Source organism: Mustela putorius, unplaced genomic scaffold, assembly GCF_011764305.1.
Source record: "Mustela putorius furo isolate JIRA1106 unplaced genomic scaffold, ASM1176430v1.1 tig00003846_pilon_pilon_pilon, whole genome shotgun sequence".
Classification (NCBI taxonomy): Eukaryota; Metazoa; Chordata; class Mammalia; order Carnivora; family Mustelidae; genus Mustela; species Mustela putorius.
Genome location: NW_025421999.1, coordinates 5,205,144 through 5,277,232, shown reverse-complemented (window position 1 = coordinate 5,277,232; position 72,089 = coordinate 5,205,144). Strand labels below are relative to the sequence as shown.

The following is a 72,089-nucleotide window of genomic DNA, read 5'->3' as shown; positions in this document are numbered from 1 at the left end:
GTAAACCTGCCACCATGTTTTAGGTAAAAGAAATGAGGATGTAGGCTTTGGAGTCCTCAAATAGTCTGATACAATTTTAAATGTTCAATAAAATGTGACATTGAGATTTTGAGGGTTAATAAACTCCAGCGTACTGGAGTCTAATTAGAATTGCACTGTTGTTTGATTGATGTCAGTTTCTTGGAGCATAAGAAAAAATTCAAATTGTGTTCAATCTTCCACACACTTTGAATATAAAAGAAAATAGATGGGTAAGGAGTGGGAAGGGAGTAATAAATTGTTACTATCTAAGAGCTACATATATCAAAAATGTTTTCTGAAGATGTTTGGGAAGGAAGCTACATGTTGTACATTTGGGGGAAAGCTGAGGATATGGAATGTGTGGTTATCTGCAAAAAGACTCTCCAGCCTTGACCCACTCACACAAGTCTCTAACATCACAGGATTCAGAAAAGGAAACTGAGGACTCTACGTTCAGGAGCCCCATCCCTTACAGATTTTTCCTTTTTGTATACTTGCATACATAAACACTCTGCCAACACCACCAGCAGCAGCAAAACTGTGTAATTATTGGCCACAGAAAATATACAGACATCATAGGATGCATTCATGCTTCATTCCTTCTAATCTGGATGACAAAGTGAGAGCTTTAGGAGAAGAATAAGGTGGCAATATCCACTAAACACTGGCTTTTGAAGGTGGTTTTCAATGCTCAAAGCTTTATGTTTCTTTACTTTTCCATTCAAATACAAATATTTAGGAAGTTTGATTTCATCTGTCATATATCAAAAGTTAACATTAAAATAATCTCATAGCCAAAACAAAATTCTTCTCAAAAACCACTTTTTGTGTTACAAATACATTCCTAAGAACTAAGCATATGCTAAGAATAAAATCAAACAAGTGAAGCAGTTAAGCATAGATTATCTTAATTGCTCCTAACTACAATGATGCTCTCCAATTTTATAGATGGGGAAACTCAAGCTCAAGGAACTCATATTAGTAAACCATAAAGGTTAAATTAGGATCCAGTTCTTTATGTTCTTAGCACATTTGTTTACTTACCAATCTTCCTTCAAGGCTATGAAATAAAAAGTGACGCGGTTGTTTCTGCTTGTGGTTTCATAATGCAAAGTGTTTAATCTGTAATTTTTTACTAGAGAAAAAGATTTGTGTTTTTATTTAGCTATATCATGTTATATTTACATCATGTTATCTTCATATTACTAGAGACTATCAAACACTACTAAGTAAAATCATATTTTTTTTCTTAGTACCATAATCACCAAGAAATTTTCTATTTTTAAGAGTAGAAAAATTGTTTATAAAGGTCTTAAAAGCACAAACATTAAAAACAGAATAGTCTATCACAGAAAATCTCATGTGAGCTCAAAAGAGAAATTCAGTAATAAATCAATAATTGTTATATATTTCTTAGAGTTTTAAAATATTTTATGCATGACTGTTTGATTGTCCCAGTCACATTTAAAGGAAAGGATTATGTCTTATACCTCCTTATGCTCTCAAAACCACCCTAGGTGCTGTTATATTCATTGTTAAATGAGATTTATAGATGTGTATGGATCATAAAGTTGACTTGCACTCCATATACCAGTCACACACAGAAGGTGCAACTCTCTATTTAAATGCAATGAATTACATGACATTTGATATCTGCTCTGAAATCTTTCCCTTAGTCTCCCTTCTCATTAGAGAAATGAGAATTTCTCTCATGGGGCTCAAAGTCTTCTGTGATGAAGCACTTATCCCCTGGGAAAGGTGACATGTGGATTTATATCCTTTCTAACATGTAAATGTATTATTCCAGAGCTTTGGGGAGGGCAGCTTGATAAAGCGGTTGAGAGAACTTGGGCTGACTAAAAATTCAATATATGTGTGTCGGATTGTGTGACAAGTAGAAAAGAGTGAAGATGGAATGTTTAAGCCACTTAATTTCATCTATGTTAATTCCCGAATGCTCATTCTCTCTTTCATTCTCTATCTTCCTCCCCACCCCAACTCCTCTCATTCTCACTCATTTGTGAGATTCACAAAGTTAACATCAGCAACAATACCTGTTATACACTTAGGTGGCTTGGGTTAGTGTCCTTTAATTATAAAATCCACCGCGGATTTGATTTTTAAAAACTCAATAGCAGGTCACTTGCTAATATGCAACTTTGATTTGCTTACTTAACTTATTATTTATTATTAATTTTGGAATTTCACCAATTTTTTTGAAATGCCAATGCTACATTTGTGGCATACAATAGGAACCCCTGTCAAGGCTATCAGTGGAAGTTGCTTAATGCCGCCTTCTTGCTTTCTTCCAAGGGTGTCTGATATGATCTTAAAGTATGCCCTTGTAACTTACTATTTCACATTTGACCATCTAAATATGAACCATCTAGGTGTGTTGCACATTCCTGGCATATTAAAATCACTGCTAACCCTATAATAGTTAACAGAGCATAGGCAGTAACTTAGAAGCATTATTCTTTTACAAGAATGTATACGGGAACGCTGGAGTCACTCTCAATTGTGCATTTATTACCAGTTTGATGCCGAGTTCAGCAGTAATGAGTTGGACTAACAAGCTTCCCTATGGTTAAAATGTTCAGTAAGTACATTTCAGGAGAAAGAATGTCAGTTGCTTTTTCCTGACCATCTAAAGGAGATCAGAGTCCTTTTATTTTTCCAAATGAAAGTTAAAATCCAATCTGGGCCTGGAGGGAATTTACTCCCACCTCTCCTGGTTGTAGCCCTGAAACAGCCTCCTCCATTGTCACTGAGAGCCTAATGAACAGAAGGGTCCTTTGAAAAGTGCTGGCATTTATTTTTACTCTCCCTCTGCAATGCCAAATGATGGCATTAGAGCGCTTTGTTCTTATGTGCCATTTTTCTTCTAAGGAACCTGTGTTGCTCCTTCCCCATCTATCACCATGTACACTTTGTAAAACAGGTTAAGATAAATATTACTCTTTTCAATATCTAGGGTATCATAAGCACAGAGTTTAAGTGACTTGTCAGAACCACAGCCACTTAGTTGTCAAGTCTGCCTTGAACACAACAAAGAAACATGATTTCCATTTCTGTGCCTGTAAATTAAACGGTTAGCCTCATAATGGAAGCATCAGCTTATCTTGAAATTTGTTAAACAGACTAGTAAGACTTGGCAGAGAACTTTTTACTCTCCACCATTTCCATGTTGGGTTAAAGGATTCATAGAGGCACATTCTCATAAATTGTTTTCTAGTTCAGTTACTTGCTAGCGTCTGTCAATCCCATTTACAAATCTGGTGGACCTTTTGTGAATTCTGGCCTCTAAAGAGAATTGGGGGGTTGTGTTCCCCTCTAGGTTCTCTCACGCCACACTCCTCCATCCACCATCACTGCATGTCACTCATATCACCGTGCGGGACACGGAGACAGGCCATTCATTCTTGAAAACCTCACCTAATAGTCATCACTCTACTCACACAAGTTCACACGGATCACAGATGTTTCTAAGTGAGTTCATGAATCAATAGAACAACCCAGGACTCTGGGCAGGAGACTGTAAGCTCCATGAAAGCATGACTAGTGTTGTCCTTGCTTTTTCCTCACACCCTACGTTGATGTCTAGCACGTACTATCCATTCAACGTGTTTTGTTGACTTTATTGAATTTCACACACACAGAGGTAGTTTGCATCATGTGATGCTTCTGTTCCTCCCTTTGAGTCTCAAACTTGTAGAATTCAGTTTTCCTGTGACTACTAGAGGTTTGGGGAGTTCAGATGAATATTGAATTGGGGTTGTCAGCCTCGTTTAAGAGAAAAGAAAGGCAAAGGAAATTGCTCTTTGATGTCTGTAATACAAAAGGTCAGCAAATATTCTCTTCTCTCTGCTCTTCCAGGACGAAAATATCATCATCTTAGGTAGATTTTATTTGTTTAGTTTTGTTCTGTGTGTGTTTGCTCATGTGCCTGAACATAGAGCCATAGCTATTACAGAAGACCAGTTACATGGTCAAGCAGTACAAGGAAAAAATTTTTCAAAACTGTTCTTTGTAGAAAACTCTTGGTACACTATGAAAAATATGATTTTACCATGGATTTTTATAAAACTCTCCATATGGAATGCTTTCTTATTTCTTAGAAATACAGCATTCTTTGTGATATCACTTGTTAGGTATAATGATAGTGAACTTTTTTTTTTAAGATTTTATTTATTTATTTATTTGTCAGAGAGAGAGAGAACACAAGCAGGCAGAGCGGCAGGCAGAGGCAGAGAGAGAAGCAGGCTCCCCGCTGAGCAAGGAGCCTGATGTGGGACTCGATCCCAGGACCCTGGGATCATGACCTGAGCTGAAGGCAGCGGGTTAACCAACTGAGCTACCCAGGCATCCCAATGATAATGAACTTTAAGGGATAACCTACATCACTGCTTATATTGTATTTTTGTTGTTTAGAATACTACTAGAAATACAAAATGCAAATATGGACATATGTGTGTATATGTATGCACATATCTATGTGCATATGCATGTGTGTATGTGTGTGTGTATATATATGTTTTTTCTCTAAGTAAGGTATCTAGGAGCACAGTTTGCTTAATTTTGCAGGAAAAAAACCCAAAACTCATAAAGACACAAAAAATTCATTACCTGTAGTGAGACATTCTGCATTTTGCACAGAGAAATTCTTTGTGAGGTAAGTTATTGAAAAGGGACACACTATTATTTTACAAATATTATGTATTCGTAGAGCACCAGAGCTAGAGCTCTACGAATACATAATATTTGTAAAATAAAATAAAATAAATACAATAGAGAGCTAGAGCTCTTATAGCTCTTACCTAGAGCAAATAAATTTCATTTTCATTTACAGGCTTGATGTCTGCTTATTATAATAATTAATCGTGAAAGGGTACATCAGACTTCTGGGAGAAAGGAAACTTCAGTATGTTCCTTCAGTAGGTTCAGTACTGAGAGCAGTACTGAAAAGTGACATTTTGATTATTTTCTATATAGAAATGAAATAGATCCAATAAAGATCAAATATTCCTCAGAAAAGCTCCTTTTTGATAACCATTGTCTGTAAAATCTAATAGTGCTGTCATTAGAATTGTATCCTTTTAGCAAAATACAATTTTTAACGCCAATCTTGTTAACTTTCCCGTCCTCAGAATGTCTATTTTAAATATTGTTTTAGGATATTATCAATACAATAAAAGTATTTTTTTTCAGTTTATTCCTAGGAAAGAAAATTAAATATGGGAAAATTACCTAGAATTGTGAAAGAAACTGCATATATATAGCATAGACATTTATATATAGCTTATATTCAAAATTTAGACTACTTTTTCATTTGTTGTTTTTATTTTACACTTAATCATAGTTAAAGTCTTCATTTTGACCTGGGTATTTTTTGTTTAGTTTTGTTTTGTTTTGTTTTAATATAAGAAGATAGACTCAATGAGAATTCCAGAGATTGCAAACTGTTAAACAGATGTATTGATTTTCAGGGTTTCACTCCATGGGAACTAGACTAAATCTCAATGCCAAGAAAAAGCAATTTAAAAAGTAGAGAGAGGAAATTCTTGAGCTTTCTAGAAACTTTAAGAAAATACTATATAATCCTTGAGTGCTTAAAACTGAGAAAAAAGTTTGGCTATGTTTGCTCCCTAACACTGATTTCCCTCACCTCTACAATAGTCATAGTGTCTCCCTGTTAGGGATGTTGTGAAGATTAGGTGGGATAGTGCATTTCAAATGCTTAGACAAAGGCCTGGCATGTGCTAAGTACCTAATAAATGGTAGCTATTTTTTTTTTTAAATTATACATCAGGAAACTTAATTCTCTTCCTTTTCTCACCTATAATTCAAAATGTAACACTGTTTTCTTACATACAATAAAAGACCCCTGTTAAAAGTTTGCAGCAGGATGAAATTTTGACAATATTATACTTCTGTGTAAATACCACCACCACCACCACCACAATAAAAGTATAGAAAGTTTCCATCACCCAAAAAAGGTCCTTTTGCTTCTTTTCAGCCTCAGGAACCACTGATCTGCTTGAAGAAATATAGTTTAGTTTTGCCTGTTCTATAACTCCATTCAAATGCAATCATACAATATGTACTTTTTAATCTTTTTTCACTCTGTGTGTTTTGAGTCTTTTTCACTATATGTTTTGAGTCTCTTATCTATATTTTATGTACTAGTAGTTTCTTCCTTTTGAATGCTAAACAACTCATCATTGTTTTAATGTACCATAGTTCCATATCCATTCACACACTGATGGATGTACGGATTTTTTTTCTAGTTTTTGACTACTCTAACTAAAGCTATTATGGACGTTCTCACACAAGTCTTTTCGTGAAAGTATGTTTTCATTTCCCTTTGGTAAGTAAGGGAAGTAAAATTTTTGTGTCATATGGTAGGGGTATATATTTTTTTTTAATTGTTTTATTTATTTATTTTTATTTCTTTTCAGCATAACAGTATTCATTGTTTTTGCACCACACCCAGTGCTCCATACAATCCGTGCCCTCTCTAATACCCACCACCTGGTTCCCCCAACCTTCCACCCTCCTCCCCTTCAAAACCCTCAGATTGTTTCTCAGAGTCCATAGTCTCTCATGGGTCACCACCCCTTCCAATTCCCCTCATTTATTGGTATTTTGTTTGTGCATTTGTTTTGTTTCCTAAATTCCTAGAGGGTATAATGCTAAGTGAAATAAATCAGAGAAAGGTAGGGGTATATTTAACTTTGTAAGAAACTTCCAGTTTTTGTGAAAATAACATTTTACATCGCCACCTGCAATGCACGAGAGTTTCTGTTGCTCTGTATCTTTGAAAACACTATTCCCAGTCTTTTTAATTTCAGACATTCTTATGGTTGTATGGTAGTATGCATTGTGATTTACTGAACTTACTGTATGCACCACTTTCTTGTTATTGAGCATCTTTTCACGTGCTTCGTGGTCATATTTAAAACTTCTGTATGAAATGTCTGTATCAATCTTCTGTCCATGTTTAGTGGGCTGATTATCTTTTTATTACTGAGTTGTAAGAATTTATTACCTATACTGGATGCTCGTTCTTTTTCACATGTATGTACATTTTCCACCAATTTGTACCGGGCATTTTCATTTTCTTTTGGATCTCTTTCAAAGAGGAAAACTTAAATTTTGATAAAGTCAAAATCATGTTTTTATATGGTCCATGCTTTTGGCACTCTTACCTAATGAACAATAATAACAAAAAAAAATAACATCACAGGAACTTCAGATCATCCCCCCCCCCAATGTTCCTTCCAGAATAATACATTTTTAGCACTTATGTTTGGTTAATTCCTGTCTATCCTTATACCTATCACATTCTGTTCATTATTATAGCCTTATTAAAGTCATCAAATAAAGTCTTCAAGCATTGTTTTCATTTTCAAAATTGTTTTGGCTATTTCAGATTTTTTGTTTTGCTAAACTCTGCAATCAATATGACAACCTCTACAAAAAGCAAAGTGAAAACAAAACACCTTGGAGGACAGTCACATGCAAAAGAATGAAACCAGACCATTGTTTTACATCATATCAAAAATTAACTTGAAATGGCTTGAAGATTTGAACATAAGACCTAAAACCATTAAACCCCCAAGAAGAACACATAGATGACAAGCCCCTTGACATTAGTTTGACAATTATTTCCTTGGATCTTACACACACACACACACACACACACACACGCATGCGCACGCACACACACACACACACACACACACTCATTCAACAAAAGGAAAAATGAACAAATAGAACTGCATCAAACTAAAAAGTGTCCACACAGCAAAGGAAACCATCAACAAAATGAAAACGCAACCTACTGAATGGAAAAAACTATTTGCAAATCATATATATATGAACAAAAATATATAAGGAACTCATGCAATTCAATAACCAAAAAACCCCAAACTGATTTAAACATGGGCAAAGGATCTAAATAGACATTTTCCCAAAGAAGATATACAGATAGCTGATAGGTATATGAAAATATGCCTAACATCACTAAGCATCAGGAAATATAAGCAAAACCATAATGATATATCACCTCACCCCTGTTAGAATGGCTGTTATCAAAAAAACAAGAACTAGCAAGTGTTGGTGAGGATGTGGAGAAAAGGGAATACAAAATGGTGCAAGCAGTATGGAGCTCCCTCAAAAAATTGAAAAAGCTACCATATAATCTAGCAATTCCACTTCTGGGTATTTATCTGAAGAAAACAAAAGCACTTAAAAATATATCTGAGCCACTATGTTCACTGAAGCATTATTTACAAAAATCAAGATATGAAAATAACCTAAGTGTCAAACAATGGTTGAATGGGTAAAGAAAATGTGGTACACACACACACACACACACACACACACATACCTCATATATTTTATGCAGTTACAAAAAAGAATGAAATCTTGCCATTTGTGATAACATGGATGGACCTCAAGGGCACTATGTCAAGTGAAATAAGTCAGCTAGAGAAAGACAAATATCACCTGATTCCACTTACATGCAGAATCTTAAAATTCACAGAGAACAAAGAACAGAGCAGTGTTTGCCAGAGACATAATGTGGTGAGTGGGCAAAATGGGTAAATGGGATCTAAACTCCTAATTATAGAATAAATAAGACATAGGGATGTAATATACAGCATGATATCTACAGTTAATAATACTGTATTGCACATTTGAAAGTTGTTAAGAGAGTAAAAAGAGGAAAAAATGTATAACTACACGTTAATGGACATTAACTAGACTTATTGTCGTGAGCAGTTTGAAACTTACACCATTTTGAATCATTATGCTATGCAACTGAAACTAATATAATGTTATATTTTAGTTCTGCTTCAATAAAGATTAATTAATCAATTTAAAATCCCCAAAAAAACCTATGGGAATTTTGAACATTGTCTCAACTCTTTGAACCAATTTGAGGATAATAAGTACATTAAAAATATATTTTGTAGTGTACACTGTTGTACAGCTAAGTCTGAAAATCCTTAATTTGCTATTGTGATGCTGACATTTATGATTTCACAAGTTAGACATTGCCTATCAAGAGTTACCAGGTAGGGGCGCCTGGGTGGCTCAGTGGGTTAAAGCCTCTGCCTTCGGCTTGGGTCCCAGGGTCCTCGGATCAAGCCCCATGTCGGGCTCTCTGCTCAGCAGGGAACCTGGTTCCTCCTCCCTCTCTGCCTGCCTCTCTGCCTATTTGTGATCTCTGTCTGTCAAATAAATAAATAAAATCTTTAAAAAAAAAAAAAAAGAAGAGTTACCAGGCAAATGAAAAGGGCCAGCTTATCCAAATATATTACTTGCATAGATGGATAAGCTATATGGATTATATGTACTAAATATGTATTAAAGTATCATACATTAAATTTGATAATATAATCTTGAGCAATACTCAGTAATGTGGGATTTGGAGGTGACAGATTATAGAAATTGTAATAAAAATTTTAATATTAAAAATGTGTTTTAAAATTCATAACTTAGCATATCTTATCATTTATCCTTTTCAATTTCTAAGAGTAGCATTTTATATGTTTCATTACAAAGGGCTTGCACATATTTTGCTAAGTCGACCCCTATGTGTTTCATGTTGTTAACGTTATTTTAAATGACATTTTAAAAATTCATTTTCTCTTCTGGCCTGCCAATATAGAAATATAATTAACTTTTATGTATTGACATTGTACTTTACAATCTTGTTAAATTAACAATTTTGTATCATCTAAATGATTTTTTGGAATTTTATCCAAAGATGATATCACTTGCAAATAAAGTTTTTATTATTTTTTCCTTTTTAATCTCTATGACCTTCTATCTTTTCTGCTTTATTGCACTGGTATAGACTCCCCAGTTAACTACAGACTGGAAATTGTGAGCGCAAACTTCCTTGCCTTTTTTCCTAGTTTTAGGAGGAAAGTAATTTGTGTTTAAGTATGATTTTAACCATAGATCTTTAATCTGTTTTCTTAGTAGTTTTATGATGAATACAGGTTGAATTTTCTTAAATGATTTTCCAGCATCTATCTAGATGATTATATGGTTTTTCTCCACTATGTTACTATATTAATATTGCATATATTGGTAAAGAATTGGTGAAGAATATAAGGTGAAGAATGATTTAGATAGAATCTATATGGAAATGGGTACAACCACTGGAGATTGTATTTCAGGTGAGAAAATGTTTTGTCTGTTTTAGGAGCAATCCTAGGTCAGTCTGCAGGTAGACATGCCAGCACTTCCTGAATCAGAATTTAAAGGACAAAGAATTGTTAATAAAGACTTCCAGGTTCTACGATATTCTAGGATGACTTCCAGGTCCTGGAAATGGATGGAGAGTCACTGACATGAGGAAAACCTAAAGTACATTCAGTTTTCGTGTATGTGTGTGGGTTTTTTTGGGATCTGATATATCTTAGATTCTTATGGGGATCCAAGGGTAAGAGTCAACTTGGAGGTGGGATAGATGACTCGAGCTGAGAGAAGAGGTCTGAACTTGATACTTACATTTGAAAAATTCAGGGTACAGCTCATATTTGAAAGAAACGTCTTTCTACAAGTTTCAGAGCTTCAACACTTCATTGTCACTCTTTGATATTTTACTCCTTTTCTCAGATTCCACTTTCCTTCTTTACAATATCTAAGTACTACTTAAGCAAATATTTTCTCTTCAGGAAATCCTTTACTAAGTCCTCCAAGTTTTAGTGTATAGCTGAGATACAAAGCCAAAGAAAGAGCCCGAGGTAAGAATATAGTGAATGAAAAATACATAACTTAGGACCAAAACTTGAAACACTAACATGTAAGAATCAGGTTTTATAAAAGCCAGGAGAAGTAATAGTCTCAAAAAGCCAATGTGTGATCCACTGTGTCAAATACTTCTGGAAAAAAAAAAAAAAAAAAAAAAAGAAGAAGAAGAAGAATTGGATTTAAAAGTTTTCAAAAATTTCTAAATTTTCTCTCTTAAGCTATACTTCTTATAGAACAGTTCAAGAAACTGGCATTTAATACTTCATATCCAGGGTCTATAACAGAAACAAGTTTTTTTTTCCCCCCTTATGGAATGCTCAAGTATCCCAAAGAGCACGATTTTTTGGACTGTGACAATGACATACCCATGTCACCTTAACAATGTTAAAAAAAAAAATTGGAAGGAGAAACTTTAAACTGCTACATAAAACATTGTAGAGGTAAAAAATACTTTGTGAGTGAAATTCAAAATTGGAGATTTATGTAACCCTTTCCCTCTAGGAAAGATTTAAACATTATTGAAAAAATAACTACACACACACACACACAAAAGTTTAATTTTAGGGAAGTGCAATGATTTAAGTAAAAGATTTAATATATTTATGATATCTTTCATTGTAGGAACCTGAAATCTTATTTTTCTTCTCTGATAAATACATTTTTAACTCATCATCAAGGTCCATAGAACAGTTAATACAAATAAACAGACACCATAGTGTAGCAGAGAGTCTTATATTATAAATGAATGTTTGGATTCTCTGCTTTCTGCTCTCTGTTCAAAATACTCAGACTCTCTGGAGCCATAATTTTAAATTCCCACAGGGTTGACTCGGCTTTTTATCTTTTCAAAGATAGATACAAAGTACTAGCACTTTTAGTGTCTGGTATTTGTGGAAGCTTATTCTATAAATGTTTAATTTACTTAAAGATGAATTGACAGTCTTTTTTTTTTTTTTTAACTAGGATTTACACTGGTTCCAATGTTTCTGTTTTAAAAATAAAAGGCATCAGCACCTTGTAAGCTTTGTTCCAAATATTCTTTTTCAATGTCTGATGTGTCATATGTAGCACAGTAGTAGATAAATGCCTTAGAATTATTTTTTTCTGTAAACAAAAAGCACACACTAAATGTAGTTCTTATTTATCTTTCTGTGTTTGTGTTATTAATTTGATGATATCTATTTATAATCTGCAACTAGCCTCTTAGGTCCTGATGAAATAACTTTGAATTGCTTAGGTAGTAATATCTGGCAAATACTGAGAAATTTGGTTAAAGCATGAAATATAGTACTTCCAAGAGCCCCTTTAGCAATGATGACATAACTGGTATTTTCCAGAGGCCTCATCAGCTTATTGATATATTTGGAATTAAAAAATAATATCTGACATGTATTATTGGCTATTTATTTTTCTTGTTTACTTATTTGTTTGCTTTTTTTTTCATGGTCAGCCTTCCAAAAGTAGGGCATGTAGAAAATTAGCTCTCCTTTGCTTCTAAGTGAATGTTTCTTGAGAGAAGAGTTTCATAGCAAATGGTGGTCTATCAAGTTCCACATATTCTCTTGGTTCTTATGCAGTAAATGTTTCCAAGTGACAATGCAATCACTTTTGGAGATGAATGTAATTCCTGAAGAATCCAGGTCTGCTCTACTTTCCACTGAAAATCACTAATTGACAATTATCTGGCTATTCCCACCACATACAAAGCATTGTCAGGCTCAGCGCTGGGAGCTAACCAAAAGAAAATCATTCATTCCTCCTTCTTACTACTTGATACCTGTGGTTTTTCTTGTTTCTATCATGCTGGGGTCTGTGTTTTAAATTTCAATTTTTATTTTTATTGTTTTTAGCTCTATTCCCAAAATTAAACATCTCTGGCTTCATATATCAGAGTTTTTATGTATTTCACATAAGTTTATTATTATTTTTCAAATCTAAGTAATAAAAATTCTCACACACTAGGCTCCAGGATTTGGCAGCCACAGCATGTCTATCCTGGAGAGAGAGAGGACACTTGTGGTTCTTACAGACTTATTTTTTTCTGTGTTGCTCCTGAAGCCAATCCATTCACTATGAAATGGGATGTCAAAATGCAGAATGTGCACAAGTATATACTAGAGATTTGGTCATTTTGGTAACTATACACAATATAATAGATAGTACAGTAATCTGACTTTTCCTAGCCAATAGTAGGACACAGTTATATGGAAACTCACCTTAATAGCATATCTCAGATTGCATTGGATCATTGACTTCATCTTCATAACATAGCATCTCAATTCTCTCCCAAAGTTTTCTGAATGTATCTAGAAATTTCTAAAACTGTCTCAGAAAATATTCAAATTAATTTCAGCCTCCTTGGTTGTGCCATTATCCTTATTTGCCACCTGAAGGTAATATTTTGCCTTGGCTTCTGCTGCAGTTTTTAAAAGAAACATAATTCCTGCTTAAGATGCTATAGTCTAGGATACCCAAAGCTGCAATCTTTTATGGAACTAAAAATTCTGGACAAAATATGAATACTACTCTTCTTGAAAGAAATCAAGCACACACTATGAGCCAAAGATTAACAGAAATTTCCCTTTGAGAGCATTTTGAAGCCATGGTGCAGAAAAATAGAGTCCAAGGAAAAAGGAGTAGGCTTAGAGGGTAGATGAAACAGATATTAGAGCTTGGGATTTTCTATAACAATTTAGATTTGGGGATATGGTTTGATGGAAGTAAATCACACACACATAAACACTCAAAACAATATCTGTGTAAGACCTCTTCAGAATCTTAGCTGAATGCTAAAGATTCTGAGAGACTTAAAAAAGAATAATACAGAGAGTATAGAACTGGAAAGACACTAAAATCATGGTCCAGCCTGAGTACAATATCATTATGACCACCCATTCATTCAGTTGAGACTCCAAAACAGGCACATACAGCTGTAAGGATCATACAATTTCTTAGGACTAAGATACATTGAAAAAAAAAAATCTAAAAATAGACTCCAGCCTAAAAATAGACCCCAGCAGATTAAAATAATCTGAGGGCAATTTGTCAGATCAAACTGAAGCACCCCTTGGAACTATAGGGTATTATGTTGAGCAAAATAAGTCAATCAGAGAAAGACAATTATCATATGATCGCTCTGATAAGAGGGATTTCAGAGGCAGGGTGAGGGGTTGTGGGGGGTGAGGAGGGAAATAATGAAACAAGATGGGATCAGGAAGGAGACAAACCATAAGAGACTCTTAATCTCACAAAACAAACTGAGGGTTGCTGGGGGGTATGGGAGTAGGGATAGGGTTGTCGGGTTATGAACATTGGGGAGGGTATGGGCTACAGTGAGTGCTGTGAAATGTGTAAACCTGATGATTCAGACCTGTACCCCTGGGGCAAATAATACATTATATGTTAATAAAAATATTTTTTAAAAAATGGAGCATCCTTTAGAGAAAAGTTACGTGATGTGGGTAACTTAAATTTTGAATAATTTCCATCAAAAAAATAAAATATATACTAGATATCCAAAAGAGCAAGATAAAGTGACTGATAACTAAGAAAGACAAAGAAAAAGTAGAACTAGGCCCAGAGATGAGTTAGACATTAGAACTCGGCAACTAGAAATTCAAAATACTGATCAATATACTTAAAAAAAAAAAAAAGAAATAATAGAAAAATGTATAAAAATTAGAATGTTTCTGGGAACCTGGGTAGCTCACTTGGCTTTAGCATCTAACTATTGATTTGGCTCAGGTCACAATTCTAGGGTTGTGAGATCTAGCCCCACACTGGGCTCCATGCTGGGCATAGAATCTGCTTAAGATTCTCCTTCTTCCTCTCCCTCTGCCTACATATACATATGTGCTCTTTCTTAAAAAAAGAAAAAAGACTATTTCAACAGATAAACACAATCTTTAGAAAAAACAGTACAGGGTCTACAATTTAAAAATACAATAAAACAAAATTAAGAATTCATTGTATGGGTATAAGTTTAAGAACTCAATAGAAAATATTCAAACTGAAACACAGATAGAATAAAACTCTCACAAAATGAAATACAGAAATATATGGGACCCACTTTAAAAAATGTATATACCATAATTTCTCACAGAAGAGAGAGAATGGGAGAAAAAAATAATGAAAAAAATATAAATATATAGTTAATACTTAAAACATAAAGCAACAATTAACATACATAAAGGAAGAAACTGACAATAATACAATAGTAGGGGACTCTAACACCCCACTTCCATCAATGGATAGATGATCAAGACTGAAAATCAAGATGAAAACAGTGGCTTTTGAAGTCACATTTGACCAAATAGAACTAACAGTATATAAATATATAACATTCCATCCAAAAAAAACTCCAAGATACACATTTTTTTCAAGTTTACAATGAATATTCTTCAGGATAGATCACATAGTAGGCCACAAATAAGACCCAATATATTCAAAAGATTAAAATTCACACCATGTATTTTTCCTGACTACAACAGTGTGAAACCAGAGGAAACAAAACCTGCAAGAAAAAATATGGAAAGATCACAAATACATGAAGTAAATAATATGTTACTAAATAATGCATGGGTTAACCAAGAAATCAAAGAGTAAATCCAAAAAGAAAAAATATATGGAGCCAAATGAAAACGAAAATATAGTGGTCCCAAATCAACAAAAAATGTTCATAGAGGGAAGTTGATAGCAAAACTAGCCTACCTCAAGAAACAAGGAAAATCTCAAATAAGCAACCTAACATTACAGCTAAAAGAGCTAAAAAAAAAAAATTGATCAAAGCCCAAATTCAGGAGAAGCAAGAAAATAATAAAGATTAGAGCAGACATAAATGAAACAGAGACAAAAACAAACAAGCAAAACACACACACACACACACACACACACACACACACAACACAGAAAAGATCAATGAAACCTGAGACTGGTTCTTTGAAAAAAAATCAACAAATTGATCAATTTTAACCAAATTTAACAAGGAAAAAAGAGGAAGGACTCAAAATCACAAAGGAAGGAAGAGAAATAATGACACCACAGAAATACAAAGATCATAAGAAATTATGAAAAACTATATTCCAACAGATTGGACGACCTAGAAGAAATGGATACATTTCTAGAAACATATAACCTCCCAAAATGAATCAGGAAGAGATAAAAAAAAATTTGATTGGATTGATTACCATTAATGAAATTGAATCCATAATCAAAAATCCCTACAAACAGAAGTCTAGAACATGGTATCACAGGTCAATTCTACCGAACATTTGAAGAAAAGTTAAAACCTATTCTTCTCAAGCTTTTCCCCAAAAAATAGAAAAAGAAGGCAAATTTCCAAATTTGTTCTATGAGGAAAATATGACCCTGATATCAAAACTGGGCAAAGATACTAACAAAAAAATAAAAAAAGAAAAAGAAAGAAAGAAAGAAAAAAAAAAGAAGAAGAAGAAGAAGAAAAGAAAGGAAGAAAGAAAGAAAGAAAACTACAGTCAATATGTCTGATGAGCATAGATGCAAAAGTTCTCAACCAAAAATTGGCAAACTAAATCCAACTATACATTTAAAAAGTCATTCACCATAATCAAGTGGAATTTTTTCCAAGGATGCAAGGGTGGTTCAATATTTGCAAATCAACCAATGTGATATATCTCATGAGTAAGAGAAAGGATAAAAATAGAGGCAGAAAAAACATTTTTTGACAAAGTACTTTGACAAAGTATGATATCTGTCCATGATAAAAACTCTTGATAAAGTAGGTTTAAAGGGAACATACTCAACATAATAAAGTCCATCGATGAAAAATCTGTAGTTAATATCATCTTCAATGGTGAAAAGATAAAGTTTTTCTTCTAAGATCAGGAACAAGACAAGGGATGTCTACTCTCACCACTTTTATTCAACATAGTACAGGACATTCTAGCTGGAGCAATTAGATAAAAAAAGGAAAGAAAGAGTATCCAAATTGGTAGGGAAGAAGTAAAACTTTCACTATTTGTGGATGGCATAATACTATATATAGAAAACCCTGAAGACTCCACCAAAAAACTGATAAATGGATTCTGCAAAGTCACAGGGTACAAAATTAATATACAGAAATCCACTGCATTTCTATACAGTAATAATGAACTAACAGAAAGAGAAATTAAGAAAACAATCCCATTTATAATTACATGAAACAGAATAAAATACTACCAATAAATTTAAGGAGGTGAAAGAACTATGTTCTCAAAACTATAAAATATTGATGAAAGAAATTGAAGATGACATAAACAAATGGGAGGATACTCCATTCTCATGGATTGAAAGAACCAATATTATTAAACTGTCCATAGTATCCAGCAAAATCTACACATTTAATGCTTTCCCTATCAGAATACTGATAACATTCTTTACAAAGCTACAACAAATACTATTAAAATTTTATGGAACCACAAAAGATCCCAAAGAGCCAAAGCAATCTTGGTAAAGAAGAACAAAGGTATCACAAAGGTATCACAATCCCAGATCTCAAGATTTCTTGCAAAGCTGTAGTAATCAGAACAGTATGGTACTGTCAGCAAAAATAGAAACATTAATCAATGAAACAGAATAAAGAGGCCAGAATTAAACCTGTGCTTCTTTGGTCAATTAATTTATGACAAAGGAAGCTAGAATATACAATGGGGAGAAACAAGTCTCTTCAACAAATGGTCCTGGGGAAACAGGACAACTACATGCAAAAGAATGAAACTGAACCACTTTCTTACACAATACAGAAAAATAAACTCAAAATGGATTAAAGACCTAAATATGAGATCTGAAATCACAAAGCTAGAAGAAAACACAGGCAGTAATTTCTTTGACTTTGGCCACAGAAATATTTTTCTAGATATGTCTCCTCAGGTATTCACCCAAAGAAAATGAAAAAAAACTAAATCAAAAAGATATATGCACCCGGATGGCTACTGAAGCACTGTATACAATAGTCAAGATATGGAAGCAATGCAAGTGTCCATTAATAGATGAATGGATAAAGAAGACGTGCCATTACACACACACACACACACACACACACACACACACACACACAAACATTATTCAGCCATAAAAAAGAGATCTTGCCATTTGCAATAACTTGGATAGACCTAGAAGGCATAATTACAAGTGAAATGAGAGAGAGACTTGAATACCATATGATTTCACTCATATTTAGAATGTAAAAAACAAAACAAAGGAACAAATAAAGGGGGCAAAATGAGACAATAAAAACCCAGTCTTACATACAGAGAACAGCTGTGATTGCCAGAGGAGCGGTGGGTGGGGGAATGGGTGAAGCAGATAAATAGGGGATTAAGAGTACATTTATGGTGATGAGCACTGAGTAATGTACAGGAATGTTGAGTCATTATATTGTATATCTGATATGTAACACTATGTCAATTATACTTCAGTAAAGAAAAAAAAAACTTTAAAAATGTGAATGAAGCCATCAATCTGTAAATTCAGTTACATCAGTGACTTTGAGCAGGATAAACAAAAGAAAACCATTTCTAAGAATTTCATAATCCCTTTGCTCCAAATAAATAAAATCCTTCAAAGTAAAAAGAAAAAAATAGCATAGATATTAGGGGAACTACAGAATCAAAACAATGGAAAAACATCTTTAGAGTTATGGGGTGAGAGTGGTGGTAACTGCCAACTCAGACTTCTATAATCAGCAAAAACTCTCTCTAAGATAAAAATGTATCCATTATCTACTGTTACATAATAAAGCACCCCCACATTTAGCAGTTTCAAACAACACAGATTTTTATCTTGCAATTACTGTGCGTCAGAAATTTGGGCACGGTTTAACTGGGTCTTCTGATCCAGAAGACTCTTATATGACTAGCATATGACTCTCACATGCTGTGTTCTTACTTCAAAGCTCAGCTAGGAAAGGACTTGCTTTAAAATTAACTCATATGACTTAGGGCAATATTTCTGGCTGTTGAACCAAGAGCCTCAGTTAAGCACTGGTTGGTGGCTGGAGGTTCTCCTCATTTCTTTACCACATGGGTTCTTCCAACATAGCAGTTGGCTTCACCAAAGCTAGCAAGAAAGGGAGTGTGCTAGCATGACAGAAGTCACCATCTTTGTTATCTAATTATGCAAGTGATATTCTATCTTGTGTTCTGTATTCCATTGGTTAGAAGCAAGTCACTAGATCCTGCCTACATTCAAGGCGATGGGATTGTGCATGGATGTGAAAACCAGGAGAGGATCATTAAGGCCATCTAATAATTCTGTCTACCAGAGAAAAAATGAAGACTCAAAAAAAGAGCGAGAGAGAAAAATATTGAAACTAAATGAAATTAAGACATTAGACATACCTCATGAATCACAGATAATAAAATAATATAAAAGAGCCTTGAAAGTAAAAATGATAGAAATATTTCAAAATATGAGGGAAAAAATAGAGTGAGACCAGAGAAGTAAATCTTTTGAAAAGAGAATAATTACTTTTTCTGAATACCTGTATCAAATATTATTTAAGATACTTTAATAAATATCTATAGTAACAAAATAGTTAGCATTAGATGTAAATATGAAGACATAAGATCTATATAAGAATGATATAAATTCTAGATTAAGTTGAATATATTAAGTACAAAAATAGAATTAGCTTGCATATTATCTGAAACTGAGTACCTTATAGTAACACTGTACACTTTCTAACTTCCTAATAAAAACAGGTCAGTTCAGTTGGTGGATCCCTTTTCCTTCCCTGGTTAAGTGCACAGGCATAGCTTCAGAACAATCCTCTTGTGATTTTGTTTTAACAAGCATGAGGACAAAGGCACACTTTGTAGACTGATGAAACAGAAACAAAAAATCATCTAGAAGTAGTACTGGTGTAACTACATCAGCACTGAAATAAATACCCATCTCCAGACTATACTACTCCTTACAGCAATACTGGATGTTCTCAGTTTATGCTATTCTTCAGTGACATTGTCAATGTGCATATCAATGATAAATTGTGCTAATTCGCATTCTCCAGATAAATAGTGAAGGTAAGCATTTTTTTCAAATGTTGGTCAGCATTCAGCTTTCTTGTTCTACAAAAACATCTATAGGAATTCTGTTGTATATATTCAGGATTTGATTTATCATTATATGCATCACAAATATCCTTTCTAAATACCAGGCTTGTTAATTAACTTTTGTAAAAAAAAAGTTGCTTTCTTTATATACAAACAAGTTTTTCATTTTGAATGTAATAGATTAGTCTTGAACTCTTTGTGGTTTTTTGTTTATTTAATTTAATTTTTTAATATTTTTTATTTTGTTATGTTAGTTACCATACAGTATGTTATTAGTTTTTGGTGTTCCAAGATTCAATGTTAGTCTTGAACTCTTTGATTGGAAGTTTTAGAGTTCTAAGTTCTAGTCTAAGTTTCTTAGACCAACATTATGTACATATTCTCCTGTAAGTTCTTCAAGGTGTTTTAAAATTTTGAATTTTTTAAATAGGTTTATGTAATGTATGATATATATTGTATAAAGATATATTTTTTATATAATGTATAATAATATATAAATGGAAATTTTCTGTGTATAGCAAGGATCAGGATTTTTATTTTTTCAGTGTGGATGTCAAAGCATCCTGAATATACTGGACATTGTATTATCTAATATATTGATTAAATGGTATTCAATACCCTTAATTTAGTTTATTTCTTGTTGATATATATTGTATCAGCTTCACAGATTTGAAGTTCTATTATTAAGTAAACAAATATTCAGAATTTATTTAATGAAATGATTCATTGGTCATTAGGGAATGGCTTAATAAACTCTTGGAATTTAGTGGCTTTGAGTTCTACTTTCTCTGATATCTGATATCTGATATTAATAATGACTAATATCACTATTTTTGCATGGCATGTGTTAATCTATCATTTTTCTTTTTAATCTTTCTGTGTCTTTCCATTTAAAATGTAATTGCTGATGTAGGAAATGTTAGGGTTCAGAGCAAACAGTCAAAAAAGAATTCTTGCAATGTCTTGGGTGCAAATGGTGCTTTTTTTAAAGCACACAGGACCGGTGGGCAGTGAAGGAGCAGGAGGCTGGCTGAAGACAAAGCAAAAGCTGGCGCCTTGCACCCCCCTTCACCAGCTCCCCTCCATATGTGTAGCATTCCTCAGGCACCCCTGACTGCCATAAAACGATAAATAGTTAACTTGCAGAGATCACAGTCCTGCAAGGTAGGAGTCTCCCTTGGTTTGCAAATGTGCTTGAGATTTGCAACAAGGAAGTTACCTTATCAATAGCCCTAATGTCACCCTCCCCTCCATGAAAAACCGAAGGAGGAGGAGGTAGAAGGAAAAGTAAATAAAGTTAAATTTCTTCTAAACCTAAATCTCATTAACAAGGATGCTTGATAGCAGGAATGTAACATTCCACCAGGAGACTCCCAATTGTCTTTACTTGATAGTAACCAGGCCTTCAATATCCTGATAGTGCTTTTTTCGCATGCGTGGGCTAACCGGCCAGTTCTGCTTCTGTAAGATTGCTTTGTCTGCTTTCCGCAGGCGGGTCCCCTGACCCAATTCACTGACGCCAAGTATGCCTGTTCAAACTATCAATCAGCTCAGCCCCACCCTAAACTTGTTTGTACCTGTCTATAAAAACCCTGTACCAACCCAGCTCTGGACCTCTCGGCGTTATTGGCAACAAGTGGCGCAGAGGTCCAGGTTTGAACCTGCAATAAACGACCCTTGCTGATTGGCTTTGACTCACGTCTCTGGTGGTCTTTTAAGGTGGGGATGATACTCTATTGGCATTTCATTTGGAGGTTCCACCGAGATCTCCCCTTCAAGCCCACCAGACAACTGGTCAACGGGTCGCTGCAACCGATCGGTAAGAAAGCCGGCTTTGTCTTTTGTCTCTGTTTTTCGTATACTTTGTTCTTATGTCCTGGCTGTGTGTCTTGTCCTTTCTGTATTCCTGGGTTAGAGTCCCAGGGCGGTGACTGGCAAATCCAGGTTCGAACCTGCAATAAACGACCCTTGCTGATTGGCTTTGACTCACGTCTCTGGTGGTCTTTTAAGGTGGGGGTAATACTCTATTGGCATTTCAGGCAGAAGAACTTTTGCTGAGGTTGTGACAAGTTGACAGGAGGTTAAGGACAGCACAAGCCTCCACGGTATTTTGGAAACGAGGTTTCCAGGATCCTGAGGGGGGGCTAGCTGTTGTAATGAAAAGGTCATTTACTACTGTTCAGTCATGAGACCCTTCAGATGTTCATCAGTGGGCCATATGCTTGGAGGATGATTGCTAACATATATCTTGGGGGGTGGAAGAGATAAAGGAAGTTTCTAAAGGAATTTAAATATGTTAAAGAAGACTAACGGGAGCCTGGAGGTTGGGTATATGTTACGCTAAGATTGCCTTTTGCCTTTAGCAAAGTATTAACATCCAGGCAGCTGAGTTCCTAGAGGAATGTCACTCTGCCTGTTTTGGACTTCTTAATGGCTGTAAGTAGTGAGGAAGTTCAGTTTTTTTCTTTTGCCTTTGTTTACCATATCAACTGCTATAATCCTATAGCCTCTGCCTTTTTTAAAAAAACAATCTCTGCCTTTTAATTGGGATGTTTACATTATGTGCCTTTAATGTGACTACTTTTATGATTAGCTTTAGGTCAATTGTCTTATTGTTTGCTTTCTATTTGTACCATCTGTTCTTTGTTCTCTTTTATCATTTTTCTCCTCTTTTACAATAAATGAAGAATAGTTTATGCTTAAGTTTTTCTCCTTTTTTGGCTTATTATAACTTAATGCTTACTTATTTTAGCAGTTATTTTACTGTTTACAATGTGCATTTTTATCTTATGACAGTTTACTTTCAAGTGTTAATATACTACTTTATATATAAGAATCTTACAATAGCAAGTACCAGAAATGGTGATGTTATGGACCCCCTGAAAATTTACTCTTGTGTAAAAGCAACAAGAACACTGAGCAAAAAATTGTCAAAATCTAATATCAAAATTCTGGAAGTTAGCTAGAGGCTTAGAACAAATTGAAGACTGCTTATCAGGAAAAAAAGATGGAAGTATTATTAGAGAGGTATTATCAGAGAGATCTACGGCATTTCAGCTTCCCCTTTATTCCCTTCAACCTCTTTCCAGCTTCTCAGTAGATTTGCTAATAAATACCCTTGCATTCATGATGAAAACCACCAGTCTAGGAAACTCTGTAGAAGATAAAGCAGGTTGGGACCTCTCCCCAAACAAACATTTCCACAGAACAGTCTTTATTTGAACTACTTGACAGTTCCCTAGACAACCCTACAAAGATCATCTTTATTTGTTCTGACCCGGAGCTTGCTCAGTGAAAATAGCCTTTTCTTCCCTAATGGAGGAAGGGTGTCAAAAAACAGTGACAATTGCTTAATACCACAGCTACCTGATAGCAGTGATAAGAACTGCAGCAAACAAGAAATTGGCCCAAACAAAAACGAACAAAAATCCTTAATGGAAAACCTGGGAAGTAAAATGAAATCATCCAAAGGATGTTCTCTGACTACAGTGGAATTAGGGAATTCAGTAACAAAAGGACAATGGGAAATTCACAAATAGGCTACATTCCTAAATAGCCAAAGAGTCAAAGAAGAAATCAGGATACATATTAGAGACTATAGTAAGATTAAGGAAAAAAAAAACGTATTGTAGCATAATTAAAAAATATATAGTAAAAGTAGTGCTTAGAGGTGAATTTATAAATGTCAATACCTATATTAAAAATGATGACAGATGTCAAATCACTAAGCTAAACTTTAAGAAACCAGAAAAAGAAGAACATAAAACAGTAGGAAATAATAAAGATTAGAGCAGAAATAAGTGAAATATAGATTAAAAGATCAATAGAGAAAATGATTAAAACCAAAACTTGGTTCTTTGAAAAAAAATAGATAAAGAATATAAAAATGAAGTCTCAAATTCTCATATGAGGAAAGAAGGGACATTATTAACCACTTATGGAGATAAAAAATGATTAAAGGGAAAACTAGGAACAATTTTATGTCAACACATTAGATAACCTGGATGAAATGGACAAAATACCTAGAAAGATACAAACTACCCAATGGACTCAAGAAAACCTACACATCTAAGCAGACCTGTAACAAGCAGAGTGAGAATTAGTCATACAGTAACTTCCCACAAAAAAACTCAAGCCCATATGGCTTAATTGGTGAATCTATAAAATGTTTAAAGAATCAACACCAGCCCCTTACAAATTTTTCAGAAAATAGAGGAGACACTTCCTCATACATTTTCTGAGCCCAGAATAACCCTGATATCAAAACCAGGCCAAATCAGGGCATCTGGGTGGTTCAGTTGGTTAAGCATCTGACTTTGGCTCAGGTCTTGTTCTCAGGGTCTTGGAATCAAGTCCCAGGTCATGTGGGCTCTCCCCCCCACGGTACTCAGTCTGCTTGTCCCCTCCTTCTGCCCCTCTCACTGCTCATGCTCTCTCTCCCTCTCAAATAAATAAAGTCCTTAAAAATTAAAACAGAAAAAATCAACACAAGAAAATAAAACTACAGACCAGTATCTCATGAATATAGTCACAAAGATTGTAGCTAGCAAACAAATCAGGCAACCTAAAAATGGTCTTATACCACAACCAAGTGTGATTTACAGCAGAAATACAAGGCTGGTTCAACATATGAAAACCACCATATGATTATATCAATAACCACAGAAAAAGCACTTGACAAATTCTAACACCAATTTTTTTTTAAAGAGTTTATTTATTTATTTATTTGACAGAGATCACAAGTAGGCAGAGAGGCAAGCAGAGAGAAAGAGGAGGAAGCAGGCTCCCCGCTGAGCAGAGAGCCCGATGTGGGGCTCGATCCCAGGACCCTGGGATCATGACCTGAGCTGAAGGCAGAGGCTTTAACCCACTGAGCCACCCAGGCGCTCCTTTAAAACCAATTTTAAGTGATCTCATTTTCCTCTGCCTGAAGGACTTTGACAGTTCTAGAAGTGAAGGTCTGTGGGTCATGATTTTTTTTCAGTTTTATTATGTTCAGAAATTTATTCCACCTACAATTTTATTTATTTATTTCACAGAGAGAGAGAGAGAGATCACAAGCAGGCAGAGAGAGATGGGGCTCCATGGCAGGACACTGAGATCATGACCTGAGCCAAAGGCAGAGGCTTAACCCACTGAGCCACCCAGGCACCCCTCAACCTACAATCTTAAAACATAATTTTGTTGCTTAAGAATTCTAGATTGAAGGTTTTCTTCCCAGTACTTTAAAGATGTTTCTTCACTGTTTACTTGTATGGACTGTGTCCTTAAAATATCTCTTTCAATTCTTATATTTATTTCTTTGTATGTAATGCATTTTTACATTTCTAGCTTATTTTTTTTAATATTTCCTTTTTTATCACAGTTTTTCAGTTAATTCAAGAGTTATGAACCGTGGTATAATTCCTGCATTTTCTTTTGCATGGAATTCATTAAGATTGTTGGATCTGTCTGCTTATAATTTTTATCAAATATGAAAATATTTTGTCATGATTTCATTATATTTTTTCTGTCCCTTTCTTTTCTCTAGTTTGAACACTCCAATTACTGCTGTATTTGTCTGCTTAACATTGCTCCAGATTTAACTCGTGCTTTTTACCATAAAATGAAGATAATATTTAGTTCATAAGAATGCAGCACATAGTAAGTCCCTCATAAATAATATCCATTCTGTCAAGGAATGAAAAAAATATCATATAAATATGAAGAAGTCACAAACATAACTTCAGGGACTTTATACTAAGTTTTCTAAGCATATAATCAGGAGGTACATTCAGAAAAAAAGCTCTTTGTTTTGTTTTGTTTTTTGTTTTAAAGATTTTATTTATTTGACAGAGAGAGATCACAAGAGGACAGAGAGGCAAGCAGAAAGAGAGAGAGGAGGAAGCAGGCTCCCTGCTCCACGACCCTGAGATCATGATCCGAGCTGAAGGCAGAGGCTTAACCCACTGAGCCACCCAGGTGCCCCGAAAGCTCTTTGTTTAATGAGGAAAATATTTTTTGTTTTCTCTCTCTCTTTTTTTTCTACTTGCTACATCTGATTAGTACTAAAGTTGTCTGGATTTTAATATTTATAAGCTTTCAAGTGTCAACAAGAATATGTCCAATCTTCAAAATTCTCTAATCTCATAATTAATAGTACATACAATATATTGAAGAGAACATTAAAATCAATTTTCAATTTACTTAACTAGTCACAGATTTAATTATAAAGCATTTTTTAAGTTTTTTTTGCTGTAATTTTGTATGACTCTCAATTTTATTGAAAGCAATAATTGTCTTCTTAGCACAACACAATAATTACACTGGGTAAAAGTCTTCTACATAGTCCCATTAATTGATTAAAATGATATTTTTGAAAGGCCATATGCCAGATGGAGATTTTCAATTTGCATCAAAGGAAAGTTCCACGTATTTTTGGAATTTTGTGATTAAAAATAAAATAGAACTTAGAATATATTGTTCAGAGTTCTATTACGATTCTAGTCTTGTCACTACAAATTAAAATAAAGTTCTTCACCATGTATTAATAAAATAAAAGATAAGGAGATAGTTATTGAAGAAAAGGAGATTTTCCTCAAAATGAAACCTGTGATTGGTCTTTACCTCCAATCTGATGCATTCTCTAAAACAAAACAGACCATAAATAAAAATAATAGTAATCTTCAGCATACCTCAATAATAATGACGAGAACTTAGAATTAAGTTTCATTTAAAAAAGAAAAAAAGAAAACATTAACATATGCTCATCTATCATGAAAATGCATTCTATCCAATGTATAAAAAATGGATACTATAGGCTTGGTAAAGAAAAATATTCATTGATATCATCTTTCTATACACATTCAGGCAAGTTTTCCTCCTCTAGAATATCTGATAAATAATAGGAATTCCTTTAACCTTGAGAGAAATCTGAAAACCATAAAAAAGAGCTATAAAGCTATATCTGTAGACACTGCCTGTTACCTGCTCAGAGCTATTAGTGATGACTGATGTTCAGCAGAGCTATTCTGACTGATATGCCTCAGAAAGATTTCAGAAGCCTTAGCTAGTGTCTTCCATTTGGTTTCTTCTTGTATCAGAATGTATTCATTATGTTAATACTTATCAAGGTAGCTATTCATTTTTCAATGGAGAATTCTTTGAGGAGCTTCTCCCAAAACTTCGGTAAGGCCTTATAAAACATCATAGTCAAGTTTCTATTGAAGACCTTACTAAACTTTACTAAACTAAAACTATGGAGACCCCCTATACGACTATGACATTATAGCCCACTGAAGAAAGCAAGCAGAGTTCCCAAGACTATGTGTGACTGTATTATAAAGCATTGTAAGTTTATTTATGCCAAACTGTCTTTATTTTTTCCTAAATTTAATTCTCACTCAAAGGTTCCCTTTTAATAAAATAAAATTCTGTGATATTATATACTTAATGATATTGGATAACGATGTGCTTTAACCCTTCTGAATTGTTGGTTAAACGAAAACAAATGCAGAAAGTAAATGAAACAAATATAGTCCTGATTTTGGAATTTGAATGACACTAAAACTCTTATTGTTCTACAGAGCTTTAAAGAGAAATCATTCAATAAAATAACATAATTATTCATAACCATCAGCTTGGTGGAAAGTCAGTGTGCATCATTTCAGCAAATAAAGTTTGACTTTTTTTCTCTAATTCTTTTTGAAGATTTTGCAAAGTAGTTTTAGATACGGTCACTTGGAACTTGAAAATAGCCTAGGTTTTACTCATTATGATATCAGAAACAAGACGGGATGGGGAGGAAGACAAACCATAACTCTTAACCTCACAAAACAGAGGATTGTTGGAGGGAGAGGGTTGAGGGTAGTTGGGTTATAGACATTGGGGAGGGTATGTGCTATGGTGAGTGCTGTGAAGTGTGTAAGCCTGATGATTCACAGACCTGTACCCCTGGGACAAATAATACATTATATGTTAATAAAAATAATTAATAAAAAGAAAGAAATTTTTAAAAAAACCTTTACTTTTCCTCTCCTTTATCTTTATTTCCATGTAAACTCCTATATTACAACTTTTAATGATCATTTATTTCATTCATGATTCCAATATACCTCTCGCAAGCTCTTTTTAATGTTAGTGAGCCTTGGAATCAAGGAAATTAACAGTTCCACTTCTTTTTTTCTTCCATTTCTTAGAACTCGTGCTTTAAGTTCCACATTTTATCATTGCATGTGGCCCAAAGCCAGGCAACTGTTAAGTGTTCCATTTACATCTCTGAGGTACATGAAGAAACAGGGGTAAAACAGTGAACCAACAGACAATTGCAGTTACTTTGAATACTTAAAATTACACCAAAAGTTGTTCCTTACAATATTAAAAACAATCAGATTCTAAGAGTGGAATCTGCTTTTACATCTGGCCAAATAGCATATTATTACCACTATAAATACTGCTTACATCTGTTTCTTCTCTAAATATATTGTGCTATTTTATAGACACCAGTTTACTTTGAGTGAATGAATATAATTATTTTATAGATTTCTTTTTTTATTCTCCCACAATCGGGATATATCAGGTTAGATTCAAATCATATTGCTCTCAAAGTATTTTAGAGTTGTATTTTGATACTTGGCTGAAACAAAAGAAAAACCTTTCTGGCTTTATTTTAAGTCAGTTGACAGATAAACAGCAGGACAAACTCTACCACAATTAAGGATGAACACATTGTAAAATGAGCTGCTACCAGCCATCTGTAGGTAATAAACATTACCTATCCTCTAGAATAATCAGCCCTTCAATTATCCACAGAAACTTGGACCTGGGTATCTTTTCTCCAACAATATGCCTGTTATTTGTCACCAAATCATTCCAGAAGTATTCTTTTTATAACAAAATATGAATGTGAAAAACAGACATTAGACAAACAGAATGTCATTTCCTTTTGCAAAAATATTTCTGTACTTGGAGAGTCCTGAAAAATACTCTGCACCCAAAAAAAGAATCTTTTGCTACATGATTCTGAAATGAAATGGAGATGATATCCTGCTGTAAATCTTAAAAGCATTATTTCCTTAGTTTCAGAAGAAAGCCTTTAGATGGTAGGGTCATCAGTATTGCTATTTCCTTAACGATGACTTTGCCATCATTCTGAAATAATTATTTTGATAGACAAGTATTCCTTCTCATCTGCACCCCACCCTTAATTTATATTCCAAGAATTGGCAAAAGGAAAGGCCTGGCAATCTCATTCTGGCTTCATATTCATGGTATTTTCAATTCCTGGTACAATTTCAAAACGGAAATTGTAACATATGGTATGCTTTGTCACACTCTTAGGTGATTTCATCCTATCTTCATATTACTTCCAATGGTCTCTTTCCATTAGCTTGTGATATTGAATACTGTGATAGCCACAGCAATGAACTCAACACTGAACAATGAGCAAAACTAACCCCAAATGGCATTTTATTTACCCCAAGGGAAATACACACTAAGGTCACTGCTTTGAATATTCTTCTTTAAGGTTGAGAAACAATTAGTTCATGATCCCGTAGAATGTGATAACAGCAGTACATGCTGAAGATCAATCTATTACATTTAATTAAAAGAAAAAGGTTGATATATTTGGGTTTCATGTTTTTCTTAAAAATTTATATTTTTTGTAGAAGTTTGAAATTATATAAAGTAAAGGTGAAGATTCATTTCTTGCTTTTTCATTTACTCAGAAATTAAGAATGTGATATGATGAGCGTTAGGTGTTATACACAACTGATAAATTCTTGAACACTACATCTGAAACTAATGATGTACTACATATTGGCTCATTGAATTTAAATTAAAAAATTTTTAAAAAAAGAATACCAGTGGGGTTGAGATTTACACTCTGTTAGGCATTAGATATATTTTAGACTTCGTTTTTATCCTACAAACTATAGAATAAGTAGAGTAAATCCTCAACTCCAATCACAAAACTCTTTGTCCTGTAATTTGTTACTGCTCCTGATAGATTAAATAGTTTCTTTCTTTGTATATTATTACATTCAACAAATATCTTTGAACACCTGCTGTGTGTCAGGAAATATGTTATGCACTGTGAATATGTGCTAAACAAGAAAGACCAGTTTCTATCACCAGGAAGCTGATGCACAGGGAGAATCGAGACGCAAATAACTACAATTTTGACAAGTGCTATCTGAATGAAAGTACAGGGTATCAATATTTCAGAGGCGGCAAAAACACAAATGGAATAATTTTTATCCTCAAAAGCCCAACCACCCTGCCTCAAAATCGGAAAGACTCTGAACAACTATTAAAACTAAGAATAGGATTCATCAAAGCGTTTTGATACAGCATCAGTAGAAATGATATGAATAAGCAATTCATAGAAGGAAGTCTCATGGCAATAGCATTTCAAAGAAGCTCAACTAATCACTTATAGAAAGACATAGATTAAAGGAGTTTTGTTTGTTCACTCATTTTATTACTTCGCTGGGGCTGCAGAAAAATACCATGACCTGAATGGTTTGAACAATAGGGATCTTTTGTCTCACATTTCCGTAGGATGGAAGTCAAAATATCAAACTGTCAGCAACGTTGGTTCCTCCCAAAACTGTGAGAGAATTTGTTCCTTGCCCCTTGTGTAAAGTCTGGTAATCTGCTGCAAATCCTTGGTGTTCCTTGGCTTCCGTTGCATCACCCTCAACTCTGCCGTTTTCTTCACATGATGGTGTCCTTATGTGTATATGTCCTCACCCAAACTTTTTTTTTAAAGATTTTATTTATTTACTTGACAGGCAGAGATCACAAGTAGGCAAAGAGGCAGGCAGAGAGAGAGGAGGAAGCAGTACCCTGAGATCATGACCTGAGCCGAAGGCAGAGGCTTTAACTCACTGAGCCACCCAGGTGTCCCCCCAAACTTCTTTTTATAATGACAGCAGTCATATTGGATTAGAAGCCCATCCTATTTCGATGTAACTTTTTCTTGACTAATCACATCTGTAACAACCCTATTTCCAAATATTCATATTCTGAGGTACTGGGGGTTAGGACTTTAACATGAAAATTTTGGAGGGATATGATTCAATGCATAAAACATCTCAGATATGTAAATACCATTAAACATATAACACTTTAATAACAAGTGCTGGCAAAAATATGGAGAACAGGTCATTCTCATATGCTGGTAGAATTCTACATTAACAAATTTTATTTATGATGTCATTTTGGCCAAATCTACCAAAAATTAAAAATGTACTCAACTTCTGCTTTGGATATTCCACTTTTAGAAATCCATCTTATATAAATACATGTGTGAATAAAGATTAATATATAAATAATAACTGAAACAAGAAGAAATAAATTATTTTCTTTTTTAAAAAATATTTTATTTATTTATTTGACAGAGATCACAAGTAGGCAGAGAGGCAGGCAGAGAGAGGGGGAAGCAGGCTTCCTGCTGAGCAGAGAGCCCAATGCAGGGCTTGATTCCAGGACCCTGGGATCATGACTTGAGCCAAAGGCAAAGGCTTTAACCCACTGAGCCACCCAGGAGCCCCAATAAAATATTTTCTAGAATTCAATCTGAAATATTTCATATTTTATAGGCCGTTATGAATATTTTTATTTTTTAATTTCTTCTTCATTATTAAAAATAGAAGTGCATTGATTTTTCTATAGGGATCTTGCATTCTGTGACCATGCTAAACTCCTTTAATATTCCCTAGAGAATTTTTTTGGTACATTCTTTAAGGCTTTCTATAGGGAAAAATGTTGATAAAGTTTTGCTTCTTTCCAATATATATGACTTTTATTTGTTTATTTTTTAGCTTACCTTATGGCACTTGTCTGAGACTTACAATAAAATACTAAAGAATGGTAAAAGCAAACATATTTGCTTCATGTACAATTCTAGTGAAAAAGTATATTAACTATAGTTTCCCCATATTTTGTTGTTGTTTAGTATTTTTTGGACACCCTTGAGAAAATTCCTTCTTATTCCTAATTTACTGAGGGTTTTAAGAAGGGGTATTGAATGTCTTTTTGCATCTATTGAGATCATCACATTGTTTTCTTCCCCCTTATTTTACTTTGCTAATTTAGTGAAAGACATAGATCGATTTAAAAATGTAAAACCAGGGGCACCTGGCTGGCTCAGTGGGTTAAGCCTCTGCTCTCAGCTCAGGTCATGGTCTTCTCAGGGTCTGGGATCAAGCCCTGCATTGGGCTCTCTGCTCAGCAGGGAGCCTGCTTCCCCACCACCCACCACTGCCTACTTGTGATCTCTGTCTGTCAAATAAATAATCTTTTAAAAAAATGTAAAACCAATCTTGCATTCCTGAGATACACCACACTTAGTCATGATGTGATAATTCTATCACATGATGTATTTCAGTTTACTAATATTTTGTTAAGGATTTTTGCATCTATTCTTAAGGGTTATTGCTTTGGAGTGTCATTTTCTGATTTGGTATATGGGAAATTCTTGTCTTACAGATGACTTATGAAGTGTTTGGGTAGAAGTGATACTATATCTTTCTGCAGTGCTGAGTACAATTTACTAGTAAAGTAATCTGGGCCCATGGTTTTTATGTGGGAAGGTTTATATCTGCAAATCCAATTTCTTTCAGAGACATATAGCTATTTAAGTTATCTCTTTCCTCTGATATGTTTATTTCTGTTTATAACATTGTAATGAAGTTACTTAAAACATTTCCTTTCTTTCTTTTTAATAATTGCAATAGTACTCATGATGTCCTCATTGATGTTAGAACATTCATAGTACTAGTAATTAATGTCTTCTCTGTTATTTTTCCGAGAACTAGATAAATCTGTTTTTTAAATTTCTCTTCTCCCAAAATAAGGCTTTTTAAAATTTACTTTTCATTACTTTTCCACTTCTATTTCATTGATTTTTTTTTTTTACTTGTTCCTCTAGATTCTACTCAATTTAGATGGAACTTTACTCTTCTTTTTCTAGCTTTTTAAAAATTTTTAAAAAATTTTTTTAAGATTTTATTTATTTGACAGAGAGAGAGAGAGAGAACACAAACAGGGGAGTGGGAGAGGGAGAAGCAGGCTTCCTGTGGAGTAGGGAGTCCTTCATGGGATCATGACCTGAGCTGAAGGCAGCCGCTTAACAACTTAGCCACCCAGGCACACCTTTTCTTAAGCTTCTTAAGTAAGACAGTTATGTCAACTTTACAACCTTCACCTATTTCTAATGTTTTTGTTTAAGGCTATAACCTTCTAAGAACTGCTTTCGTTGTGTTTCAGAAGCTTCATGTTTTGGGTTTTCGTTTTCTTTCAGTTAAAAGTATTTTCTAATTTGTACTTTTTTGGTCTGAAATAGAAGTTATTTCTAAGTGTGTTAATATCCAGACATTTGAAGATTTTTACAAATGTCATTTATGTTTTGTGTTAGCTGTGGTCTAAATATTTACTGTGTATCACTTCAGTTCTTTCAAATTTATGGACACTTTTTATGGTGCTATATATAGTGGGCTACACAGTGTCCCTCAAAATGGATAACTACCCAGAACTTCAAAATATGATCTTGTTTGAAATAGCATCTTTGCAGATGTAATTACTTAAAAGATCTGAGATGAAATCATCCTGGACTTTGGGCCCTAAATTTGACAGAGATCTCAAGTAGGCAGAGAGGCAGGGCATCCTTATAAGAATGAATGTGAACCTGCTAATGTTTTTGTTTTGGTTTTGTGGCCTCTAGAACTGTAGGAGAATACATTTTTGTTGTTTAAAGTTACCAAGTTTATGGCAATTTGTGATGTCATCCTTAAGACACTAATATAGATTATGGTAATGAAAAGTTGAGTGCTGCTTTAACAAATATCTAAATGTGTGGGTGTATATATTTTCCCAAACTTACCAAGTTGTACACTTAATAATATTTTATTGTATTTAAAACATAGACAAATAATGCTAAACAAACAATTCTGGATCAGATATCCACTTCTGGAAAAATGGAGTAAGCTTACTTGTCCTTATTCATCCTACTAAACTTATTAAACTTACTAAAAATACTAGAAGACCTGAAGATCATAAAAAAGATTGTAGATGAGCTAGAGATTTCAGAACCTAAAAAAAGATGCCGTGGTGAATTCCCTGTGTTGTTTCATTCTCTGTTTCTTTCCTTTTTTTGATTTTCCTTTCTTTATATATTCTAGATTGGTTTCTGGAGAAGCCAGCAACCCAGAAATGGGAATTTTAGAACTGAATAAAAACAATAAATAAAATAAAATACTCAGTGAATGGGTTTGAATAGAAAGGAGAAAAACAATTATAAGTGAACTTAGAAATTATTCAATCCAGAAAAAATAAAAATAAACAAAATATAAAAAGGAACAGAACCTCAGAAGCCTATAACACCATCACAGAAGATCTAACATTCATTTTAACAGCATCCCAAAAGGAGACAAGTAACAGGACAAGACTAAAAAAATACTCAAAGATATAATGGCTAAAATACCTTCCAAATTTAGCACAAGACATAAAGCCAGACATTTAAGAAGCTTACTAAATCCCAAATAGGATAAATCCAAAGAAATCAAAGGCAAGACACATCATATTCAAACTTGTGAAAACTGAAAACCAAAAAAGTCTTAAAAGCAATCAGAGAGAAATGATTTATTATATACAGGAAAGGAAAGTAATGTAAATCCAAATTTGAGCAAAAATATCCTTCAGAAATTAAGCAGGAATCAAGACATTCTTTAATGAAAAAAACTTTGTTGTCAGCATAAGTACAGTGAAATAATAGCTAAAGGAAATCCTCTAAAGAGAAGGGGATAAGGAAATCTTAGAACATCAGGAAGGAAGAAAAAATGGAGTGAAAATATGAATTAGTACAATAAAATTATTTTCCTCTTGAGTTTTATAAATTTTGACAGGTGAGGCAAAAATTACAACATTGTCTAATGTGGTTCTCAATATATATTGAGTATTTACTTAAGACAGATGGATTATACATGAGAGGTTAAAGGGACATAAAGAGAATTAAGTTTCCTATACTTCATTTAAAGTAGTAAAATACTAATATAATGTATTAAGGTAAGTTATGTTTATATAAAGTGACACCTAAGACATGTAAAAATCTGTACAAAGAGATGCATTTAAAAACTATAGATTAAAAAAAAACTATAGATAAATTAAAATAGAATTCTAAAATATGTTTGAGTAATCCAAAGAAAAGCAGAAAAAATTATCAGAAAAATCAAGAATAGAAATAACAAAGCAAAAGATAAAATAGAAGATTTAAGCCCTGACCTACCAATAATTATACTAAATTTCAGTGGTCTTACTGTACCTATTAAAAGGTAGAGATTGGCAGAATGAATAAAAAATTGTGAATCAACTCTATCTTATTTACAAGAAACCCATTTCAAATTCAATGACTTAGGTATGTTAAAAGTAAGATGGGAAAAGACATATCATGCAACATTAATTTTAAAAAATCAGAAGTGAAACAAAATAGACTCCAGAACAAAGAAAAAAAAGAAAGGAACATTACATAATGATTAAAAAATAAGGTAATCCATCAAACACACACTGCAATTCTAAATGTATATCCAAACAACAGAAATGAAAAATAATGTGAAGCAAAAAACTGATAATACTAAAAAAGGAGAAATATAGAAATCAACATTTATTGTTGGAGACTGTATGTACTATTCTGTTCTCAAAAATAGATAAAACATGCACAAAGAAGATCACCAAGGATAAGGACAAACTCATTAATATCATCAAACAACAGGATCTTATTGAAACTTTTATAAAAAACACTCTCTTCTTGGGGCATCTTGGTGGCTTAGTTAAGCATCTGTTTTCTGCTCAGGTCATGGTCCCAGGGTCCGGGGATTCAGCCCCGAGTCAGACTACCTGCTTGGTGGAAGGCCTGCTTTCCCTATCCTACTCCCCCTGCTTGTGTTCCTGCTCTCACGGTCTCTCTCACTCTTTGTCAAATAAATACATAAAATTCAAAAAAAAAAGACAGAAAACATAAATTATTAATAGTTGGAATGAAATACTGGGTTTCATAGTCCCCTATTCAATATTTTATGATGTTCCAACCTATTCTTTCTCCCCTGCACCTTCCCCAGGGTGCCCCCCTACCCTATCAGTAACCTATACTGGGCAGCTTGGATGCCATTTGGACAGAGAATTCTTGGGTGCTAGTTACCCAAAGTTCTGAGAGTGAAGAAGGGTTAGTCTTGGGCTCTTGGATAGCACAATCTCCTGTTCCTAAGGATTCTTTACCAGTGTGAAAAAGCTAGAGGAAGGCCAGAACAAGCTCTCTAAAGCACAGGGCTCAGGGCAGAGTCTCCTTGTTTTCTTTGTCTAAAGGTAATATTATCAGCACCTTTTATTATCATTGTTGTTTTTTATTTTATTTATTATTTATTTTGCGATTGGTGGGATATAAAGATGAGGAAAGAGGAAAGACTAGATGTTGATTTTGGCCAACTGATCACAGTGCGCTATTGATTGATAAGGGAGAAGTTTGGGTTGGTTTGGAGACATCTGAAGGAGCCTAAAAGGGTAAAGCTAATACAGCACTATTCTAAGCATTGTGACATGCATAACACTCACTTAACAATGTAATTCTGGGTATTACTATTATCATCTCCATTTTATAAATACAGGGAGTAGACATGGAAAGTTTAAATAACTTGCTCAAACCCACACATCTAGTAAGTGGTAAAACTACTGTAAACTCAGGATTCTGGTAGTAGAATCCGTGCCCTTATCCTCCTTATCCTCGGCTTCAGATGCAAAGAGTATTAAGGTCGGGATAATAATATGATTTGAAAATGTAGATTTGGGACCTCTCAAAGTATAAATCATTGAGCTTACAGATTTCTCATATAAATTACATATAGTACAAATAGAGGAGGCTAAATACAGATGTCTAAAAGCAATTCACATTTGAGATCATGGTGGGAGGAGCCTTCAAAGGAGGCAGATAGAAACTAGTGAAATAGGGATACAAATATCAAAAGACTTTATACTAATCAAAGGCAAGGAAAGAGGCCATATGTAAAAAGAATGCTTAACCGTGGTAAATGCTATGAAGACATCAGGAAACATATCGACATTAAACAAGTGCCCACAGTATATAAGCACTAGATGAAAGCCTTTATATATACTTACCATGTTAGCCTTGTAGGAACTCCATGCTATAGGGGAAACTTCATGCTAATGAAGAAATTATAATTTTGCGGGCACCTGGGTGGCTCAGTTGGTTAATCGGCTGCCTTCAGCTTAGGTAATGATTCCAGGGTCCTGGGATCAAGCTTTGCATCAGGCTCCCTGCTCAGCAGAGAGCTGCTTCTCTCTCTCTCTCCCTCTGCCTGCTGCTCTGTTTACTTGTGCTCTCTATCTCTCTGTCAAATAAATAAAGTTTTTTTTAAAAAAAAAAGAAAGAATTCTCTTCATTTTATGAGTGAGCAATCTGAATCAAAGAAAGGTTAATAAAATTGTTCAAATTTGCCCAGATCATAGGTTTAGACATGGAATCATGATTCAAATGGAAGCCATCTGATTTCTGAGTCTGTGCAGTCATGATACTCTACTGCCTTTGAAACGGGTGCATCACAATAAACAACATGGATATCTTTAGTAACTTCAGTAAAAATAGGTGAAGAGGTAATGACAATGGCTGTCAAATATTGATCCAAGATATTTAGAAAGGAAGTAATGGAAAGACATTATGGATCTGGGGGAGGTTTTTTTCTGAGGGGGGAGGCTTTGGGTTTGGTTTTTAGATGAAAAAAAAAGAAACAAACTGCTTACGCACAGAAACATATATAGTAGGTATTATTCTAGATATACTAATCTCTTGTGTCAACAACGTGTGGTGCCCCTAAAGAAAGGATCTTTCTTTGTAAACAAAAAGGAATACTTTCTGTTGTCACTATAGGAAACCAGGGGGACAAAAAGGTGCAAAGTGCAGATAGAAGTAGAATACTCAAGAAAGTTGAGCTCCTTTTTCTAGTCTTTCTCATTTCTATGGGAAAGAAGGGATCAGATCTCTTCCTAGCAAGACAGCAGGAGATAAAGTTCTGTCTAGGTTTGAGAAAAGCCAAGAGGTTTTAAATTGCTGCTGTAGCTCGCAGAATGCAGAGAGGACAGCAGAACCATGGAAGCTATCTGGTGGCATGAGGAGCCCACTGAAGTTAGAGCATCAGATGATAGCCAGGTTGTTTTATGATAAAGACTTTGCTAATTATCAGGGAAAATTCCTTTTCATTTCAGGCCCACATTAATCAGGAACTTCTTCCAAGGCAGTAAAAAGAAGATGCAGAACACATAAAGACATATTTGTTTGAAGGGTTTATTCAATAAAATACCTTTTCTCCTCTACTAATGATAATATTACATGTATAAATTTGATATTACGAACACTGGTTTATTAGTTCCCTGCTGGGTGAGAAGCTGGACACCTACTCTCTTACCCTCAACAAACTCTTAATTTCCTGACTTGGTAGGTTTAAAAAAAAAATTAAGGCTAATTCATAGTCAAGTTACAAAGACTTGATCTTGTCATACTTTCTTTGGGCTGACACAAGACTGTACAGTTGAATAACATCCATCCCCAAACCCTAACTTCAGACGACACTAAGGAGACATATTGACTAAATGCATGTGTTATCCTGGATTAGGCCCTAGAACCAAAAAAAAAAAAAAAAAAGGACACCAGTGGAAACACTAGTGAAATTCAGATGAAGTCCAGCATTTAGTTAATAGTGTTGAACCAACATTAATTTGTTAATTTTGACAAATATATTATAGTTATATAAAATGTTAACTTTAAGGAAAACTGGGTGAGGAGACTATTAATTCTCTGTACAATCTTTGCATCTCAAAATCTAAAATTAGGAATATGAATTATCCCTCCTTTATATCCAGAAGTCCTTCTTATCCGGAAAAAGGAAGATAAAAGGAAATTCCTACCTCTGTTTCTTAAGAAATAATGCATTAACCTTATTACCTAAGTTTTAGAAGAATGTCTCTCATTATCAAACTCTGTTTTGAAACTAAATATATTTGTTCCTTTTCTTCTAGTAAGTGAACAATGGAGGGTTAGAAGTCAGAATTAAATGCCACATTGTAATGAGAAGTATTTATCAACTAAGTCCTAGCTAAGCAAAAACAAAACCAAAAATAAGCAAACAAAAACACTATGTTCTCCATTTCATACAATGTGTTCAAACAGTAGTTTATAACAGTGTCTTGGCTCAGTCCAAAATGTGAAATAATTACATCAGGAATGTGGTAGACTACTGGGATACCAGCTATATGTCCAATATATTAATGCTGAAGCATTATTTAGAATTAATTAATATATTAACTTATTTTTATCTTATCCATATTGCTAAGAAATACAATGGTTTTTAACCCTAAATTTGCTGTTAAAAAACTTGCTGATATATAGGTCTTTGAATAATTAATTGGTTGGAAACCATTAATAGCTGTGTGATAATCACATTATCAGTATCACACTGACATATAATCTTACGGTACTTGAATATTCCCATATGGATGTGTATATTCTAAAAGCTAGTCCTAAAAATTCATTTGTTATAGGCCAGTGAAAAATAACACAATATAAAAAGCATACTTAATTACTATATCTAATTTATACATGACAGTCTTTCATACTGTTGCATAGCCCTCAAATGTTATAACTGATATAGACTTTACATTTTTTTTTTTTAAGGAATGACAATTACAGTTACATTAATGCTTGGGGAAACCACATGATTTTATGAACACACATTGTTAAGTGATGAATATCATTTAAATGACTAAATCATTTAACAAATATGCATAGAGCTTTATAAAGTATAGGCTTTATCCTAGGCTCTCAGAATATAGTGGTGAAAAAAATGAACAAATGTTCCTCACACTCAAGAACTTGTCAAATAGTAAGAAAAGCAAGTATGAAACAATTTTTTTAGATTACTGAAATATTGATTATTTATGTTCTAGGAAGAGCTTAACTGTTCCTGAAATGTAAACAAGTAAACTGTCATAAGTACTAAAACTACAGAAGATATGGTGACAGATAATAGGCAATAATTACCTTGATTATGAAGGGATTACTTTATATTGGAGGTTCAGCCTAAGACACTAAGAAGAGGCAATATTTATTGAAGGAAAGGTGAAAAAAAGCTAACTTGCTAGAAATAGCAAAAGAGTATTTATTCCAAAAAAAAAAAAATAAGATCACAGGCATATGCCTTCATAAAGAAAAAAATTAGAATATAGATAGCCTGGATAGAATGTTATAGAAAAAGGTATTATTGTAAGACTTAATTATCTCAGGTCTTGAAGAAAATAACAGGACAGAAAAGAGGACTGAAGTTTAAAAAAGTATGAGGAATGTCTTGTGTAGTTGGTATGTACTAGGCATCATAGTAAATCATTTATTTGTATGTATTATCTTATTTAAATATTACATCCACAAAAAATATTACATCCACAGTGTGTGGATAATCATATTTTAAAGACCAGTTATGTAAGTATTAGAGACGTTAGCAAACTTACTAAAAGCCACAATGGTAGTTTTACGTAATTAATCCAGCATTACAACAGGCAATGTAAGCATCATCATAATGATCATATCATCATGGTGATGATTTTATTATTATTATTATTATTATTATGCCTGACTTTATTATTATTATTTTTTAAAGATTTTATTCATTTAACAGAGAGAGAAATAACAAGTAGGCAGAGAAGTAGGCGGGGTGGGGGGGGGGAGCAGACTCCCCGCTGAGCAGAGAGCCTGATGCAGGCTTGATCCCAGGACCCTGGGATCATGACCTGAGCTGAAGGCAGAGGCTTAACTCACTGAGCTACCCAGGGACTTTATTATTATTAACTTTATTATGACTTTATTATTATTAACTAAGATTATTTGAATTTTTTTACTGAAATGTATATACATAATATCCTATTGTACAGCAGAGTAATTTGATATTTTTATGCATCATACATTACAAAATGATTCCCATAATAAGTCCAGCTACGTAACCTTATAAACTTATGACTGTCTGAAGGTTTTTGACAATCTCTGAGTTTTAGAATCCTCTTGAATCACTTCAGTGAGATTCTTCCAATACTCCCATGTTTTTAAATTCTATTTCAGAGACAAATTGTTGGGATCAATTAGTGAGGGCATGGAAGGCTTGGCTTTGGCAACTAACATGAAAAAGAAAAAAAAATCAGACCTTAGAAAATTTTACATACTGAGATTATTTTCCTCTCCCAAAGAAGATCTTTCTTTTAGTGAGAACCTAAGAGCAACCTCTGTTGTTCATGTGCAGGTTAGCGGGTATTTGACTATCCATCTATTAAGAATCACTATCTACAGAGTATATTCTAGTTTTCAAAGTCACACACACACACACACACACACACACACACACACACACACTGCCTTATTTTTCTAGCAGAAAACTTAGTTGGCCTGAATAATAAGCCCTCTAAATCTTTATAAGGCATAAATCTATATAAGGCATAAGAAAAACTGTCTAAACCTTTTGGAATGTGAACATGTTACATTCATGTATTAGTAAATAAGCAATTGCCATTTATCTGTTTCAAGTCAGAAACCAAAGAACTTTCTGAGAGGAGTTATTTCTGATTTCAAGAATTACTAAGTATTTTCTTTTTAAAATCTTTTATCCTGATTTACAGATAAAAGACTGTTGAAGAAATACCAAACAGCTTCACATAAGCTTCGGAGTTTGAGAAAGCTTACCTCATTGAATTAAACACTAGACACTTTTGATGTGTGTGTGTGTTTTTTTTTTTTTTTTGCCTCTCAATCCTAGAGTCTGTGCTTAAATATTTAAGCCACAGTATAGTGTGTCAGAGTTAAAAAGGCAAAGCTTTTAAATTAAACTTGGAAATGATAAATTTAAGCTTAGGTTTGCACTTTGATGAATTTGGGAAGAGTCACAGGGTCCCATACTGACCGTGGTCTGGTAGAATTAGAGAAGTAATAATGTTTCCTTTCATGTGTGGGTTTTGCAGTAGGCATGAGGAAAATGCAGACTCCTTTTCTCCTAGGATTCTTCATATCTGCTACCATTAGTCATACCAACCATATGGAAATAGAGATATAAATTTTTAATATAATGTGCACACATTTTTGAGGATGAAGAGGTATGACAGTGGAACTTCTCCTACTACCTCTTTTTACAACATTAAGTAAAACGACTATCATGGTGTTCAGTAAACACACATTTCCAATTTGGCCTGTCTCTTTATTATCCTTCTTGAATATTCACGGAGCAATTTTAAATGAAATTCTTTAAATTCTTTAAATAAACTCATCATTTTTCTTCAAGATACTTCATTTTTCAACTTTTCTTTTTCCGTGGTTATATGGATATACTAGAAATTTTGAAGATACCCTTGTCATTTTTTTCCCTTCAACACATTATCTGTCACCAAGGCTTGGTTTTTCTTCTTTTTAAAAAATCATGTTAATTCATTCATTCTGCCCAACACTCACCATTATCAGACTCCTATCACCCAACAACTATATTAGAACATCCTGTCTACTGGATGATTTTTTTTCTTGTTTTCTACATGAGCCTACCAGTATTTCTAGGTTACTATTTTACTAGTTACTATTTTAAGTGCTTTATAAAATAGTTGTGGCTCAAGTTTACATGCAGTATCCATGAAAACTACCCTTTAATAACTACTGTAGTCCATACTGAAAATAAATCTTCTGAAAACTAATATTTAAGGTATTCATTTATTCAATATGCATTTCTTCACATCTTCTTCCTTTAAGTCATAGACATGATGTATACATGAAATGTTTGTTTGAACCCTGCCCCCATGGAATCCAACCAGACAGACAGAAACAAATTATAACCTCAGGACTTAGTGTAGTGCTGTGAATGCATTAGATGCCTATTCAACATCTGTTGAAATAATAAATGAATAGAAAGACAATTGTGAAAGACTTTGAAAAGTGTGACAACAGAAATCTGCGTATATAATAATGGTATGGGAAATTGAACAGTTGATTTTCCCAGAAGAATTAAAAGAAAGGCTTTGTAATTTGATATTAAAACTCAGTCTTGAATTTTACAGAGTATATTCTATAGTTTTGAGGAGCTGGCTCAGTCGGTTAAGCAACCAACTCTTGATTTTGACTCATATCATGATCTCAGGGTTGTGAGATTGAGCCCAGCATGGAGCCTGCTTAGAAGTCTCTCTCTCCCTCTGCCCCCATTCTACCCCCCCCCAAAAAAGTCAATTTTATACACTACTAATATTTTAGTTAATACAAACTAAGTAATATAGTTTTAACCTAATTAATTAAAATGTTCTTATATTACTCCATTGTTGTGACTGTGCTATACAAAACAATACTACACTATTGGCAAGTGTTCTCTTGGTGTACTTAGAAGATCTGAGGGGTTTTGGAAAGTACGCTTCTTATTTACAAAGACGTGGTAAAATATTTTATTTTGAAAAATACAACTTTAGTTTGTAAAATACAAACTGCTCTGACTCTTAACACAGAGCTACAGAATTGTGCATGTGGAAGTATGCACTGAGGAACCATGGATAACTTAATCATCTGAGCCAGTTATTTTCCTAGAAAAAGATAAGGACATCTATAACTATATATAACTTCAGTTTAGTAATCATTTTGTATACTTAAAGCACTTAGCATGGTGGCAGACACTGGAAAGAGCTTCCACCTTTTCTCTTTCACATTATTTATTAGTATAGTTATATTTATTTATTCATTCATCTAACAATTATATGTGCAATTGCTGCTTGGCAATGTGCAGTGCCCTGGGGATTGGAAACAAGTAAGACAAGAATCCCTGTTCATAGGAGTCTTAAAATCTACAAAAAGGAAAACATTTAGATAACATTAAGCACATTATTATAGTAGCCAAAGAGAGGCTGTTCATAAGTGTATGGAAAAGAGTTTGGTTAATTCCATCAGGGACAGTGAAAAAATGGAGGTCAAATAAAGATTCACTGAAAAGGTGAGGTAAGGAGAATTTTGGATTTGGAAGCATAGGAAGCAAACATATACGGGGCTGTGTGGACTTCTATAAGTTTGAAATGAAAAATTTTGGAGATGGAAGAGCCTGAGAAAACTTGCAGTGGAAAAGGTATTTACAGAAATCATACCTTAGAAGATATTCAGATACGGAGAGTAAGTTTAATGTGGTAGTCAATAAGTAAGAGTAAAAGGATTCAAATAAGACATCAACAGGAACATGTGCATATTAAAAAGAGCCAGAGTTGCTCTTATTTGCAAGTGTTGCACTAGGTAATTCCAGGATTGCCATTTGTCTCAGAGTTATCAGAGATTTAGATAGTTTCTAAGATAATGGTAAAAAAGAATAAGGTGTCACGAGGGAGGGGACTGTGTATTTGTACAAAGTGGTTATGTTAAGTGTAATGGGGTTGCAAAGCATCCTCATTCAGCAACATGGATACATGTATTAGAAAAGGAGTAGCAAATTATGTAAAAATCAAGTAAGAAAGAAACCCCTGGGGTGCTTTGGTGGCTCAGCCCTAAGCGTCTGCCTTCTCAGGTCATGATCCCAGAGTCCTGGAATCTAGCCCAGCATTGGACTCCCTGCTCAGCAGGAAGCCTGCTTCTCTCTCTTCCACTCCCCTTGCTTGTGTTCCCTCTCTTGATGTCTCTCTCTCTGTTGAAAAAATAAATAAAATCTTGGGAAAATAAAAAGAAACCCCCAAAATGAGAGGTGATAATTAACCGGTAGGATAATTGACTTTCTCTGCAGTGACTAACATAACAGAATAAAAAAATAAATTAATTAAAAACTGATAGGCTATATGTTAATGAAAAAGAATAAGATTTTATCACCAACTAAAAGTGGAAGAAAAAGAATGCCCACCATAGCCAAACTGTGGAAAGAGACAAGATGCCTTTCAACAGATGAATGAATAAAGAAGATGTGGTCCATATATACAACGGAATATTACTCAGCCATAACAAAGGATGAATACCCAACTTTTGCATTAACATGGATGGGACTGGAGGAGATTATGTTGAGTGAAATAAGTCAAGCAGAGAAAGTCAATTTTCATATGGTTTTACTTACTTGTGGAGCATAAGGAATAACATGGAGAACATTAGGAGAAGGAAAGGAAAAGTAAATTGGGGGGAATTAGAGGGGGAGATGAATCACAAGACACGGTGGACTCTGAGAAACAAACTGAGGGTTTTAGAGGGGAGGTGGTGCGGGGATGGTTGAGCCTGGTGGTTGGTGTTAAGGAGGGAATTTTATTGCATGGAGTCCTGGGTGTTGTACATAAACAATGAATCTTGGAACACTGCATCAAAAACTACTGATGTACTTTATGGTGGCTAAAATAACACAATAAAAAATAAAGAAATAAAATCTTTTTAAAAAGTGAGAGAAAAGGAGAAAACAATATAAGAAAATTTTCAGATCACTTTGCTGCTTCTGGTGACTCAGAAGAGAGGTAACTCATGAAGGTATTTACTGAGAAACAAGGATAGGATTAGGAAGATTTATCTGTTTATTTTTGATAGGGGAAAGGGAAAGACAATGGGTTGTCTTTTGGAAATACTAACATTCACATGCCTTTTGAGTATCTGGAAATTTTCAGTATGCCTTCGTTTAGATGTTTCTCTACAGCTCTAAAATTTTGAAGAAAGTGGCTAAACATATACAGTTGAAGAAGTCATGAATATATGGGTAGACATTGAAATAAAGGGGATGAATGAGACCATTTAGGAAAATATGTTGAAGAAGGGACAGAGTGTACAGAAACAACCGTCATAACTCCATTATTATATAACATAGAGAAAAGGGGGCTGGCAAAGGACTGAAGAACAACAACAGAAAGCAATTTCCTGGATCTCTTCCTATATCTCCTAGATAGGCAGTAATCCAGCAAAGAATGCCTTTCAAATAAGAAATTCATGTCAATAGGGCGGTAAGCTGCCTTGAGTAACTGGACTTAGAGTGGCCCACTGCCTTTGGACACAAAGGGAGTAATGCTAACATTTTTCCCATAATTGTTTCCCTAGAGTTATAGGAGCAAAGATGTGATATGAAGAGAAGAGGACGGATAAAAGGTAATGTTTTCCTTGTTATTCATTTTCTTAAGTTTCTATGAAATTAGCTGATAATTTCACACGTGTGGGATTTACTACTATAAATTTCCTTCTCTCCCCTCTCCCCATTTTCTGTCTGCTGGGATGAGGCAACAAGTAAGGATCCCAAGGCCAGACTGTGATGTGTTATACTAATACAAACCATGTGTCTGACAATGTCAGACCCTTGAATTAAGTCCAGTAAAGTCCCTAACTTATTGTAATTCCCACATTCGAGTGTTTAGTCATGTTTAAATAATAGGAGAAGTGTCAAGTGAGGCTTAAATTATTTTTCTGACTCGAATTAGAAATGAAGGCTATGGAAATAAGAACTGATCTATTTTCCACTCTTTTAATCCGCATGTCTTACTGGATAAACAAAAGAAAGAATTTAACACAATCAGCCACATTAAACACAAACTTCCTTTAAATCATCTTAGTACCAATCAACTACATTTAGAAATTGTGGCATTGTTATGCAAATAAAACACTGAAGGGATTAAAATCCAGAGTTAGGGAGGAGTAGTTTAGAATGTTTTGTTTTTAAGATTACAAATTCAGTTCTTTATCTTACATTCTTTAGATTATTCTTTTATTTTGTTTTCCCACTCTTTGAGAACTAATTTCTTGAGTAGAAGACTTTGACAAAGAAATTTAAGGGCCAGGCATTTTTTATCAGATTACCTATTACCCAGGCCTAGACATGCAATTTTATATTCTTTGAATATTTGAAAAACACAAAGGCATTACTTCCCTGTTGGAAATCATGAATATAAATAACTTATTTAAAAAATACAATATATTATTTAGCATTATTTTCAGTAAATTACTTCAAAGTAGCACATTAATAAGAATCATTTTTTTTTATTTCTTTTCAGCATAACAGTATTCATTGTTTTTACACCATACCTAGTGCTCCATGCAATCCATGCCCTCTCTAATACCCACCACCTGGTTCCCCCAACCTCCCACCACCTCCCCACCCCTTCAAAACCCTCAGATTGTTTTTCAGAGTCCACAGTCTCTCATGGTTGACCTCCCCTTCCAATCTCCCTCAACTCCCTTCGTAATTTGAAATCAGGGGGAGAAGAAAGTACACCATGCCTGAAGCTAGAATACATTTTTTCTTCTGATTGCCGCCCCCCCCCTTCCAGGAAAATCTCTTCTACCAATCAAACCCCAGGAAACTAGATGCTAATCATTAAAGAATGCTTAGATGGTAAACAAAATGATGAGAAAAAGAACAATAGCTTTGTGTTTTTATAGAACTGTACAGATCAAGGCCAATGGTCAAATAGAGTTTCTAAGTTGTCTGGAGTTTCTTAAATAACCAATGGTGGCCTGTTTTGAATGTATTCAGTTTTACCAAAAAAAATTGAACCCCTCTGAACCTATCCCTATTTAAAATGTAACCCTTGACTCTGCTTTCAAATTTTTATTTTTTTTTACTTTATGTACACAGAAATTTAGTAATTTTGGAGTTTTATGATAAGATTAAAAAACAGCCCTATTATCTCCAAATGCAATCAATCATGATATTATAGTGTAGTCAAAAAACACTCCACCTATAGTTTGGTCCAAGCAACTACTGATTTCTTCAACCAGTTATGAGCAGTTTAATGTTTTACAAATGGATATCAAATAAAACCACATGTAAACATATATTTATACATACATTTATTATGAACTCTACCTATATAGAGAATGTATAGCACACAATTTAGAGGTAATAAAAATTATATTACTCTTTATTATACATTTTTGTGGAGACAGATGATTCTCACAAATGCTTTTATTGATTATTTGCTGAACTTCTGTATCTGAATTCATACTATGTGTTAATTTTTGACATGATAACCAAACTCTTAGTTGGTATTGTTATTTAATCAATAAGACAAAAATGAAACAACAAAAATATATGGCTTAAGTGAAATTTAACCAATCAATACGTGGCCTTTTGTGTCTGCTTTCTTTCACACGACGTACTTTTTTAGAGATTCAGCCATATTGTGGTATGTATTAGTGTTTCATTTCTTTTTATTGCCGAATAATATTGTATTATATGGATATACTAATTTTATCTGTTCACCAGTTGATGGATGTTTGAGTTATGTCCACTCTAAATATGTGTGCAAATTAAGGGTATAAGGCAGTAAGACTAAAGCCAAAATGTCAAACATTGGGAAATTTACCAGGGTAACTCCATTTTTTTAAGGCTTCTTGGGAGGGAGTTAAATTGCCTTCCCTAAACAAGTCTTCACAGCTTTGGAACACAGGGACATGTTTTTTCCCTTGGAATTTTAACATTATTCATATCTGTGGCATTCTAGTTCAATCCAACATATCATACAATGTACTTGAATATCTCCTGAGATTAACTTTATTTAGCATCACATGCAGAAATAAATCCCATTGAAATCTGTTAATCTTTAATAAATCCCATTACCACTTTAATTATATATTGGGAGTAACACCCAAAATACAAGTACATTCTAATTTTTTACTTGTTAAAATGATGCATAGCCCATAAATACGCTTCTTATCTCAAAGGTAATGGATAATATATTGAGCCTTCTCTAAGAGATAAGTAAAATTAAATCCAAAATATTATTTGATAATTACTTAGGATCTTTCAAAAATCTCAAAATAATGTTCAGCCCCACATTGATTACTTCATTTAAAATACTGAACAATGAGTTGAAGCATTGATAAATCTTTACTTAAAAAAAATGCTTTCTAGTAATGCTAGCATTTCTAATTTTTAATTGTTTTACTGTGAGATTAAGTACACAAGAGAGACTTATGAACTAGACATCTGATTAGGGACCTACTTTGGGGCATATATTTTGGAGTAATAATTTAGCTTGACATTTTCTTTTGGATAAGGAAATCAAGGAACTTAGGCTAAGTCTCATGAGCAAAAGTTCTTTTTAGGAAATAAAGTGGCATTTTAACATTTTTTTGAGAATCTGGTAGATTTCATAGTAAAAAATAATTTATATTTTATAATCACAAAACTTTCTTCCAAGGTAAATCTAAATATTACTATCAGTTTTACTGGAAGTCATAATGTTTCTTTTAGTGATAATATATTCATTTTTTTCTCACATTCAATTATAAGGCATTCATGCCTATGAGAATGTGTTGAGAGATCTGATCATGGATCTCTCTAAGATTTTTGGACAGCATCCTGGTTTATCCCAGAAAGCTATATTTTTGGGTTTTGCAACTAAAAGAGCTATGTGTTTTATTTCTAGATAGTAGATAATACATTTCAAATGTTTTTGACACTAATTTCATTCCTTTGAACAATCCTGCCTTCAACAAACTCTTATCAAGTGGTCTGTAGTATAGTTTTGATGTGCCATTAAAATTGAAAAATGAATCATATTAAAGAAGCAAACTCAGTGAATTTAGTGACCATGACTCCCAATTGCTCCCATGTCCATTTCAACTTTCTCTACAAAGTAGAGCAAAAGTTGATACAAGCAAAGTAGCAGAGGTAAAAAAGTGCATGTAAAGGGTCAAGAAAGCTAAATTATCCTCCCTTAAGCATTGACTGGATTTACTGACTAACTATGAATGAATGGGATATGGCAGAAGTGATGTTTCTCACTGTTTCTGTTCCAAGAAACAGTTGCTTGTATTTTGAGTATTTTCTCTTTTTCTCCGTCTCCATCCTTGTCATTGGTCAGACATAGCCAGTTTTCATGTTGTGAGTAGCCCTGTGGAAAAGCCCATCTGGCAGGAAAATTAAGCCAATATTTATAAAGAAAATGGGACCTTTCAAAAACAAAAGTTATCACGAAGTGGCTTTTTTTTTTTTAAATACCTATTTAATTCTTGTGATGACCACAGCTGAGATGCACAGTTGAATTCAAAACCTCCTCAATTCCTAACTCTCAGAAACTGTATGAAATAGTAAATGTTTAGTTTTTTATGCTGCTGAATTTGGAGCAATTTGTTACACTGCAATAGAATCCTAATACAGACTGTCAGGATCTCTAGAATAGAGAATAGATACTTTGTTTTTCTCTGAGCTGGAAAGGAGGATAAATAGCAGGAGATACAAAAAATGAGGAAAGGAAAAAACTATTGATATCCAATAAACATAGAGAAGAGCTGCTTACCTTCATTAACTCAGGGAAGGACAAATTAAGACCATGATGTGACTTTCTGTATTCATTCAGTTGGGAGAAATTAAGAAGTCTGACAGTAATAATTATTGTGTGTTCATAATAATATATAATCACTAAATAATAATAATATATGAATAAACAGAAGAATGAGTAAGTGAATAAATAAAAATACATTTAAAAAATATCAGGTTCCTTTAATATCAGAAATAAGACAAAGATGTTCACTCTTGCCACTTTTATTCAACATAATACTGGAAGTTCTAGCCACAGCAATCAGGCAAGAAAAATAAATGAAGCATCCATATTGGTAAGGAAGAAGTTAAACTGTCACTATTTACAAATGACATGATACTCCACATAGAAAACTTCAAAGACTCCACTAAGAATGAGATAAATTCACTAAAGTTGCAGAATACAAAATGAACACCTAGAAATTGATAATATTTCTACATACAAAAATGAAGCAACAGAATGAAAAATTAAGAAACTCCTATTTACAATTGTACTAAAAAAAATAAATACCCAGGAATAAACTTAATCAGAGAGGTGAAAGATTTGCACTCTGAAAACTATGAAACATAGACAAAGAAAATGAAGATGACACAAACAAATGGAGGAATATTCTATGATCATAGATTAGGAAAATTAGTATTGTTAAAATGTATATATTACCCAAAGCAATCTATAGATTCAGTGTAATCCCTATCAGAATACTAATAGAAACTTTCACAGAACTATAAAAAATAATCCTAACATTTATATGGCACTAAAAAAGACTCTAAATATCCAAAGCAATCCTGAAAAAGAAAAACAAAGCTGTAAGTGTCCCAATCCCAATACACTACAAATCTGTAGTAATTAAAACAGTATGGTACTACCAGAAAAAACAGAAAAATATTAGATCAATGAAAGAGACTAGAGAATCCAGAAATAAGCCCACATTTGTATGCTCATTCTATGACAAAAGCAGCAAGAATATATGATGGGAAAAAGATACTCTCTTCAACAAATGATATTAGCAAAATTGGACAGCTACCTGCTAAAGAATGACACAGAACCATTTTCTTACTCCATATACAAAAATAAACTCAAAATGGGTTAAACTCCCAAATGAAGACCCGAAACCATAAGAATCCTAGAAGAAAACACAGGTAATTTCATTGACCTTACACTTAGCAAAATTTTTCTAGATGTCTCCTAAGGCAAGGAAAAAAAGCAAAAATAAACTATTGAGACTATAGCAAAGTAAAAAGCTTTTGCACAGTGAGAAAAACCATTAAGAAAATTAAAAGATAGGGACGCCTGGGTGGCTCAGTTGGTTAAGCAGCTGCCTTCGGCTCAGGTCATGATCCCAGCGTCCCACATCGGGCTCCTTGTCCTCCACAGGGAGCCTGCTTCTCCCTCTGACTCTGCCTTCCACTCTGCCTATGCTCGCTCTCGCTCACTCTCTCTCTGACAAATAAATAAATAAAATCTTTAAAAAAAAAAAAGAAAATTAAAAGATAACCTACTTAATGGGAGAAGATATTTGCAAACCTTATATCTGATAAAGGGTTAATACCAAAAATACATAAAGAACTTATATACCATAATACCCCAAAACCTAGTCTTACTAAAAATGGACAAAGGAATTAAAGAGACATTTTTCCCAAGAAGACATACTGACAGTCAACAGACACATGGAAAGATGTTTAATGCCACTAATCTTTAGGGAACTGCAAGTCAAAACCACAAAGAGATATCATTTTATACCTGTCAGAATGGCTAGTATCAGAAAGACAAAAAATAAGTGTTGGTAAGGATATGAAGAAAAGGAATCCCCACGCATTATTGATAGGAATATTAATTGGTGCAGCCACTGTGGAAAGTAGTATAGATGTTCCTCAAAAAATTAAAAATAGAAATACCATACAATTCAGTAACTTTATCACTGGATATTTACCCAAGGAAAGTGATAACACTAATCCAAATATATATTCAGCCCCATGTGTATTACAAACACACACACACAGAGGAATGTTAGCCACAAAAAGGATGATATCTTGCCATTTTCAACAGCATGGATGGATCTAGACGGTATTTTACTAAGTGAAATAAGCCAGACTGAGAAAGCAAATACCATATGATTTCACTTATACACAGGAACAAAAATGGAAAAAAAAAAAAAAAGAATAACAACAACAAACAATAAACAAAAAACAGAATCAAATCTATAAATACTGAGGACAAATTAATGGTTGTTGGAGGGGAGGTGGGTTGGGTTGTGCAAAGATGAAGAAAAGTTGGAGACACAGCTTCTAGTTATACAATAAATAAATGCTGGGAATAAAAGGTACAGGATAAGAAATACTGTTTCTGGTACTATCATAGGGTTTTTATAATGACAGTGGCTACACTTGTTGTGAGCATAACATAAACTTGTTGAATCACTCTATTGTACAACTGATACTAATGTATCCTCTTGTGTGTAAACTATACTCAAAAAAAAAATAGCAAGGTACTAGTAAGCGGAAAAATTTTAGGATTAAAACTATGTTAAGATTTAAAAAAATTTCAGGGGCTAAAAACATTAAGATGTTCACAAATGTATTGAACTCATTATTATTTAATCCATCACAGTGGCAAAAGTAACAAAAATAACATAGTGTATCATTATTTCTAATCTATTTGAATCAAATAAATCAGAATTACACACACACATAAAGTTTCCTTTTTTGAAAAGGAGGACCTTAGATGTTATTTAATAGGGTCACATAAAAAATTCCTTGGATAAAACTTTTTAAATAAATCCTCTTTTCTGCATATGCCAAGTTTAAACTAGAAGTCTCTTATGTACATCTAAAAGAAGACATCAGGGATTGATCTGAAAGGACCAAAAAAAAAAAATCAGAAAAGTTATATTAACAAAACTAAAATTTTGTGTGTATATAACCTTCATAGCCCTAAAAAACAACTATAGATATTTTTTCCCTTAAGTATATGATTTACTATTTCATATGCTTATCCTATTTGTCTTATAATCAGTTTCTAGGTAAAATTATGTAATACATTTCATTCTCATTTTGACATCATTCTATATATATTTAAATTTATTATTTGAGCTATGTTTTGTGAGATTTGGTCATTTATACCAGCAATTTTGTATCAACAAATGAAACATTTTACTTGAACTAACCAATTCATGTTATATTCAATTTTATGCAAATAAGAAACTCAATGTCACAATCTTTCGAAAAGTTATCTCCTAATATTAGTACATTGTAAATGACCACTATTAAACTAGGAATTCTATATTGTACTTCAATTGATGTGCACATTCTCAATTTATTTATTTTTCTTTATAACACTCTTAGCATAGGTTTTGAATACTGCGTGCAATTTCAGACCAAAGCAGGTTTATATGAAAGATGAATTCATATGAGGTAGCCTTATAATGAATGCTTTAAATCACTGTGAGCCCTGTAAATGAGAAACCTTACTTTTTTTTTACTGTCTCTTGAGAACTCATTAAGACAGAAAACACGTTTTTGAGAACAACCCAAATCATATGCAGAACACACTAGCCCTTGTATCAAGAAGATCCACTGCAGAGGAAAACACTATAATTTTGAACCAGAAAGTGGCATTAGAGATGCATTTAAGCACAGTGGTTCTTTCCACTAGGACTGCCAATTCCTAGTGCTGGGTTTGAATCTAAGTTAATTGATTCCCTATGTTGGTCTTCAATAATGTGTACTTCATTATAATCCTGCATGCAGAAAGCTACACAATGAAAAAATTTATTGATGTATATTGGAGCAAAAAGACAATACAAATGAATTATTTTTTGAATCTAAATGTTGTGAACAGAGCAAAGAAACACTGTCCATGAACTGATTCACATTTATTCTCCTGAAACCTAAAAAGGAATATATCCTCATTCTAAGTGTTTCAGTCACATTTATCCTTCACAAACCTTATCAAAATCTCAAAGTAAGTTAAATTGAACTATGTTATACTATCCAAATTCAAGTACGAGTTGAAAATGTTTTCACCAAGCAAATAATTTATCAAGTAGTCAATAAGCAAGCTAAATCAGAGTATTGCAAAGAAATCTGGGACTGTATTCAGAACCCGGACCCTAAGCTTTAATTTGTATGTTATAAAAGCCTTCTCTAGATAGTTTAATAATAACAATGACCTTACAGTATATTACTCAGAATATATGAGATAATGCACTTGAAATCTCTCTTACTTAAAAGTACAGCAAATCTTAGTTGCTTATATTTATATCACATAAATATGCTACTTCATGTTAAAATCCTTAAAATTATACATTCTTCGCTAACCATTTTTATATAGCCATTCACTCATTTAATAATCCATTTAGTAATTCAAATATATATTCAACAATTTTGCAGTAAGTGGAAATGTTAATAAGTGTTACAGCAAGTAGTTCTTCTGACTCCAAAGATACTGCTTTTTTCCCCTACATTAGAGTAGACAATATGGAACATTTTTCTAGTTAGTTTAGAGTTGGAAGCAGGTAATACATTGCTGTTGACTAAAAATTAATTCTCTTTGAACTGGGAGGGTAATATTTTTAATAAGTGTATCTTTTGAGGAGGAGGTACATATAGAAAAGTTAGAAAAAAAGGTGATACCTATTTTCCTATTATAATAAACTGAAACTCTGATAAGGGCAGATGTCCAGAGATGCATTACTCTTATACCTATACAGTTGATAGCTGAGTACTAGGATGAGTGAATATGACTTTATTGAAGAAGTATGCTTCTATGAACAGAAATAAATGATATAGAAACTAAAACAAAACAAAACAAAAACAATAGAAAGATCGATGAAACCAGGAGTTGGTTCTTTGGAAAAAAAAAATAGTAAAATCGATAAGCCTCTAGCCAGACATATCAAAAACAGAAAGGACCCAAATAAATAAAATCACAAATTAGAGAGAAGAAATAATATCCAACATCACAGAAATACAAAAAACTATAAGAGAATAATACAAAAAATTATCTGTCAACAAAGTAGATAACCTAGAAGAGATAGATAAATTCCTAGAAACCTACAAACTACCAAAACTGAAACAGTAAGAAATAGAAAACTTGAACAGACTGGTAACATACAAAGAAATTGAATCAGTAATAAAAAACCAAAAAAACAAAAGACAAAACAAAACAAAACAATAAAAAACAAAACCTCCCGACTAACAAAAGCCCAGGACCAGATGGCTTCACAGGCAAATTCTACCAAACATCTAAAGAGGATTTAATACATATTCTCAAACCATTCCAAAAAATAGAAGAGGAAGGAAAACTTCCAGATTCATTCTATGAGGCCAGAATTACCCTGATACCAAAACCAGATAAAGATACCACTAAAAAAGAGAACCGTAGGCAAAATATCCCTGATGAACATGGATGCAGAAATTCTCAGTACAATACTAGCAAACTGAATCCAACAATGCATTATAAAAGAAAAATCATTCACCACAATCAAGTGGGATTTATTCCTGGATTGTAAGGATAGTTCAGTATGCTCAAATGTGTCATTGTATGCTACATTAATAAAAGGATAAGAGCAATACGATCATTTCAATAAATGCACAAAAAGCATTTGACAAAGAACAACATACATTCATGATAAAAACCCTCAAGAGGGGCGCCTGGGTGGCTCAGTGGGTTAAAACCTCTGCCTTTGGCTCAGGTCGTGATCCCAGGGTACTCGGATGGAGTCCCACATTGGGCTCTCTGCTCAGCAGGGAGCCTGCTTTTCCTCCTCTCTCTCTGCTGCCTCTCTGCCTACTTGTGATCTCTGTCAAAAAAAAACCCTCAAGAAAGTAGTTTTAGAGGGAACATTCCTCCACATAATAAAGACATACATGGAAAACACATAGTTGGTACCATAATTAATGGAGGAAAATGGAGAGCTTTTCCTCTATTGTCAGGAACAAGACAGGGATATCCACTCTCATCACTTTATTTAACATAGTAATAGAAAACCTAGCCTCAGCAATCAAATAACAAAAAGAAATAAAAGGCATCCAGATTAATAAGGAAAAAATAAAACTTTAACTATTTGCAGATGGCATCATACTATATACAGGAAACCTGAAAGACTCCACCCCAAAACTGCTAGAACTGATAAATGAATTCAGTTAAGTCACAGGATGCAAAATTAACATACAGAAATCTGCTGTATTTATATATACTAATAATGAAGCAGCAGCAGGAGAAATTAAGGAATCAATCCCATTTATAATTACACCAAGAACAATAAGATACCTAGAAGTAAACCTAGCCAGAGAGGTGAAAGACTATACTTTATGAAAAGTATAAAACACTGATGAAAGAAATTAAAGATGACATAAAGAAATGGAAAGACATTCTGTGCTCATGGATTGAAAGAAAAAATATTGTTAAAATGTCTATATTACCCAAAGCAATCTATGCATTTAATGCAATCACTATCAAAATACCAATAGCATTTTTACAGAACTTGAGCAAACAACCCTAAAGTTTATGTGGGACCCCAGAAGACCATGAATAGCTAAAGCAATTTGAAAAAAAAGCAAAGCTGGAGGCATCACAATTCAGACTTCGAGTTATTTTACAAAGCTACAGTCATCAAAAAGTATGATACTGACACAAAAGTAGACACATAAATCAACACAACAGAATAGAAAACCCAGAAATGACCTCACAACAATATGGTCAAGCTTCAACAAAGCAGGTAAGAATATCCAATGGGAAAAAGTCTCTAACAAATGGTGTTGGGAAAACTGGAAAGAAACATGAAAAAGACTGAAAAAGAATGACACTTTCTTATGCCATTCACAAAAATAAACTCAAAATGAATGCAAGACCTAAATGTGAGAAGGAAACCATAAAAATCCTGGAAGAGAACATAGGCAATAATTTTTTTGACATAGACTGTAGCAACTTATTTCTAGCTATGACTCCTGAAGCAAGGGAAACAAAAGCAAAAATAAACTATTGGAATTTCATCAAGATAAAAAACTTAGACAACAAAGGAAACAATCAACAAAACTAAAAGAAAACCTACAGAAGATATTTGCAAATGATATAGCCAATAAATGGCTAATATCCAAAATATATAAAGAACTGATACAACTCAACATGCCAAAATAACTCAATTAAAAATGGGCAGAAGATATGAACATACAATTTCCCAAAGAAGACATACACATGCAAACAGACACATGCAAAGATGCTCAACATAACTCATCATCAGGGAAATGAAAATCAAAAGTACAGTGAGCTATCACTTCACACCTGTGAGAAAGGCTAAAATCAACAGCACAAGGAACAGAAGGTGGTGGGAAAGATGTGGAGAAAAGGGAAATTTTTTTACTATTGGTGGGAATGCAAACTGGTGTAACCCCTCTGAAAAACAGTATGGAACTCCCTCAAAAAGTTAAAAATGGAACTACCCTCTGATCCAGCAATTGCACTACTAAGGTATTTTTCAAAGAATGTAAAATTATTAATTCAAAGGGATATATGCACCCCAATGTTTATGAGGAACATTATTTAGCCAAATTACTGAAACAGCCCAAGTGCCCACTGACTTATGAATGGATAAAGATGTGGTTCATATATACATATACATATACATATACATATAGTGTGTGTGTGTGTGTGTGTTTATACACACATTACATTACTCAGCCATAAAAACAAATGTTATCTTGCCATTTGCAACAACATGGAGGGAGCTCAGGAGTATTATGGTAAGTGAAATGAATCCAATCAGAGAAAGACAAATATATGATTTCACTCATATCTGAAATTTAAGAAAAAAACAAATGAGCAAAGAGGAAAAAGAGAGAGTGGTAAAACCAAGAAACAGACTCTTAACTACAGAGAACAAAATTATGGTTACCAGAAGGGAGGTGGTGGAAGGATGGGTTAAATGGGTGATGAAGATTAAGGAGGGCACTGGTGATGAGCACCAGGTGTTGTATGGAAGTGGTAATCACTAAATTATATACTTGAAACTAATATTACCCTGGATGTTAATTAACTGGACTTTAAATAAAAACTTAAAAAAAAAGTATGACTCTATGAGATGGTGCCATTTTGAATGGCAGAATAAGGACCTCTGAAAATATGCACCTCAATATAATTAATGAGAACAGTGCAGAATGTTCAAAATTAAAGTAGAAACAAATGAAAAAGATAATAGAAAAATAAAGAAATCCACTGAAGCCAGAAGCTTGTTTTATGAAAAGATCAGTTAACAGTTTCAAACCTTTATCTAAACTGACTGAAAAAGCAATGCAACAAGCAACTGCGGACTAATAATTTAAAAAACCTATATGAAATTAAGAAATTTCTGAGGAGACACAAACACCTGAAACAGAATTAGTAAAAAGAAAATTGTAAAGCCTCATAACAAGTGAAGAGATTGAAATAGTAAACAATTTCCACAAATAAAAGCTTAGGCAAGTTTGATCTCACTCGAAAATTTAACCAAACATTTGAAGAAGAATTAATAGTGCTTCACAAAACACTTCTTTAAAAATTTAAAATGGGACACTTTCCAACTCATCATATAAACTAATGTTACCCTGATACCAAAGCTAGACTAAGATACCACAAATTACAAGAACACTATGGATCAATATTCCTTAAAAATATAGATACAAAGTAATCAATAAAGTACTAGCAAACTTGATTTAACAGCATAAAAATGGATTATACATCATGACCAACTGAGGTTTGTTAGAGATTTGTAAGATTGATTCAAAATTGGAAAATCACTTAATGTAGCACACCGTATTAATAGAATAAAAGACAAAACCACATGATAATCTCAATAGGCACATAAAAAAACATTGAAAAAAAGTGCACCCTTTCATGATAAAAACATTAAACAAAGTAGGAATAGAAACAAAATTCTTAAACCTGATAAAAGTATCATAAAAAAATCCACAGGTAACATCATTCATAATGATGAAACACTGGACGTTTTCTAAGATCAGGAATAACACTAGGATATCTAAATTTGATATTTCTATTTACATTTTACCAGAGGTTTTAACCAAGACCCTTAGGCAAATGGAATGAAAGGTGTACCCATTAGAAATTAAAAAGAAAAAAATTAGAATCTACCTATCTTTAAATTTGACATTATCTTGTTAATAGAAATTTCTTAAGAACTCCCTAAAAATTATTATAATAAGTGAATTCAGCAACTATGCAGGGACAAGACTGATATAAAAATAATTTTATTTTTATACACTTGAATTGAACAGAAAAGATATAAAGAAATTTATAATTTAATTTATAATTTATAATTTTTTATAATTTATAATTTAATTTATAATAGCACCAAAAAGAATTAAATACTTATGAATTCATATTAACAAAAGACTGCAAAACACAAAGGCTAAAATACATTGTTAAAAGATTAAAAGAAAAGATTCAAACAAATGGAAAGATGACTATGTTCACTGAGTGAAGATTTAAGAGCAAAGTTCTAATACTTCTCAAATTGATATACAAATTCAGTACAATCCCTGCCAAAATCCTCAGAAATTGATGTTTATCTAAAAATTCATGTGGAAAAAAATAAATCCAGAATAGTCAAATTAATTTAGAGAAGAAGAAAAAAAAAATCTTGGAAAACTCACAGTCTCTGATTTCAAAACTTATTACAAAGCTATAGTGACAAAGATGGTGACAATGTGATACAGACATAAATTAATGTGACAGAATTAGAAATCTAGAAATAAACCCTTCCATTTATGATCAGTTTATCTTCTACAAGGATGCCAATACAATTCATTGACGAAAATATAGTCTTAAAAAAAAAATAGTGTTGGGACAATTGGATAGCCTCCTACAAATGAATGGATTGAGACCTCTACATCATATTATATCCAAAAATTAATTCAAACTGATGAAAGATAATAAGATATAAAGCTCAAAAATTTTAGAAAAAAGCACAGGTATAAATCTTCATGACCTTGGATAAGACAGTAGTTTCCTACATTTATCAATTAAAACACAACCAACTAAAGGTATAACCATTTAGACTTCATCAAGTTGAAATCTTCTGTGCAGACACTGTCAGAAAGTGAACACGTAACTCAAATGAGAACATATCTTAGTAAAAATGTCAATTTAGGTCTTTTTTTCTATTTTTCAATTGGATTGTTTTTGTTAGTGAGTTGTGTGAGTTCCTTATATATTTTAGATATTAACCCCTTATCAGGTATGTGGCTTACAAATATTTTCTCCCATTCTTCAGTCCTTTTTCTTTTTTTTTGTCATTTCTTTTACTATACAGAAGCTTTTTAGTTTAATGTAGTCTCACTTGTTTATTTCTGCATTTATTGGTTATACTTTAACAGGTCACATTCATAAATTCATTAGGAAAAAAATGTAAAGGAGTGTTTTTTTTTTCTGTTTTTCTGGATTTTTTAATTTTATAATTTCAGGTCTTACATAAGTTTTTAACCCATTTTGAGTTAATTTTTGTGACTGATCTAAAAGGGATCCAGTTTCATTCATTCTTTCACATGTAGCCATTTGGTTTTCCCAACAGCTTTTATTGAAGAGACTATCATATTTTCTCTATTAAGTACTCTTGGCTCCCTATTATATATTAGTCCACCATATATATGCCTGAATTTATTTAGATCCTCTCAATTTTGTTCCATTGTTCTACTTGTCTGTTTTTATGACAGTACCATACTGCTTTGATTACTATAGCTTTGTGATATAGTTCGTAATCAGGATATGTGATACATCCAGCTTTGGTCTTCTTTCTCAGGATTGCTTTAGATATTTGAAGTCTTTTGTGGTTTCACATGAATTTTAGGGTTTTTTTTCTATTTCTATAAAAAGTGTCATTGTAATTTTGATAGAGATCGCATTGATTCTATAGATGGCTTTGGTATTATGAACATTTTAACAATATTATTTCAGCCCTGAATACAAGATATCTTTCCATTTATTTATGCCATTTTCAATTTCTCTTATCAGTATCTTACAGTTTTCAGTGTACAGATATTTCATGTTCTTGGTTAAATTATTCATCAGCATTTTATTGTTTTTGATGCTATTTGAACTATTTGAAAAATAAAGCTATTGTAAATAAGATAGCTTTATTTTTCAAATAGTTCATTGGTAGTATATAGAAATGCAACTAATTTTCTGTATTGAGTTTCTATCTTATAACTTTATTAAATTTATTATTTTTAACACTTTCTTGGTAGAATCTTCAGGATATTCTATATGTAAGATCATGTCACTGACAGACAGTTTTACTTCTTCTCTTTCTATTTAGATGTCTATATTTTTTCTTGTCTGATTGCACTTGCTAGGGATTCCAGTACCATATTGAATGAGATCCATGATACTGGTAATCTCTGTCTTGTTCTTGATCATGTATTTATTATAAAGGATTGTCTCAGGTGATTATAGAGACTAAAACCTGAAGTTGTAAGTTAGAGACCTGGGAGAGTAGATGATATAGTTCTAGTCCAAATGCTAGGTGTCTGACATGAGAACTCAGAAGAGCTGGATGTTTCTATTTGAGACAAAAGAAGGACAGGAAAAGGGCATGTCATAGCTTGAAAGCAGTCAGGCAGGAGGGGTTCCCTCTTACTCTGCTTTTTATTTTATTTTATTTTATTCAGGACTTCCAGTGACTGGATGAGATCCAGTCATGTTAGGAAGGGTGCTCAGCTTTAGCTAAGTCTACCAATTCACATTTTAATCTCTCCTAGAAACACTTTCAATGACACACCCAGAATAATTCTTGAAATAATATCTGGGTGCCCATGCCGAGTCAAATTAACATATGGAATTAACCAATGCACCATGATAATGATAATTTTAACCTTTGGATAATTTAAGCTTTGGGTAAAGTAGTGAATTGTCAAACATTTTTAATTATAAAAGTTATACAAATTGATTCATATGTTAGTTAGATAACTATCTGTGTTCATGATGGATTATAAAATATAGAGACACTTTCAGTGTTCTTACTGTCTTTATATTTATTTACAGTGTTCTTATAGTAGTGTAATGCATATTGGTATTTTAATTATTTATTAATATTAAACATAGTCAAGAACTGTTTTACACTAGTTGTTATTCAGGCATTGAAGTCACAGTCTTTGGCTAGAGCAAGGTTAAATATATTTGATCAGGCCCAGGGAGCAAGCTTTGTCAAGGGCAATAGCTCAGGAAATACTGATTACTTTCATAAAGGCACTGGTCAACTGAGAGCTAGCCTTTGTAGAGTCACTGAAACAACTTAATCAAAAAGTTTTAACATTAAAAAAAATAAAAAACACAATGCTGACCAAGCTGTAGAGAGCCATTGTTATGAGAATCATATCATGGAATTATATTCTTCCACCAGTCTATGCTTGAACTAATGGTGAAAATAATACACTATAATTTTATTCAGGACTCAGAATTTTGTGATTGCATTCAGTCATCACTTAAACAGGTATTTGTGTTCTTATCATTTTATAAAGATTTTATTTATTTATTTGACAGAGAAAAATCACAAGTAAGCAGAGAGAGAGGCAGTGAGAGAGGGGGAAGCAGGCTCCCCGCTGAGCAGAGGACTGGATCCCAGGGCGCTGGGATCGTGACCTGAGTGGAAGGCAGAGGCTTGAACCCACTGAGCCACCCAGGCGCCCCTGTTCTTTTCATTTTAGAGGCTAAGCACAGAGCATTAAAATGGTAGGTAAAACCAAAATTATTTTATTCTTTCAGAAAGCCACTATTTGATTAAAAAGAAAAGATGGATATCAAATAACCAAATGAATGAATGCGTAGTTGCAAACTGAGGCGCATATCCTGAAGAAGAACATGGTTCTATGAGAATATATAAGAATGTGCTACAGTAAGACCTAATCAGTACATGCTCTTTGAGGAACTGATGGAGGAGAAACTTGAACAATAATTAGAAGACCTTGTAACAATATAAAATTGGAGGAATATAACGTCAATTACGCAAGGTCCTCATTTACTGTGTAAAGAATTTTTGTCCTTTTTTCTTCAAAAACAGTGAGGATTAAGTAAATAATTCTACATACAACACCCAAAAAGCAAAGCATCTTTACCCCTATATTGCTTTCTACTTGCTATCCAGTCCTATCCTCCTACTCTTGGCTTATCTTGTAACAGTTGACATTGACTTCATGTTTCATTTCATTTTAAACACATTCTCCTACAGCATTAATGTTTCTTTGGAAATTTTAGATTTAATTGCTGTCAATTTCTCTAAAGATTCCATTTTTCCCATGGCCTTTTATATTTTTATTTTTTTTTAAGATTTTATTTATTTATTTGACAGAGAGAGAGATCACAAGTAGGCAGAGAGGCAGGCAGAGAGAGAGGGGGAAGCAGGCTCCCCGCTGAGCAGAGAGCCCGATGCGGGGCTCGATCCCAGGACCCTGGGATCATGACCTGAGCCAAAGGGAGAGGCTTAACCCACTGAGCCACTCAGGTGCCCCTCCCATGGCCTTTTAAAAAAGAAATTATACTTCCTCTCATATCCAAAGAACCACAGAGTTGTGCGTTAAATAGATCATATTTGAGAAATAATATGCTAGTGAATTTTCTTATTTCTCTCCATAAAATCATAAATGTATATTCCTCTGAAGTCTTCCATAATTATGGCCAGAGAGAATAATTAAGCCAAATACAATTTAGGGAATGAAGAGCATGACACAAAAGGAAGCTATGGCAAAGAAGAAAGACATAATGTCATTCCACTTCCATGAGGGAGAAGGAGAGAAAGAAGATGGGCGTGAAGGAGAAGGGATTAAGGGCAAAACACAGCAAGAATAAAAGAGAGAAAGAATGTGAATAAGGCAAATGATCCAAAGTTACCATGCTTGGTTTGGATTCACTGAGCTTTGAAGCTCATTTAGAATACTAAAGGAGGCTGTCTAGTGACAGTAGTCAAGGGACAGCTAGTAATCAACAGAAGCTAGGAGGAAATTGCCATAGACTTGAGCAGCTACATACTTCCACACTAGATGAATTGCCTTAGGTTGGGCAAGGGACAATGCCACCAAGGCCCGTGAGTATTCAGAGCATGGCACAAGTTCTCATCTAAAGTGAATTTCCTGCCTCTATTAGGAAGACACAGAAATTTCTCCCTTGAGCCAGATTCCATTTTGAGGATATGAAATTTATGACAGGATACAGGTATTAAAATAAGGAGAATATCAATTCCTATATCAGTGAGGATTCAATTAAGAAAACAGGAACCATGCAAGTAATTTTAACAAAGTATTTAATGGGGCAACCCTTTCAAGATACCTCTCACTCCTGAGAGCTTTTCTTGTATCCTTGCTTAATAAACTTATATTGCGTTATTCAAACACACACACACACACACACACACACACACACACAAACAAAGCACAAAGTATTTAATGTAGACAAGTCATTAAAAACGTATTGACAAACTACAAAGAAAAGAGGAACAGTGAGGTGGACAAACTGTGAATAGCAATCATTAGCTCTTTTGCTGGGAAAACAAAGGGAAGTGTTTGGAGTTATCAAAACCTCCAAGTGTTGGGGGGTAGTGTGGAGGAGCTGCAACTCAGCCTACTAAGGAGGAGATGCCAGCTAGTTTCTGTTGGGACTTAAGGAATTCTGAAGAGAGACCTCAGGGAGAAAGGACTCAAACTTCTGGAGATGGTACCACCTCTCTGCTACTTGTACCTGTGAATAGACACCACAGTGTTGCTTCTAGAAGTATTAAAAACAAGCAAGAAAAGTAAAACAAAAACAAAACAAAAAGCATGACACACTAACTACATCTGCTTCAGAGCAAACTGGTGTTGTTGAGACCAACAATAATGCAGGGTCTGTCTTACTAAGAGCAGTTAGGCAACCTAGGAAGTACACATCTCCCATTTTCCTCCTGCTCCCAATTTCTTCTGGTGCCCTCTATTGACAGAATTAACAAAGATCCAGGAGGCAAAGAAAAAATGTAGTTTGCTGAGTCTCTGCTTCAGTACCACAGAGCAAAGTACACTACAGAGAAGGTTTAAAATTCAAACATAATAACGAATGGTATACCTACCACTCATTCTATTAAGGTGTAGTAGGATTAAAATCATACATAAAAATGTGTGAAACTTTGTAACTTCTGTAATGTTCTACAACAGATCTTGATTATTTTCATAAACCCATGCCCCACTGAGAAATAGGTAAAGTTAATAATTTATGATTCTGATGTTGAGGCAGATTTCCCAGTTGTTGGAAAAAATGAAATTAAATTTAAGATAAAGGGCTTGCAAGTTGAAAGAGTGGTGAAAATGTTATTCATTTATAAGAACTCTCACAAAGCCTAAAACTTGAGCATTATTTTATTTCAAAGACACATCCTTTATCAAGGAACACCAAGAATGGGAGAACATTATTCCTTATTTTACTCCAGACACATAGGACAACTTTTCTAGAACATTAAAAGTGATCCATTTCTGACAGTAAAACTTCTCAGTGTTTTTAGCAGGTCTGAGAAAGACAGTAAAGGATATATATAGGTAACCATTGTAGAGGCACTGTAATAGAGATAATTTCAACTCCAAATAATTTCTTTTGTTTTTCATTTTGAGGGAATCATATTGGCACTCTACTAAAAGAATGCTTTTAAAATGTTTCTATTTATTGGTATATTGACTTCCAGTTTATATAATTGAACTAGTTCCTCACAAAAATATGTAGGTCCAAAAAAAAAAAAAAAAAGAAAGAAAGAAAGAAAGAAAGAAAGACAAACAAACAAACAAACAAAAAGCCAGAAAATGTGTTTTTTCAAGACTATGGTTTCATCAGATTCGCTAATATACTTTTGGGCAAAGTCATATGGACAAGCCCAGAGTTAGTCCCCCAGAGGGACCTATTGAATGTTATGGAAATAAGGGGGTACAAATATTGGAACCATGAATTCAATCAATCATACCCCCTCTATAAATTTTCACCTGATTCTTGCTCCTCTCTATTGCTCTTAATAAGTACTTTGTTAGTAAGTACAACGTAGGCTATTCTCATTCTGAAATAATTCTCAAACCAGTTTCTTCACTCTAATCCTATTCCTCCCTTCATATTCAGCTTAGATTATTAAAATGGATTTTGGCTTTCTCTAGCTCAAGTGTAAGTGCCTGATTGTGTTAGACAGTTTTCAACATGGCTCTTAATGATCCTTGCCTCCTAATATTCTCACTTTCATGGAGTCACCTCCCATATGTATCAGGGCTGTGTAACCAACAACATAGAATACAATTGATGTTATATATACAAATGTTGTCATCTCTGAGATTAGGTTATATACAACTGAAACTTTAGTGTTATCTCTCACACACACAGATCACTCCTTTTGAGTTAAGAAAGCTACCATATTGGATCACTTTCATGCATACATTGCTCTATGAAAAGGTTCATGTGACAAGGAATTAAGTCTCTTCCTATTATCCATGTTATTGAACTGAAGGTAGATTCTCCTTTCTCTTCAGATGACTGATATCCTGACCTAAACCCAAACCTCATGAAAGACCCTGAGCCAGACCCACCCAGCTAAAATACTCCCAGATTTCTGATCCACAGAAACTTAGTGAAAAAAAATTGTCTTGTGAACTTCAAAGCATTGGGGTAATTTATTACACAATTATAGAACCCATATACATACAGATATTGATACTTGGAAGTGGGATGCTGTTAAAATGAATACTAAAATGTGGGCATGCCTTTGGAATCAGATAGTGAGCCCTGAGAATAAAGTGGTAAAATCCTAAAATTCCTTGGTGAAGCTCTAGAGTCTTTTATATAAGGCCGTAGGTGACTTTTAAAGAGACCTTTTATAAGTGCTTACAGGAAAGTGAGGCAGAAGTTATTGAAAACTGAAGAAAGAGGGAACCTTTTCATGTAGTGGTAGAAAGTTTAGCAACCCTCTTGTTTGAAATTCTGTGGAAAGTAGAGAATACACTTAATCCACTGGATAATACAGCTAAGAGAATTTTCAACTATTTTTAAAAGCGCCATGTGTTTTTTTTCTTGGTGCTAATAAAGAAGAGAGATAAACTAAAAGAAAGACTGTGAAACAAAAGCAAGCCAAGACTTGATGGTTTGGGAAGTGTTAAGACTTTGCAGATGTCAAACGGTATAAAAATTAAGAAATGACTTCTGTGTAAATATCCAATCCAGGGAATTGCCAGGAAAATATGGTCTAAAGATTAAGTCAAGGGTATGACTGTAAAATCTTTTATTAAGATCTCAGAAAGACAAAATTCAGCCCGAGTACTCTTCAGTCAGATAAATAATGTGCTTCAGAGATCCTCTCCATCAAACTACATGGTTTTTAGGCATTGTTCTGTAGCCATCTTCTAAAGAATCCAAGGGAGACACAGGCTTAACTTGAGGTATCTTGTGGCTGACATTTGTCTAGTGGATTAAACCCCAATGAGATCTATAGAAAAGTTTGTAAGAGTTATGTACGCAGACCATCACCAGGTTGAACTGACCAGTATAATACAGTAAAAAAAAAAAAAAAAAAAAAAGCACAGAGGCTATGAAGACTTTTCCCTAAAATATGAGTGGTAATCAACAAACTTCAGTCAGATTTTAGAACTGTTAGGGATCAGTTACTCCTTTGTGTCTCCAATTTTCCTCCTTTTTTGAACAGGAATGTCTAAAATGATTATCCTGTACTTGTTCTGCCATCATATATTGGGTAAGAAGATGACAGAGGATTTATATTTTTATTTTCACAGGCCAAGAAGAATTGTACTAAAAAAGCTATACTAAAGGAACTACATCCAAGGGGCCTCTTGGCACCTGGATTTGATTTAGACAAGATTTTGGATTTAGAGTTGAAGCTGTAATGGAATGATACTTTTGGGGGTCTTAAGAAAGGACAAGTGGATTTTGAATGTGGAAGGAATGTGAATTATCAGGAGACAGGGTGAATTGTGGTAGTGTACTATTCGGGGTAATTTGTTATACAGCAATAGAAAAAGCATATATGTGGTTCAATTCTATTCACATCTCTGCTATGTGATTTTTTCACTTACTGGATTCTAAAGCACAAATTGGATTCTAATGCTTTCTAAAGTTACTGACTACAGAAGAAAAAGTTAGTTCTCTAGCTGTTGATAAATAGGACTTTCTAAATGTAACCTCAATTTATCTGTCCAGGTATATCCTTAAATCTCCTTTATAAATCCTGTCTGAGAGCCATACGGGAATTCTTATCGTTCCCAGAATAAGCTCAAACCTTGTGTTGATACAAGATATTCTCTCGATCTGGTATATCATCATCTACTTTTGTTCACCTGTTTTTACTGGGAAACATTCAAAATTGAGGCTTCACATACCAAATGCACAATCACTTCTCTGTGATATCTCCCCCAACTCTCCTCACCTTTGTACCAGATGTTCTGTTAGCTCCTCTGCAAATTTCAATGACAGTACTTACCACAGGCACCCTGGTTTTCTTTCATTTATATCTAGATCAGGACTGTCAGAGAACAGAGTAAGAATCTCATTCAATTTGAAAACAAAGGGATGTGACTATCCGAGCTTAGAGAAAACAAACCTAAATTATTGTTAGCCATTAGTAAAACTTGCCATGAAGACAAGTCAGGCACTGAGAATCTAAAAATTAAAACTAATTTATAAAGGAAAAATGGAATTATTTGTTTTCCTTCATCTAAGAGTACTGAAAAATGCTAAAATCCAGAGTAAACTGTTTAAATGTAGTATAAGAAAAAGTATCTTAGTTTTTTTCCTTCTCTCTTCTTTTCAAATCCTGAGAATACAGACCTAAAAATCTTTTATCTCCAGAGCATTTCAAGTACAAGAGAAATGAAAAAGAACATATGAAATTTGAATTCAGAAAACATGACTGTCATTTCCTTCTATAAAAGGAAGAAAAGAAACATGTTTTCTAAGTCTATTAAAAGTGTTGTACAATAAACAAACCATCCTCCTCCCTTTTTTGGAGTGAAGTAGAACTTACCTTAACTGAATATTGTTCCAGGTTCAATAGACAAAATCAGAATAAAATTCACTTCCACTGTGCCAAATAAAATGGAAAAGTTATATGTATACGTAAATTTTGTGAATTGATACTTAAAAAACAAAAAAACTGTTGAGTGTGATATTTTCAAACACAATGATTGACACTGGTTATGGTCTCCTTTCTTTTATCTTAAAGGAATGACTTTATTTGAAATTCTATTTAAAAATATATGATACTACTACAAAAGCTTTTATTTGTCATCTAAAACTGATTATTTTTACTAAAATGACTGTTATCATTTAAGGCTATTTTGAAGAAATTAAAAATGATTTTGTCTAAGACCTTCTGTTTCAGGTTCACCAATTCCAATTGTTTTTATGTAAAATGAGAAATTTTGGCTACATTTAGTTGTCTTTTCCCTGGGTTAAGGTTGCTTAGGGTAATTCATTTTCTAAATGGAAAATACACAATAGGAATGACAGGAAAATATAAACAAAGGCTATGATTAGTGGCCTCTCAAATGGTGGATCCATCTGGACAAGCCCTTGGACATACTCTGCAGGAAAAAGGAAGAGAGAAATGAGTAACTGTGAATGCTTAGATGAAGGGCTTAAAATAGCAAAGGAAGAAAAAGAAGCAACAGCTATTCAAATTTTGTGAATAACTTGCCAAGGAGTCACAAAGAAGACTACTATGGTCTATCCTGAGATTAAAGGGAAAAGACTAGTGGACTTCTTTAGTGGTTGAGTTGCTTACTTTTGTCAGAGCTGCATTCTCATTGATGTGACCAATAAACAATCGCTGAGCTTCTACTCTGCACCTGAAACTTGTCTTGGTGATAAGAATATAGTGGTGAACAAAACGAAATTCCTATACTCATGAAGCATGCATTCTATTAGAAAAGACCAACTGTGTGTTTGTGTGTGTGTGTGTGTGTGTATATATATATATATTCATATATATATATATGAATAAGGGTAGCAAAGGAAATAAACCAGGCAAATGGGAAAGAGAATGGTAGGTAGTACTATGTCAGATTGGGTCCACACAATTTTAGTAAGAAATAGTTATTTAGTATTTCTTACTAAATAAAAACTAGTGAAGATCTGAATAAAATGAAAGAATAAAATTCAGAAGAGTACCTGCACATAGGTTCTCAATAAATGCTATGGACAAATAAAAGAATGAATAAATGAATGAACGTGACTACTGTTGGAGGTAAAGTTGCAAAAAGAGTAGTTATAGGTGTGATTCCAATTAAAAATATATATGCATTATGGGTTTATATTTGTTATAGAAAGAAGCAATAACTATGTTCATCAAAATTTTAATTTATAAAACTAGGTGAATTACATATTCTTAGTTGTAATTAAAGTAAAATAATACAGAGTTGTGGAGAAGTTTATGGGTTAAGAAAATATTGTACTTATCGAGTGCTTACTATCTACTGTATATAGGTGCTTAAGGTATGTTTTCTCATTTACTCTCTATTGCAAACTTAAATGAAGTATCTTTTTTTTTTTTCCATTTTGCAGGAATTGGAAGCTTGGAATGGTTGAGTGTCTTGTAAATAAACATTTGACTTATGAGTGATAGACCTAAGATTGGAACTCAGGTATCTCTAACTTCAATGTTGCATTCCTAAGAAGACTCACAGATTTTATATAATGTAAATAAAGCTTTTTTTCTTTACTATCCTTGGAGAATACACTCACATTTAAAGGTTTTCCCGACTAGTACTTTCAAAAATCCACTGAGCAGGTTTGTGTTAATTTATTTCTGCCTTTTACAATTGTCTAGTATTATAATTTCTTAGTTTTCATCTGACCAAAATAAAGAGGTTTAGTTCACTTTTCTATTAAATTATGTCATCTTTTCTAAACTGAGTTTATTGTAAAGAAACTAAAAAGCTTACATTGAAAAAAACATTATTACTAATGAAACTAAAAATTAGGTATATACATGCAACAATATGAGTGAATCTCAAATATAATATGCTGAACAAAAGAAAACATAAAAAAATCAGAAAATAAAAATATACTATATGTAGTTGAAAAGTCTATCTGCAGTTACCTGGAAGATGGATGGAATTGACTATAAAAGGTATCAGTAATATATTTGGATGATGAAAAAGATTTATATCTTTTTTTATATACTTTTTTATTTTTTATAAACATATATTTTTATCCCCAGGGGTACAGGTCTGTGAATCACCAGGTTTACACACTTCACAGCACTCACCAAAACACATACCCTCCCCAATGTCCATAATCCCACCCCCTTCTCCCAAACCCCCTCCCCCCAGCAACCCTCAGTTTGTTTTGTGAGATTAAGAGTCACTTATGGTTTGTCTCCCTCCCATCCCATCTTGTTTCATTGATTCTTCTCCTACCCACTTAAGCCCCCATGTTGCATCACCACTTCCTCATATCAGGGAGATCATATGATAGTTGTCTTTCTCTGCTTGACTTATTTCGCTAAGCATGATACGCTCTAGTTCGATGTGAAAGCTACATAGATGAATACATTTGTTAAAACTCATGAAACTTTGTACATAAGTCAATGTTTTATTTGTAAATTTAGCTCAATAAATTTGGCTTTAAAAGTAGAAAATGTAAAGTATACTGTATTTTAATTTTCAAGAAAATTACCCATGATTCTGAATAAAACAATAAATATCTTTTTATTTGTTTTTGTTATTCATTAAAAAGCAAAAAAAAAAAAGGCAAAGAATCTAAAACGTGTACAATATGGGCATTTTACCCATGACTATACATTTTCCATCTATTTAGCAAATATTTCTAAAGTCACGGAGCTTCAAACAAATCATCTAAAATCAATTTAATCAAAAGCTTTCTTGGCACTCACTGTTAGTATTAATATAAAATTTTCTTAAAATTTGCAAAAAAAAATTTAAG

At 33.5% G+C, this 72,089-nt stretch overlaps 1 long non-coding RNA gene across 2 annotated transcripts; it reads left to right on the top strand.

The window, feature by feature from the left end:
• Positions 1 to 21,540: 21,540 nt before the first annotated feature.
• On the top strand, positions 21,541 to 71,359 carry LOC101684387. Of its 2 annotated transcripts, none has more exons than XR_200551.3 (3): positions 21,541 to 21,681; positions 45,943 to 45,990; positions 70,707 to 71,359. It is a non-coding gene; the product is annotated as an uncharacterized LOC101684387 (long non-coding RNA). The 2 variants fall into 2 exon arrangements; XR_001181961.2 differs by lacking the exon at positions 70,707 to 71,359 and adding an exon at positions 62,688 to 62,717.
• The last annotated feature ends 730 nt before the right edge of the window (positions 71,360 to 72,089 follow it).